The sequence below is a fragment of the Mustelus asterias genome, chromosome 18, assembly GCF_964213995.1.
Source record: "Mustelus asterias chromosome 18, sMusAst1.hap1.1, whole genome shotgun sequence".
NCBI lineage: Eukaryota > Metazoa > Chordata > Chondrichthyes > Carcharhiniformes > Triakidae > Mustelus > Mustelus asterias.
In genome coordinates, this window is record NC_135818.1 from 5,874,428 (window position 1) to 5,946,516 (window position 72,089).

The 72,089-nt window shown below is 47.0% G+C and overlaps 2 protein-coding genes across 6 annotated transcripts in view; both read right to left on the reverse strand.

The window, feature by feature from the left end:
* Nucleotides 1-10,348, reverse strand: part of emc7b (ER membrane protein complex subunit 7b) — an 18,730-nt gene extending 8,382 nt beyond the window's left edge. The window contains exons 1-3 of the mRNA XM_078233307.1: nt 9,655-10,348; nt 2,160-2,279; nt 49-187 (exon numbers count right to left, since the gene is read on the reverse strand). Of these exons, the coding sequence (XP_078089433.1) occupies nt 49-187; nt 2,160-2,279; nt 9,655-9,854 (459 nt within the window). The 5' untranslated portion in view covers nt 9,855-10,348. The remainder of the gene's footprint in view (nt 1-48; nt 188-2,159; nt 2,280-9,654) is intronic.
* A 7,825-nt stretch (nt 10,349-18,173) lies between these two features.
* On the reverse strand, nt 18,174-47,733 carry katnbl1 (katanin p80 subunit B-like 1). Of its 5 annotated transcripts, none has more exons than XM_078233310.1 (10): nt 47,436-47,733; nt 39,720-39,856; nt 33,077-33,120; nt 29,823-30,105; nt 26,741-26,856; nt 25,199-25,249; nt 25,021-25,110; nt 23,064-23,168; nt 21,858-21,951; nt 18,174-19,158 (listed from the first exon to the last, which is right to left on the reverse strand). In XM_078233310.1, exons 2-10 carry the CDS (start codon nt 39,840-39,842, stop codon nt 19,126-19,128), a joined length of 939 nt encoding a protein of 312 aa, XP_078089436.1. In that variant the 5' UTR covers nt 39,843-39,856; nt 47,436-47,733; the 3' UTR covers nt 18,174-19,125. The 5 variants fall into 5 exon arrangements, with proteins under 5 accessions (XP_078089436.1, XP_078089434.1, XP_078089438.1 ...); XM_078233311.1 differs by having other exon boundaries at nt 18,442-19,158; nt 47,562-47,733; XM_078233308.1 differs by lacking the exon at nt 21,858-21,951 and having other exon boundaries at nt 18,325-19,158.
* Between the last annotated feature and the right edge of the window lie 24,356 nt (nt 47,734-72,089).

Here is a 72,089-nt window from a genome sequence, read left to right on the forward strand (position 1 = left end):
TGTTAACCAATTCCTAACATGCTACAATCGTAGTTCATAAACACTTACCATGGGGTTCATGAGGAAGTCTGTCCAACCCCATGTTTCTCTCTTCAGGAAGTATGGAGGAGGACCAGATGATTTGATTTGTATGGGATATGGCAACCTAATCACTTCAGATGCCTTTAAGTAGTTCACGTGCCTTGCTCTTGTAAGAAAACAAATTTGAAAAATTATAAAAATGAGTAGAACAACTTGATTGCCAAAAATTACTTGCACGGCCTCCCATTTGGTACAAAATGTCCAAGTATCAAGACTTTTGAAATGTTTAATGGTTGGTTTATTCAAACAGGATGGTGGCACAGTGGTTAGCACTGCTGCCTCACAGCGCCAGGGACCCGGGTTCAATTCCGGCTTTGGGTCACTGAGTTTGAGACATTCTCCTCGTGTCTGCGTGGGTTTCCTCCGGTTTCCTCCCACAGTCCAAAGATGTGCAGGCTGGATGGGTGGCCGTGCTAAATTGACCCTTAGTGTCCAAGGATGTGTGGGATGTAGGCCTGGGTAATATACTCCGTCAGAAGCAGTGCAGACTCGATGGACCGAATGGCCTCCTTCTGCACTGATTTTATAACAGCAACAACAACTTCAATTTATATGACGCCTATAATGTAGTGAAACATCTCAAGACACTTCAAAGGAACAACACAAGACAAAATACTGATTCAACACCTCGAATCCAGCTTTCTGAAAACCAGAAGTGTCCAGAAACAGGACATTTTTTTTTAAATCAATGGGCCAGACAAGAGTTATAGATGTTATTTAATGAGTAAAAAAAACTTGCTGGTTTGTTCGGGGAGTTGTTGCATCGGTAGCACGATGGTGTGGCAAGTAGTTAACCACTTCGCCCACCCATCGTTTCCCATGCTCCAGATGGTCGGAGCAGCCCTTGACCTAGCTCGGATAAGTTTGGAAAGTTGTGCTTCTCTGCACAACTTCCATCTTGAGTCTTTCCCCAGCTGCTCCAATGTACCAAAGTGAACAGGGCTTTTTTAAGCTGTGGCCTTACTAAAGCACCATCCAGCTTCAGTGTAACTGAGCTTGGTCACTGTTGAGCTTTATGTGGTTACACAACAGCTACTGAGAAATACTTTGGGACCATTTTTTTAAAAACCTGGCAAGATCCAAAATCCGGTGCAGACTGGGTCCTGAGGTTGCCGGTTGTGAGACCAAACCACGTAAGGAGCTCGTAGGTCAAATGACTCAAAGCTTGGTCAACAAGGTTAGGTCTTATGGCAGCAGCACGGTGGTTAGCACTGCTGCCTCACAGCACCAGGGACCCGGGTTCAATTCTGGCCTTGGGTCACTGTTTGCGTGGAGTTTGCATGTTCTCCCTGTGGCTGCGTGGGTTTCCTCCGGGTACTCCAGTTTCCTTCCACAGTCCAAAGATGTGCAGGTTAGTGGATTGGCCATGCTAAATTGCCCCTTAGTGTCAGGGGGGCTAGCAAGGTAAATACATGGGGTTATGGGAATAGGACCTGGGTGGGATTCTTGTCGGTGCAAGTTTGATGGGCCGAATGGCCTCCTTCTGAACTGTAGGGATTCGATTCCATTTAAGGAACATCTTAGAGAAGGAATGTAATTTAGGGAGGCAGCGACTGCTGAACATTGAATGGAGGTACATCTGGCTTGGGGTGGGGGGAAACTGTTTAAAAGTGGCAAGACAAGGAGAATCACAGCCTTTGAGAGTCATAGAGGTTTACAGCATGGAAACAGGCCCTTCAGCCCAACTTGTCCATGCCGCCCTTTTTTTTTCAAAACCCCTAAGCTAGTCGAGCTTTGACAAAGGGTCGTCTGGACTCGAAACGTCAACTCTTTTCTCTCCTTACAGATGCTGCCAGACCTGCTGAGATTTTCCAGCGTTTTCTCTTTTGGTTTCAGATTCCAGCATCTGCAGTAATTTGCTTTTATTAAGGAGAATCACAGCCTTTATTAAAATGGCCCCAGCCTTTCCTTGGACCTTAGTGACTGACCCGCACATTTCAAAAATGTGAAACTAAATTAAGTTACTGCAACGTGACATAATACATTCGGACATCAAGAAACAGAAGCCTTGCAAGAAGAAATTTAAAATGAATTAAAAATAAAAATTGCTTCAGTGTTAATTATTTGTTCATTCTTACCTGATTTTACCCTTGGAGGTTATGTCAACTCGCACAGGTTCAAAGTGATAGGCCGCGGACACTATTTCCACCACATACGAACCAGAAGGAACATCGTTTACAGTGAAAGTTCCATCCGTCCTACAAAGTGAAAGACATCGGCTGAAACACTATAGAAACTCGGGTTTGATAAATGCCATTTTGGTGTTCGGGTAAGTAACTGCATGTCCAACCAACCACAAGATCGTGAGGGGAAGTTACAAGGTGGATGTTGAAAAGATACCAAACAGAAAATGCTGGAAAATCTCAGCAGGTCTGACAGCATCTGTAAGGAGAGAAAAGAGCTGACGTTTCGAGTCCAGATGACCCTTTGTCCTGCTGAGATTTTCCAGCATTTTCTCTTTTGGTTTCAGATTCCAGCATCCGCAGTAATTTGTTTTTATCTATTATTTTATATGGATGCTGAAAAGATGTTTCCCCTTACGGGACGGACCAGAATTGGGGGGGGGGGAGAACACAGTTTAAAAACGAAGGATCTCCCATTGAAGATGGAGAACAGAAGAAACCTTTTCTCTCAGAGGGTTGTGACTCTTTGGAATTCTCTCACCAGAAGGAGCTGGAGGGACAGTCACTAGATATGTTCTTGTTTGACAAGGGAATCCAAGGGTATAGGAGTAGCCAGAAAAGTGGAGTTAAAACCACAATCGGATCAGCCATAATCTTACTGAATGTTACAGCAGGCTCGAGGGGCCGAATGGTCTATTCCTGTTCCTAATTTGCATGTTTGCAAAGTTTGAAGAGATCATGTATATTAATTAACTTACTGCTCACCGTCCCCAAACTCTACAGAACACAAGGAAGACAATCAAGCATAATTAAGGACTCCACGCACCGCAGGCATCCTCTCTTCCACCTTCTTCCATCGGGAAAAAGATACAAAAGTCTGAGGTCACGTACCAACCAACTCAAGAACAGCTTCTTCCCTGCTGCTGTCAGACTTTTGAATGGACCTACCTTGCATAAAGTTGATCTTTCTCTACACCCGAGCTATGACCGTCACACTACATTCTGCACTCTCTCCTTTCCTTCTCTATGAACAGTATGCTCTGTATAGCGTGCAAGAAACAATACTTTTCACTGTATGTTAATACATGTGACAATAATAAATCAAATCAAAATGTTCAGAGGTGAAAGGAAGGACGAGGAGACGGATAGCAGCACTAAAAAGACTGAATTATGAGGAATTTCAGGCTTTTCAGCTTTGAACAGAGGCAACCAACACGTTAGCAACATGACAATGAATCATAGAATCCCTATAGTACAGAAGGAGGCCATTCGGCCCATCAAGGCTGCAGGCCCTTTCCCCATAACCCCACGCATTTACCCTGCTAATCCCCCTGACACGATGGGGCAATTTAGCATGGCCAATCAACCTAACCCGCACATCTTTGGACTGTGAGAGAAAACCTGAGCACCCGGAGGAAACCCATGCAGACATGGGGAGAACTTGCAGACTCCACACAGTCACTCAAGGCCAGAATTGAAACCGGGACCCTGGCGCTGTAAGGCAGCAATGCCAACCACTGCGTCACCGTGCCGCCCTGGTACATGGAAATCCAGATGATTTCTTCTAATTAAACAGTGGCAGTTGGAGGAAAAAAACCTTAGTTCAAATTGAAAGCGGCAAAATTCTTCATGCAAAGTGTGAACACATGAAATTGATCTTTGGGAAGGGTGGGGTAGGCAAAACAATCCTGGAATCAATTGAGAAACAGCTGGAACAATGATGGGGGTGTGGGGCAATAGTTGATTTTGGGTGTAATAAGAATAATCATATTCTTCCATTTCTATTCTGGAGGCTATTTGCTATTGACAACTTGGTCTTTGGAACTTCCTCAATAGTCATTTCAAGCCGCAATTTGCCAAGAATTCTTTCCGAATTAGCCCATTGCTTGTTAATACTTCAGGAATAACTCAACAGTGCAGATAAGCTTGTATATCTTCACTTTCAGATTCAACTAATCTTCCCTGCAGGTTCTCCCTGTCCAAGAATTGACCTTAAACAAAAGCCTCTCGCCACTTGAGGTAAAGTAAAAAGCTAGATCACTTAAAGAGTCACGTATGGTATTTAAAATGTGGTATAAAAGATACAACACGATTTTCAAGTTTGCTGATGACCACCGTTGTGGGTCGGATCTTAAACAATGACGAGACACAGTACAGGAAAGAGATAATGAATCTGGTGAACTGGTGCGATGACAATAATCTCTCCCTCAATGTCAACAAAACAAAGGAGATAGTCATCGACTTCAGGCAGCGTAGTGGAGGGCATGCCCCTGTCCACATCAATGGGGACGAAGTAGAAATGGTCGAGAGCTTTAGGTTTCTCGATGTCCAGATCACCAACAACCTGTCCTGGTCCCTCCATGCGGACGCTATAGTTAGGAAAGCCCACCAACGCCTCTACTTTCTCAGGAGACCAAGGAAATTTGGCATGCCCGCTACAACTCTAACCAACTTCTACAGACACACCACAGAATGCATTCTTTCTGGTTGTATCAAAGCATGGTATGGTTCCTGCTCTGTCTAAGACGGCAAGTAACTACAAAGGGTCATAAATGAAACCCAGTCCATCACTCAAACCAGCCTCCCATCCATTGACACTGTGTACACTTCCCACTGCCTCGGAAAAGCAGCCAGCATAATGAAGGATCAGGACGACATACTCTTTTCCACCTTCTTCCGTCATTAAAAAGATACAAAAGTCTGAGATCATGTACCAACCAACTCAAAAACAGCTTCTTCCCTGCTGCCATTAGATTCTTGAATGGACCTACCTTGCATTAAGCTGATCTTTCGCAACACCCTAGCTATGACTGCAACACTACATTCTGCACTCACTCCTTTCCTTCTCTATGAACGGTATGCTTTGTCTGTATAGTGCACAAGAAACAATACTTTTCACTGTATACCAACATATGTGGCAATCAATCAAATCAAACAAGAAAAGGCAAGGACAAAACATAGCTTCAGTTTAAGAGTCAACACCAACTCAAAGGGTGAAATAGCAACTTCCGTGTTACAATTCATGCATCAAAAAACACATTTGCCAATTTTAGGCTCACTGAAAATAAAACAAATCCACTGCAACCAAATTTTCAGCTCTTTCAAAATAAACTGTCCAGTTAGATGGCCCAATAAGTTCAGCAGCAGGTCTGGTGGTAAAGCGCGCAAGAGAAGAAAGGTCTCAAGTTTAATCTTTGGTCTGGGATGAGTGGTGAACTTCCAAAAGGAAGGCTATAACTGGTTTCAGTCACACAGAATTCACAGATCTCAATCCTCAGCTATCACTGCAAAGCAGATCAAGCGAGGAACAGGTACAGCTAAACACGACAAACGCACTGAACCTGCCAACGCTGGCAACCTGAGGTGGCCCCACAGCGTCAGGGGATAACATGCAGCAGGGAGGATCAACACCATCGGGAGAATAAGAGGGATTAACAGCTTCACAAGTAGCTCAACTCTATCGGATTTGAAAAGATCTGTCCTACATTCGGTGTGGTTGTCACTTGCTGCCCATTTTTTAGCAGAGAAAAAGAGGCACACATTTTGTATCGTGACCACCAGAGGTTCACAGCCAATGAAGTCGCTTTGAAATGTAGTCAACATTGGAGTGGAGGAAACAACAGCCAAGCAAGCTCCCACACACAGCATAATGGTAACAACTGGTGATATTGTGAGATAAATAATGGCCAGGACAGCAGAGGTAACTCACCCATTCTTTCCAAAGAGAACCAAAGTGGACCTCTTAAGCAAGTGTGCTACCAAGTGAACCACACATAAAAGTTCCCCTGTTGTCACAACTGGCTGTCTTAACAGCGATAGCACTTCAAAGAAAAGCATTTTAGTCAGTCAGAAGGCTGTGGGTTCACATTCCAATACAGGACCTTGAGCATGTAACCTTGGTGAACATTACAATTTAGAACGGAGGGAGGAGGTCTGTTTGAGGATGTTAAACGGAGGTCCATCTGCCCTTTCGGACGGACACACCCCACAGATCCCAGGGCCACTTTTCTAAAGTAGAATCCGTCATTGAATCCCTACAGTGCAGAAAGAGGCTATTCGGCCCGTCGAGCCAGCACTGACAACAATCCCTCCCAGGCTCCATTCCCGTAACCCCACATATTTACCCTGCTAATCCCACTGACACTAGGGTCAATTTAGCACGGCCAATCAACTGAACCTACATATCTTTGGACGGTGGGAGAAAACCAGAGCACCCGGAGGAAACCCACACAGACACAGGGAGAACATGCAGACTCCACACAGACAGTGACCCGAGGCCGGAATTGAACCCGTGTCCCTGGCGCTGTGGGCAAGCAGTGCTAACCACTGTGCTGGGTTATCCCGCGTCGCATTCTGGGACTTGAGGTGAGGATTGAGGTGGGAGAAGGGAGTGCCGCAGTGTTGGAGGTGCTGTTTTTTGCAGGAGACGCTGATTCGAGGTCCCTCTGCCTATTGGGGTGGATGTAAAAGATTCCTCGGCCGCTATCTGGGGGAGCAGGTGGGTGGGGAGGGGGGAGCGGGTGGGGGGTGAGGGGGGAGCGGGTGGGGGGTGAGGGGGGAGCGGGTGGGGGGTGAGGGGGGAGCGGGTGGGGGGTGAGGGGGGAGCGGGTGGGGGGTGAGGGGGGAGCGGGTGGGGGGTGAGGGGGGAGCGGGTGGGGGGTGAGGGGGGAGCGGGTGGGGGGTGAGGGGGGAGCGGGTGGGGGGTGAGGGGGGAGCGGGTGGGGGGTGAGGGGGGAGCGGGTGGGGGGTGAGGGGGGAGCGGGTGGGGGGTGAGGGGGGAGCGGGTGGGGGGTGAGGGGGGAGCGGGTGGGGGGTGAGGGGGGAGCGGGTGGGGGGTGAGGGGTGAGCGGGTGGGGGGTGAGGGGGGAGCGGGTGGGGGGTGAGGGGGGAGCGGGTGGGGGGTGAGGGGGGAGCGGGTGGGGGGTGAGGGGGAGCGGGTGGGGGGTGAGGGGGGAGCGGGTGGGGGGTGAGGGGGGAGCGGGTGGGGGGTGAGGGGGGAGCGGGTGGGGGGTGAGGGGGGAGCGGGTGGGGGGTGAGGGGGGAGCGGGTGGGGGGTGAGGGGGGAGCGGGTGGGGGGTGAGGGGGGAGCGGGTGGGGGGTGAGGGGGGAGCGGGTGGGGGGTGAGGGGGGAGCGGGTGGGGGGTGAGGGGGGAGCGGGTGGGGGGTGAGGGGGGAGCGGGTGGGGGGTGAGGGGGGAGCGGGTGGGGGGTGGGGGGGGAGCGGGTGGGGGGTGGGGGGGAGCGGGTGGGGGGTGGGGGGGGAGCGGGTGGGGGGTGGGGGGGGAGCGGGGTGGGGGTGGGGGGGGAGCGGGTGGGGGGTGGGGGGGGAGCGGGTGGGGGGTGGGGGGGAGCGGGTGGGGGGTGAGGGGGGACCGGGTGGGGGGTGAGGGGGGAGCGGGTGGGGGGTGAGGGGGGAGCGGGTGGGGGGTGAGGGGGGAGCGGGTGGGGGGTGAGGGGGGAGCGGGTGGGGGTGAGGGGGGAGCGGGTGGGGGGTGAGGGGGGAGCGGGTGGGGGGGTGAGGGGGGAGCGGGTGGGGGGTGAGGGGGGAGCGGGTGGGGGGTGAGGGGGGAGCGGGTGGGGGGTGAGGGGGGAGCGGGTGGGGGGTGAGGGGGGAGCGGGTGGGGGGTGAGGGGGGAGCGGGTGGGGGGTGAGGGGGGAGCGGGTGGGGGGTGAGGGGGGAGCGGGTGGGGGGTGAGGGGGGAGCGGGTGGGGGGTGAGCGGGTGGGGGGTGAGCGGGGTGGGGGTGAGGCGGGTGGGGGGTGAGGGGGGAGCGGGTGGGGGGTGAGGGGGGAGCGGGTAGGGGGTGAGGGGGGAGCGGGTGGGGGGTGAGGGGGAGCGGGTGGGGGTGTGAGGGGGGAGCGGGTGGGGGGTGAGGGGGGAGCGGGTGGGGGGTGAGGGGGGGAGCGGGTGGGGGGTGAGGGGGGAGCGGGTGGGGGGTGAGGGGGGAGCGGGTGGGGGGTGAGGGGGGAGCGGGTGGGGGGTGAGGGGGGAGCGGGTGGGGGGTGAGGGGGGAGCGGGTGGGGGGTGAGGGGGGAGCGGGTGGGGGGTGAGGGGGGAGCGGGTGGGGGGTGAGGGGGGAGCGGGGTGGGGGGTGAGGGGGGAGCGGGTGGGGGGTGAGGGGGGAGCGGGTGGGGGTGAGGGGGGAGCGGGTGCGGGGTGAGGGGGGAGCGGGTGGGGGGTGAGGGGGGAGCGGGTGGGGGTGAGGGGGGAGCGGGTGGGGGGTGAGGGGGGAGCGGGTGGGGGGTGAGGGGGGAGCGGGTGGGGGGTGAGGGGGGAGCGGGTGGGGGGTGAGGGGGGAGCGGGTGGGGGTGAGGGGGGAGCGGGTGGGGGGTGAGGGGGGAGCGGGTGGGGGTGAGGGGGGAGCGGGTGGGGGGTGAGGGGGGAGCGGGTGGGGGGTGAGGGGGGAGCGGGTGGGGGGTGAGGGGGGAGCGGGTGGGGGGTGAGGGGGGAGCGGTGGGGGGTGAGGGGGGAGCGGGTGGGGGGTGAGGGGGGAGCGGGTGGGGGGTGAGGGGGGAGCGGGTGGGGGTGAGGGGGGAGCGGGTGAGGGGGTAGCTGGGGAGCGGGTGAGGGGGGAGCCGGTGAGGGGGTGAGGGGGGAGCAGGTGGGGTGTGAGGGGGGAGCGGGTGGGGGGGGAGGGGGAGCGGGTGGGGGGGGAGGGGGGAGGGGGGAGCGGGTGGGGGGGGAGGGGGGAGCGGGTGGGGGGGGAGGGGGGAGCGGGTGGGGGGGGAGGGGGGAGCGGTGGGGGGGGAGGGGGGAGCGGGTGGGGGGGGAGGGGGGAGCGGGTGGGGGGGGAGGGGGGAGCGGGTGGGGGGGGAGGGGGGAGCGGGTGGTGAGGGGGCAGCGGGTGGTGAGGGGGGAGCGGGTGGGGGGGGAGGGGGGAGCGGGTGGGGGGGGAGGGGGGAGCGGGTGGTGAGGGGGGAGCGGGTGGTGAGGGGGGAGGGGGTGGTGAGGGGGGAGCGGGTGGGGGGTGATGGTTGGGTGGGGGTGATGGGGGGGTGAGGGTGACCGGTTATCCCCAACATCCCGGGCAATATTTATCCCTCAAATATCATCACAAAGCACGGATTAGCCGCCAGTGACCCCGTGGGGAACAGGGTCCGGCCACCGTGTCCCCCACACAGTAACAGTTACCGCACTCTCCGCCAGGGTGACCCACACTCACCCCCGGGGTGCACACTGGCTGTGAAACACTGGGGGAGGTGGTGGGCGCTACACAAATGCAGTTTCCAGTTGTTGTGCCCGATGGAGTTTCAGCAAAATCCGTCCCCGGGAGAGAGGGAGAGGCCGAGGCTGTGAGGCCCAGTCCCGGCCCGGGGCCTGAACCCAGAGTCCCGGCTCCGACAGCGGGGGCCTAGGCCCCGATCCCCGGGCTCCGACACCAGGCCTCAGTGCCGGGCCCCCCAGGCCCCGGGCTCGAGTCCCCCGCCGCCGCCGCCGCGGCCTGTCCTTACTTGAAGAAGCCGACGTGCTCCTCTCCCTCCACCAGCACCCGCGCCGTGTGGATCCAGTCCTGCGGCCGCACCCCCGGCACCACCGCCCGGCCCTCGATCCGGAACCGCTCCCCGGAGCCGCCCTCAGACTCGGAGCCGCGGGAGAGACAGAGACAGAGGGAGAGAACCGCCAACAGCAGCGGGAGCACCGCCAGCGCCATCACACTGAGGGGGAGGGAGGAGGAGATAGTGATTGAGGGAAATAGGGACGGAGGGAGAGAGATAGGGAGAGACTGAAGGGGGGAGCGAGGGAAGTGTGAGGGACACAATGAGGGGGAGATAGTGAGGAGATAGGGAGTGAGGAGAGCGGGACTGGGGCGGAAAATAGTGTGAGGGACACTGAGGGAGAGGAGATAGTGAGGGAGAGAGAGATGGGAAGGAGGGAATGAGGGACAGTGAGGGAGATAGGGAGGGACTGAGGGGGAAATGGAGTGTCAGGGACACTGAGAGAGGAGATGGTGAGGGAGGGAAGGAGATGGTGAGGGAGGGAAGGAGATGGTGAGGGAGGGAGGGAGATGGTGAGGGAGGGAGGGAGATGGTGAGGGAGGGAGGGAGATGGTGAGGGAGGGAAGGAGATGGTGAGGGAGGGAAGGAGATGGTGAGGGAGGGAGGGAGATGGTGAGGGAGGGAGATAGGGACTGAGGGAGAGAGAGGTAGGGAGTAAGGGACAGAGTGAGGGAGTTCGGGAGGGAGGGACTGAGGAAGGAGGGGGTGATAGTCAGGGAAGGAAATAGAGTGAGGGACACAGTGAGGGAGGGAAGAGTGAGTGAGGAGACGGAGTGAGGAGAGACAGAGGGAGTGAGGGATGGAGGAGATAGAGTGTGTGAGGGACACAATGAGGGAGGAGATAGTGAGGTTGAGTGTGAGGAAGGAAAGAGTGAGCGAGGAGAGAGTGAGGAGCAACAGAGAAAGTGAGGAGACAGATAGGGAGTGAGATAGGGACAGGGAATGAGGAGAGAGATAGGGAGGGAGTGAAAAAATGAGGAAGGGAAATGGGGTGTGAGGAACACAGAAGGGAGATAGTGAGTGAGAGAAATAGGGACTGAGGGAGAGAGAGATAGGGAGTGAGGAGAGAGGGAGGGAGTGAGGGGATTGGGAAAGTGAGGGAGTGAAACAGAGTGTGAGGGACACAATGAGGGAGAAGATAGTGAGGAAGGAAAGAGGGAGTGAGGAGAGACAGAGGGAGTGAGGGATGGAGGAGAGAGGGAGATAGAGAGTGAGAGAACCAGGGACAGAAATTGAGTGTGAGGGACGCAGTGAGGGAGGAGATAGTGAGGTTGAGTGTGAGAGAGAGGGTGAGGAGGGACAGAATGAGTGAAGCAGCAGAAAAAGAGATAGGGAGTGAGAGAGGAGAGTGTGAGTGAGGGAGAAAGTGTCAGGGAAATAGGGAGTATGAGGTACAGAGGGAGGAGATAGTGAGGGAGGAGGTAGTGAGTGACAGAGTGAGGAGCTCCTCTCTGTGGGTCCAGGCCCGGCCTCTCTGTGGGTCCAGGCCCGGCCTCTCTGTGGGTCCAGCAGCACCCTCTGTGACTCGGGCTAATTGCCTTCCCCAAGCTGTGCAGCCTGAGGACACACCCTCCGAGACATCCCAAATAATAAACACACCAAAACCACAGCTCCAGATACTCAAACACAAAATGCTGCAAATGCTCAGCAGCTCAGGTAGCGTCTGAGGCGAAGGGGTCGGAGCCGGAGGAGGGGGATTTTACAGTCCCACCACCGCCAGCGGGTTTGGAAGCGAGCGCTCACAGACCCACCTGCCTGCCGCCCATCTCAGATTGTATCCGGGCCCGGATGGCATGCATCCCAGGGTACTGAAAGAAATGTCAGCGGTAATAGCGGATGCGTTAGTGGTTATTTATCAAAATTCACTGGACTCTGGGGTAGTGCCGGCGGATTGGAAAATGGCTACTGTGACGCCGCTGTTTAAAAAAGGAAGTAGACAAAAGGCGGGTAACTACAGGCCGGTTAGCTTAACGTCTGTAGTTGGGAAAATGCTGGAATCCATCATTAAAGAAGAAATAACAGGACACCTGGATAAGAATGGTTCGATCAAGCAGACGCAGCATGGATTCATGAGAGGAAAGTCATGTTTGACGAACTTGCTGGATTTTTATGAAGATGTGACTAGTGCGGTTGACGGAGGGGAACCGGTAGATGTGGTGTTTTTGGATTTCCAAAAGGCATTCGATAAGGTGCCTCACAAAAGGTTGCTGAAGAAGATTGGGGCACACGGAGTTGGGGGTAGGGTGTTAGCGTGGATTGGGGATTGGCTATCCAGCAGGAAGCAGAGAGTTGGAATAAATGGGTGCTTTTCTGGTTGACGGATGGTAACTAGTGGCGTGCCGCAGGGATCGGTTCTGGGGCCTCAACTATTTACTATTTACATAGATGATCTGGAGGAGGGCACTGAGTGTAGGGTAAAAAAGTTTGCAGACGACACGAAGATAAGTGGGAAAGTGAATTGCGTGGAGGAAGCGGAAGGTCTGCAGAGAGATTTGAATAGGCTGAGTGAGTGGGCGAGGATCTGGCAGATGGAGTATAACGTTGGCAAATGCGAGGTTATTCACTTTGGAAGAAATAATATCAAATTGGATTATTATTTAAATGGAAAAAAATTACAACATGCTACTGTGCAAAGGTCCTTGTGCATGAGTCGCAAAAACTCAGTCTGCAAGTACAACAGGTGATCAAGAAGGCAAATGGGATGTTGGCATTTGTCGCGAGGGGGATAGAATATAAAAGCAGAGAAGTCTTGCTGCATCTGTACAGGGCATTGGTGAGGCCGCAGCTGGAATACTGTGTGCAGTTTTGGTCCCCTTACTTGCGAAAGGATATCTTGGCCTTGGAGGGAGTGCAGAGAAGGTTCACCAGGTTGATACCGAGATGAGGGGTGTAGATTATGAGGAGAGATTGAGCAGATTAGGTTTGTACTCGTTGGAGTTTAGAAGGCTGAGGGGTGATCTTATAGAGGCATATAAGATAATGAAGGGGCTGGATAGGGTAGAAGTGGAGAGATTCTTTCCACTTGGACTGAATGGCCTCCTTCTGCACTGTAAGGATTCTAGGATTCTATTATGAGAGGTCACACTACATCAGGTTATAGTCCAACAGGTTTATTTGAAATCACAAGCTTTTGGAGCGTGATTAGCCTGAATTACAGAGGCTGCTGCTGATCAACAGGGAGAGGTTTAACAACACCAGGTTAAAGTCCAACTTTAACTTTTGGACTTTAACCTGGTGTTGTCAAACTTCTTACTGTGTTTACCCCAGTCCAACGCCGGCATCTCCACATCACGATCAACAGGGAGGCCAGGACCGCGCCCAGAGAGACGAGCCTCCTCGCTATCTCCTCCCTCTCTGTACTTCATACTCTATTTTCCTGACACTTTCTCCCTCACTCACACTCCCCCCGTTCCCTATCTCACTCCCATCTCCTTTTCTGTTCCTTCACTCACTCTGTCCCTCCTCACCTGCACACACAACCTATCTCCTCCCTCACTCCGTTTCCCTCCCTTACTTTCTCTCTCACTCCCTATTTCCTTCTCCCCTCCCTCCCTCACTGTCTCTCCTCACTCCCTATCTCCCTTCCTCACCCTTTCCCTCACTGTCTCCTCCCTCACTCCATTTTCCTCTCTCCCTATCTCCTCCTCCACTCACTGTCCCTCCTCACCCTCCCCTCCCTCGCTATGTCCCTCCCTTACTGTCTCCCTTCTGCTCCTTCATCGACTTCACCTGACAAAGGAGCAGAACTCCGAAAGCTTGTGATTTCAAACAAACCTGTTGGACAGTAACCTGGCGCCGGGTAACCTCTCATATTGTCCACCCCAGTCCAACACCGGCATCTCCACATCATGGCCAGGATTCTACAGAACAGAGACGATTTTAACTCTATATTTGTACTTTTCAGGTGTTAGAAACACAGCATGGATTTAGGTGAGTTTAATTGTGCATTTAGGTGTAAGAAAGGGTTAAATTTTTAGTTAGATTCATGTTAAAGGGGCTTGCATGAATAGGGGGAATTGTTTTCATTTCAAACTGTGTCTTTATCATGACTAAAAGATTTACGACAGGTTTACCAGGCCATCTATTGTCAGACGAAACTTGGTGGAAAGTGAACCCTTGCTTAATTTTGATAGTTCTCTATAATTTAATTGTTGGTTGATAGCTGGTAATTACCTCCATAGATTCTTCCCTGTTGCCATCAGACTTTTGAAAGGACCTACCTTATATTAAGTTGATCTTTCTCTACACCCTAGCTATGACTGTAACACTACATTCTGCACCCTCTCCTTTTCTTCTCTGCTGCGTACTCTATGAATGGTATGCTTTGTATAGCACGTAAAAACAATACTTTTCACTATATCCCAATACGTGTGACAATAATAAATCAAAACATTTATTAAGTTGATCTTTCTCTACACCCTAGCTCTGATTAACACTGCATTCTGCACCCTCTCCTTTCCTTCCCCCATTTACTCCATGAATGGTATGCTTTGTCTTCCGAGCTCGCAAGAAACAATAACTTTTCACTGTATACCAGTAGGTGTGACAATAATAAATCAAAAAAGACTGCGTATTTTACTAATGGTGAAGACAACCAATTTATAGCCAACTTTCCTTTCAGCCTCTCACTTATGACAAACCAGGTCACAGGAAAGAGTTGAACAGAGGCACTTGCTCCACAAGCATAGAAATGTGTTTGTTACTGTTATACTTCTCTACGTTAGGGAAATGAATCATATTTCCCTCTTAAACCTAATCTCGTAGGTTGATCATTCCCCTAAAGTCATTGCTATTTTTTCTTTGGTTACCTGATCTCTTTAAAACATTATTTATTCTTAGTTGGGAACAAATCACCTCAATTCTTGCCAAAAAAGCTTGAATATTCTGCAGTTTTTGAACCTAGAAAAGTGATTTCATCGAACTGTGGAACAGAAGAATGTACAGGATTAAAGAAATGACATTCCCTCAATTCCACAGCTTGGAAAGAGAAAAGAACCCACTCCTCACATTCAAACAATTCATACTGAAAAAACTGGGCTGTGAATATAACCTGTACAATTGTGCAGGTTTTGATTTCAATCCCTCGTGAATAAGTCACAAGTGTAACCACTGACTAACAAGTTCCAGTTCTGCGCAATGTGCCTCTAGCCAAAACAAAAAGGCTTTTCAAACTGCTCAGCTACTTAATTACGCTCTGCTTTTCAGAAAAACAATAGGAGTGTGCCTGTGCCAAAATTTACCAGTCATTGTAACTTCCCTAAACTGTGCAAAAGTTTATACACCAGTAGGTACAGTCAAACCTGATGGGTGTGGTTGATTAGAAATAGTATCAAACTTGAAATGTACAGGAGAAAGTGAGAAATTAATACTACTGTTGCAGAATGTACAGCACAGAAAGACCATTTGCAGCACGGTGGCACAGTGGTTAGCATTGCTGCCTCACAGCTCCAGGGACCCGGGTTCAATTCCTGGCTTGGGTCACTGTCTGTGTGGAGTTTGCACATTCTCCCCGTGTCTGTCTGGGTTTCCTCCGGGTTCCTCCGCACAGTCCGATAGACATGCTGGTTAGGTTGATTGGACATGTTAAATTAACTCTTAGTGTCCTGTGATGTGATAGGTTAGAGGGATTAGCACGGTAACTAAGCAGGGATAGGGCCTGGGTGGGATTGTTGTCGGTGCAGACTCGATGGGGAAAATGGCCTTCTTCCACACTGTAGGGATTCTATGATTCATTTGGCTCAACTGGTCATTCTGTTTTTTAAAGTTTATTTATTAATGTGACAAGTAGGCTTATATTAATACTGCTATGAAGTTATTGTGAAAATCCCCTAGTCGCCACACTTCGGCACCTGTTCGGGTACACTGAGGGAGAATTTAGCACGGCCAATGCACCTAACCAGCACGTCTTTCAGACTGTGGGAAGAAACTGGAGCACCCGGAGGAAACTCAGGCAGACACAGGGAGAACGTGCAGACTCCGCATAGTGACCCAAGCGGGGAATTGAACCCAGGTCCTTGGTGCTGTGAGCCAAGCCTGAACCTGCACAGAAGACTCGAGCAAAAAGAGTTGAACCTCCATTCCAAAAGAAAGATTAGGATTTAATGGGAAAAAAGGAAACAAGAGGTGGAAGAGAAACAAAGGGAGTGGAGACAGAAACTGCCTGAGCAGGGAGACAGACACCTCAGGTTTCTCTCAACCAGAGGGCTTGTGAGCTACACAATCCATCCTCCAAAGACACCAATTCTCAGTTGGCAGCCAGCTACAACTTCAATGTTTAGCCAGAACTGCTTAATTTAGACAGGATGTTTAAAATGTTGCAATGCAGTTTGTCAGCCCTGAATCCAGAACTCTCTGGGGTGTGAGCAGTGGAAAAAAACAAGTAGGTGACTCCTTCACTTCATTCCAGTTGGGTAAGCATCACTTCTCAGCTTGGGCTGGGAATAGTTCTGCCTGTGTATGAAACCAGCCTTGGTAGCAGTGGGGCAGGGCAAAGGGAAAACTTAAATCACATCTTTGATTAATGTGCAAGTATTGGTGAATGAGAGAGTAGTGATATGGCCTTATTTTGGGATGAATAACATCTCTGAGTGAATTAGAGACATAATAGAGCAATTACTGATGAGTGAGAGAGTGGTGGTACGGTCTTATTCTGGAATTAATGACTAATATATCTCTGAATTAGAGGCATAATGGATGGTTGTTAAGGGCTATGAACATAGGCAGATAGAAGTGTTGCAGATTCTGGAAAGCAGGAGAACAACTTTTACTGTCCCTGGAGTTCACAGAATTATATGAACCCCTATATTACAGAAGGCAATCAGCCCATCAAGTCTGCACTGACTCTTACCCAGGCCCGATCCCCACAAACACACTTATTTTATCCCGCTAATCCCTGCAATCCATACAAATTTTGGGGCACCATGGGGCAATTTAACATGGCCAATGCACCTAATCTGCACACCTTTGGACTGTGGGAGGGATAGAATGTGCAAACTCCACACAAAACGGAAACCTAAGCCGGGGATTGAACCTGGGTCCCTGCTGCTGTGAGGCAGTAGTGCTGATCATTGTGCCGCCTGTAAATTTCCAAGGAAACTCCAGAAGTGAAACTAAAGGCGACTTTGCACTTGGGTGCGTGATATTGTCATATCTATTTGTGAGAAGATTGCAGCTGCAAAAAGTAATTCTTATGTGAATCCCATTCACATTTTCGAGTTTCAAACTAATCTAACTCAGAGCCCCGTTCTGGTGAAAGGTTATAGAACTCAATTTTTTCTCACCACAGGTGGTGCCAAACCTGCTGGGTATTTCCAGCATTTTCTGTTTTAATTTTGGATTTTCAGCATCTGCAGTATTTTGCTTTCACAACACATTGTTTGGGGAGCCAGATCAAGTTAAATTTAACATTTCATTAGTCAAACCTTATGTAAAAATGAATTCAGCTATGTTTTCCACAATAATCTGGACATGATACCTTTGCAATTTCCCAGATAGTTACCATCTTAATGCAGGTTTAACCCCAAATTTTAAATTGTTAATCCTAAACTGGGGCGGCACGGTAGCGCAGTGGTTAGCACTGCTGCTTTACAGCTCCAGGGACCTGGGTTCGATTCCCGGCTTGGGTCACTGCCTGTGTGGAGTTTGCACATTCTCCTCGTGGCTGCGTGGGTTTCCTCCGGTTTCCTCCCACAGTCCAAAGATGTGCGGGTTAGGTTGATTGGCGATGCTAAAATTGCCCTTAGTGTCCTGAGATGTGTAGGTTAGAGGGATTAGTGGGCAGATATGGGGGTAGGGCCTGGGTGGGATTGTGGTCGGTGTAGACTCGATGGGCCGAATGGCCTCTTTCTGTGCTGTAGGGTTTCTATGATTAAACTGGGTGTAGCGCCGGACAAGTGATGATAATTGGATTATTGAGTGAATCATCACCATTTCGGTTGCATGATAATCAGTGACTTGAGAAATCGGTTTTAATAAAGATTTTTCTAAAAAAAAAGGGTGGCACAGTGGCTAGCACTGCTGCCTTACAGCACCAGGGACCCGGGTTCAATTCCAGCCTCGGGTGACTGTGTGGAGTTTGCACGTTCTCCTTGTGTCTGTGTAGGTTGGGTGGATTAGCTGTGCTAAATTGCCCCATAGTGTCAGGGGGATTAATTAGCAGGGTAAATATGTGGTATTACATGTATTAGTGTACAGTGAAAAGATTTGTTTCTTGCGCGCTATACAAAGCATACCATTCATAGAAAAGGAAAAGAGTGCAGAATGTAGTGTAGAGTCATAGCTCGGGTGTAGAGAAAGATCAATGTAGTGCGAGGTAGGTCTGTTCGAAAGTCTGATGGCAGCAGGGAAGAAGTTGTTCTCGAGTCAGTTGGTACGGGACCTCAGAATTTTGTATCTTTGGGATTGTTATTGGTGCAGGCTCGATGGGCCGAATGGCCTCCTTCTGCACTGTAAGTAGTCTATGAAATCAATGTATTGACAATTCCTAAACTGGGCATCACCCCATTATCTTCAGATATGAAGATTTTTATTTATTACCTCTCCTACCATCTTTCAGGGGTTCAATCTGGACCCTGCTCGTCAGCCATCTAGCAATAAAATGCAAACATTGTGGTGCCATCACCATTCCTGTGTTCATCACTTCATAATTTATGCAACAGTACTGTATATATTCATACTTAGTCACTGCAATTTGAGGTTTTTCTTAAAGGGAAAGCAAAGGCAAAATGGAAAGTACAAAGCAGCAATTCTTAAGATTCACAGAGTAATCCCATTTAAAAGAAACTGATGCACAAGTCATCAACAAGTCCTACATAAAGACATAGCATGTTTTATTCAAGTGCAAACTCACAGGAAATGTCTACTTTAATGTTTCAATTAAAAGAATACAGTGCTATGCACATTTTGTTAAGGTCACATTACTGCTATTAGTAAACAGCTGCATGCTCTACTGTAGTGCTTTCTTTACTGAAATCATAACTTATTGTTGCACAGTCATGGGCAAATTTTACAACCTTGAATCAAATATACAGAAAATACATTCATATAGTGTCCAAATGCACTGAAGCAGCGTTTCAGTGGCAGCTGATTGGCACTAGCGAGACAATATTGAAGAACACGAAGCTTCTTCTGTCCAGGTTAGGGTACATGAATCTGGAACGCAAAACAGTGTCACATCATCAGCTCACGGAGTCGAGTATAATGCCTTTTGGCAAACAAACCACTTCAATGTGAAGTAGCTTCATTGGGTTCAATAGTGGTTTTTGAACATTCTTCGCAACCAATTTAGTGCTGAGCTTACTGTTGACCACTCTCTGCAGTGCTGGTCTCCCAAACATTTCAACAAACAAGAGGTTTTTACGGTGTCTTAAAGCAGCTGGCAACTGCTTTAGTGCGTGAAAAATTAAGTCCCCTGAAGACTGCATATACTTAGTACAGCTGCTCCAGGTAAGTCCCCACACTCTGCAGAAACAAAAATAAAGACATTTTCAATTGTTAGAACATTCCTTGTATGAACCAAGGCAAGCTACTGTTATATTTACCAAATCTGGGTGCTTGTATCCAAAATTATATCATTGGAAGACAGCTACACTTCACAGTTGAGTGCAATATTCAATCTCATCTACGATATTAGCAAGTGGCAAATGTCATTTAAAGGACAGAAATATGGCAGAATTGTGAAAATCACACCTGAATTGATATTTTATCTACTTATAATGTCTGAAAAAAGTTTTCGTTTAATTATCTGTCAAATAATGCAGCTCCCTAGTATGATAGAACTAATGTAGGATAGAGCAATTGAAAATTAAGATCTGATGGCACAGTGGTGAGCACGGCTGCCTCACAGCGCCAGGGGCCCGGGTTTAATTCTGGCCTCGGGTGACTGTCTTTGTGGAGTCTGCACATTCTCCCCATGTCTGCGTGGGTTTCCTCTGGGTGCTCCGGTTTCCTCCCATAGTCCAAAAGATATGCTGGTTAGGTGCATTGGCCGTGCTAAATTCTCCCTCAGTGTACCCGAACAGGCACCGGATTGTGGTGACCAGGGGAGTTTCACATTAACTTCATTGCAGTGTTAATGTAAGCCTCATTTGTGACACTAATAAATAAACTTTAACATAAGATCTGAAGGCTCCCAATTAAACAAACCAAACTATTTTGGTGAAAAATTGTAAAACTATTTTTGTCATGGTGGCCTTAAGAAGAAAATTGGGTTAAGAGCTTAATGATTCATTTCCGCACTCCCATCTTCACATTCAATGGCTATTAATATGTCAACCCAACTGAAATGTCAAAGGATGTGAGATAGTGAAATCAATAAAACACACTACCATTTCCGGTTCCCTGTATCGAGAAGAGGTTAAAATGTTTTTCTGCTTTCTCTGGGAAAGGAAGAAAAGACAATGAAACAGGGGGTTCTTACGTACTCTTATGCCAATTGCTCAGAGGCAACATTAATGACCAAGATGGGCAGGTTACTGGAATGGACCCAAGATGTAGCCCAGGTGCACAGTTAATGTACATGAAGTGCAAGGTAATATTTCGGAGACAAACAAAGAATGAGTGCAAAGCTCATGGAATGCTGCTGAATATGTGGAGGAAACAAAATATTCATACATAATTCCTACTGCTTCAAATTGCAAGTGCAAGTAGAATCTTAGAATCCCTACAGTGCAGAAGGTGGTCATTCAGCCCATTGAGTCTGCACCCACCACAATCACAGCCAGGCCGTATCCCCGTAACTCCACATACGTACGCTGCTAATCCCCCTGAGAATAGGGTCAATTTAGCATGGCCAATCAACCTAACCTGCACATCACTGGAAATGTGGGAGGAACCCGGAGGAAACCGACGTAGACATGGGCAGAGTGCAAACTCCACACAGACAGTGATCCGAGGCCAGAATTGAACCTGGATCCCTGGCGCTGTGAGGCAGCAGCGCTAACTTCTGTGCCACACTCCCGCCCATAGGTAAGCAGGTAAAGCACTTACAGAAAAAAAATTAAATTTTGCAGAGAAGAACATAGAAGGACATAACTTGAAGCTAATGAAAATTCACAGGAATGGGAAGGGCGAGGAAATGTGGATAGTTTTGTATTATTCTAGGAAAATTAGTAAAGATGGAGCCAAATTATTTATTTTTATTCCCTATTTCATCAGTAATGTGCCTGATATTTTGATTGGGAAAGATGGGGTCGGGGGAAGAATCTGGGCATAAAGAAGAAAAACAATTTTCTCCCTTATTACTTTATGGATTGGAAACATTAACAATTTTCAGAAAGTTAAGATATGAACACAAAATAAAACTTTTAAAAATACTAGAAATACACTACGATTGTAGTTGCTTTATATTCAGCAGTCAGATGAGTCAAAAGGAATTTAAAACACTAGCAAATGTGCCCAGCGGAACACAGCTTGTTAACCATAATAGCTATTGTTTGGTTAACCACCTTGTTAACTTTACCACAAAACTATTAGAGCAGGAGATACATTGGCCAAGATCTTGCAATAGAAATGACAGTGAAGCAATCAGCACTGCGCTATAAATCGACAGCAACCTCCGGTGTCTGCACATGTGCAGTTAAACAGAAAACCCATCGGTTCTGCTCCTCCACAGACTATGCTGCGGGTCATCAGCACATGATGCTGTGATTGCACCAACTAAACATGCCAGAAAAACTTGGGGCTGGTGCTTTCAGGTCTCAGTGAACTTTTAACAGGAGTTATCAGTTGTAATTACTAAAAACAAAACACTTCTGGGGCACTGAAAAATTTACAAGTATGGAGTCTCATTCCTGCAGAATCTTAGGGCCGGAGATTACTTTTTCCTGTGTTTCTTGTTGCCCTCTCTTTTAATTTCATTTTTCTTTTGCAATCTTTCTCTTTTTATACACAATTTAAATTTCATGGTTTAGACTCTGCATGTCTTAGAAGATTCTTCAAGGTTAAAGAGCCTGTTGTTTGTCTCCCTGCTCGACACAGATGTGTAGAAAGGGTGATGTGCAGAAAATGACCTCCAAATGCGCACGATACATGACTAACAGCGAGAGCCATTTCTTTGCAATTATTGCAAAATCTGGACCACAATCTTAGGAGTGGGCGTAGGTAGATGCTGGCGGCGGCATTGAGTATTCAAAGAGAAGAAACACTGAAATAGTTCCTACCTTTGCTACTTTTCCAGTATACCCTGGAACTGAAGATAAATGAAAGCCTTGTTCCCGTAGTTGTCGTAACTGATCTTTCAAAGCCTCAATGTTTCTAGAATAATATTTCAACAGTAATATTTCAAGCTGTCTCGAAACTCTTTTCATCAGTGTTCAAGTTTTAGAAATATCATACTTCTAAAAATACGAAATATAACCTGATCCCCTGCTCCTCAAACTCGATTGATCTTTCACTTTCATTAGCATCGTAATTTGGGGAGGGAGTTAACTACTGTACTTTTGCCACACAATATAACTAGAATGAAACTGGCTGAGTGCACATAACTTGCTTCTTTTAGTCTGTGTCGTTTGATGACTACAGCAAGGAAAAGCAACAAATTATCAGTGATTCAATACAATATTTGCGTCCTTGCTCTGTGCACCAAACTCAGTACATATAATTGCAGCCCAGATGATGACTAGTTAAAAAGGGTTCACAACCCTTACAGGATACTGCGAGGCCTGGATAGAGTGGACATGGAGAGGATGTTTCCACTAGTAGGAAAAATTAGAACCAGAGGGCACAACCTCAGGCTAAAGGGACGATCCTTTAAAACAGAGATGAGGAAGAATTTCTTCAGCCAGAGAGTGGTGAATCTGTGGAACTCTTTGCCGCAGAAGGCTGTGGAGGCCAGGTCATTGAGTGTCTTTAAGACAGAGATAGATAGGTTCCTGATTAATAAGGGGATCAGGAGTTATGGGGAAAAGGCAGGAGAATGGGGATGAGAAAAAAAATCAGCCATGATTAAATGGCGGAGCAGACTCGATGGGCCGAGGGGCCTGATTCTGCTCCCATGTCTTATGGTCTTACAACAGTATTCTACACCTCCACTGAGAAATTTGATGTGAGGCTGAACAAAATGGGAGCAGTGAAGGCTGGATCATGGAAAATATCCTGGGCTGAGTTTGAAAGATTTTTGATCTACAAAGGAGTCGAAGGTTATGGGGACAGAGTTAAGACCGCAATCTTACCGAGTGGCGGAGCAGGCTTGACGGTAATGGGGTGACGGGGTGCCCTATTCCTGCTCCTATTTATGAGCTAGCATTTGTTTTGGCTAACCCAAGGTCATAAACTATTGTGTTTTTTTATACAAGATGATCCAACGCAATCATTTTGGGGATCAAAATGTTACTATCCATATTGGTTAAGAAATATATTTCACTTACCTATCCTCTACACGAGCTTCATCATTATTTTTTGTGTCTGCAGATAGCTCTGGCCACCACTGCTTAAGCACAGCTCGGAGCCAGTTTAAACCAACGATCAAATATCTGCAATATATAGGAAAGGAAATTATTATCTGCATGTTTCACTGTGTCACATATCTCAACAGGACACAAGTAAATCTAAATCTATGAATAAAATTTGCGTTGTTGTGGCAACAAGCTGCGGTGTTGAGTTGGAGCTTTTCGATTGATGTTGTGCATCAGGCAAACTGGGTGAAATCTGTTTCACCGAGTTTACATGGGGCCGCTACGAAAAACAACTTATGTAAAGTTTTTTGGGCATTACCTTACACACTTTGCCCAACAAGATACCAGTAGCGAACAGATTTGATCCTGGCATAAACCTTTAGCGCATGTAAACTCCATGTCTTTTGAGATTTAGATATTTTTTAAAAAGACAAATGGTCAGAATACAACTGACTTTTAATCACCCACCCCCCCCTCAAATCCAATCCTACCAAGCTTGAGGCCCAACCTGAACAGAGAGGGAGGGACTTTCTGGCCACGCTCGTCCCAAGGTTGGAAATTGCTGCCTGAAGTCAACGGACCTTTGTGTGGTCTGCCGAATTTTCTGTCCCGTGGCGGGCAGGACGAGAAAATTCCACCCAGAATCACTGGTTCTGAAGTCGTCATATTGGATTCAAAACGTTAACTCTGTTTCTCTCTCCACAGATGCTGCCAGACCCGAGCTTTCCCAGCACTTTATCATTTCAGATCTCCAGCATCCGCTGCATTTTGCTTTTATTTATACGGATTCTCTACCCATCACTCCAGTCCTTCACACATCAGTCTGAACATCAGCTGAGACTATGTCCAGTAGTCTCAATCCAAATTGGTACATACCCCAGCTTAATACAGACATCATGCCACTGCTGTGAAAATCACCCCACTTCGTACCGAACACATGAATAAAACTGCAAGTGCATCAGTGTTTCTCAAAGAAAAAAAAAGCCAATTTAAGTTACTTGGTTTAAATGGGAGGTGATGGCAGAGTCAGCAAAATTAAAGGAAACAGATGCTTATATTTTCAAAAGCCATTGGTTGTGCTTTGAAATACATGACTAATTCAAATTTGAACTCAGTCTGGACTTCAGACTTTCTTTGCTGTGAATTCTGCTTCTTGTGTAAACTAGTTTTCCCATTGCCATCCGAGATGGAACACGTCATCAGGTCATACTCAGACTGTCTAGAACTACCAAACTTCTTGCCTTGTTACACAAGTGTAGAGAAGTATGATATAAATTTCTCAAATTATCGCAAAGCTATATAGTGGAAACTTTCCTCCCCCCAGAAACATACAAAGGATTACATTGAATATATTGTAGAAACAGGTCATTTGGCCCAGACTCTGTCAACACTTCCCGCTGCCTTGGAAAAGCAGCCAGCATAATTAAGGACCGCACGCACCCCAGACATTCTCTCTTCCACTTTCTTCCTTCGGGAAAAAGATGCAAAAGTCTGAGGTCACGTACCAACCGACTCGAGAACAGCTTCTTCCCTGCTGCTGCCAGACCTTTGAATGGACTACCTTGCAATAAGTTGATCTTACTCTACACCCTAGCTATGACTGTAACACTACATTCTGCACTCTCCTTTCCTTCTCTACGAACGGTATGTTTTGTCTGTATAGAGCGCAAGAAACAATACTTTTCACTGTATGTTAATACATGTGACAATAATAAATCAAATCAAATCAAATCTAGTCAAGGCCAATGTTTATGCTCCACTCAAGCCCGGTCCCATCTTTCTTCATCTAAATCAATCACCGTAATCCTGTGAACCCTTCTCTTTCATATACATGTTGAGTTTCCCCTTTACACTTGTTACTTTAATCATTCCTGCTGGTCTGGTATATTAGTTCCGAATGCAAGATTTTGTAACTTTGAGTTATACTTACTCTTCAAACCTGCTTCTCAATAACTCCTGCACTAATGGTAAGAGGTCAACACAACAGCCGATGGAGATGCTTTGTTTTTCTTCCTCCAGACTACGAGCAAAGACAAACAAAATTAAAAATTATTTTACAAACCAGCAACAACATTTATTCTGGACAGAAAAAAAGAAAAGAATATTACCTCTTTGTCAGCACTGGTAGGCAATCTGCAATAACAGCAATGTCCTGTATCCTACAGGTGACAGAAAGATTCAACATCAAATATGAAACAAGAATCAAGGCAAGTTACTGAAAAGCAGTGGTTCATGACGAGAAACAAAATAGAAGATTTCCACCTTTCCAGTACAGATGGTGCTCACTTTAATCATATCATAGAACAGAATCATAGAATCCCTATAGTACAGAAGGAGGCCATTCTGCCCAGCAAGTCTGTACTGACCACAATCCCACCCAGGCCCTATTCCCATAACCACACACATTTACCCTGCTAGGCCCCCCGACACTAGGGTCAATTTAGCACGGTTAATCAACCTAACCCGCGCATCTTTGAACTTTGGGAGGAAATTGGAGCCCCCGGAGGAAACCCACGCAGACAGAGGGAGAAAGTGCAGACTCCACTCAGACAGCGACCCGAGGCCGGAATTGAACCCGGGCCCCTGACGCTGTGAGGCAGCAGTGCTAGCCACTGTGCCACCCATTAAACTACATGGGTGGCCAATCTTTGAGCCTTAGACCTGCGTGTGATAATCTTCAGACATTTGAGATGCACAAGACATGGACAACCTTTACAGATATATTATTATTGTACGCACTTAGGTGAGGAAATATATTTAACAAAAACATAAGTGCAAATGACCTATTAGGTATATATATATATGCAATAAAGTTTACAAAAGTGCTGATCCTCCAGCCCCTGTGGCTCGTCTTCTGGCAATCCAGCATTGCAGAGAGCTCCAGAAGCATCAACCTCCAGAACACCAATTCCCTGCTTCACAAGGTACTGCTTCCAAAGGGTCGAGGAGAGATTCAGTAGCCTGCTTCTGCTGCCTGAACTGTCTGCGTGGAGTTTGCACATTCTCCCCGTGTCTGCGCGTGTTTCCTCCGGGTGCTCCGGTTTCTTCCCACAGTCCAAAGATGTGCAGGTTAAGTGGATTGGCCATGCTAAATTGTCCCCTAGTGTCAGGGGGATTTGCAGGACAAATACACAGGGTTACGGGGATATGGCCTCGACGGATTGTCTCCTTCTGCACTGTCAGGATTCTATGGTTCTATTCTATTCTAACACCGTTTTCAGCAAGAAACGCAATGTGTTATTTGCAGCCAAGGTTTTGCACACATTTGCTGAATGATGAACGAACGAATATCAAGCACAGGAAAGGGCCCCAGGTGCAGTCACTAACAGGGTGCGGGCACCAATCAACTCACTACATTCACATTAGAGTGTGAGGCCGATCCACCAACTTGTCTGTGCTCCCTTCCCGTCCTGTTGACTGAGACGCCCTCTCTGCACAATGCGAGTCTGCTCCCCCCCGCCCCCCTCCCCACTCCTGGTCACTGAGCCACACTTGTGGAAAAGAGTCGCACGAAGCTCTGAGCCCCGGTTTGGACATTCGATACATTGAAATAGCAGCAATGAAGTTTACCTTTACGATTATGTAATGCTGACTTACAGGAAACAGATTTAGTGTCAAGCTGAAGAACAAAAAAAAAGCAGAACTGTTACCTGACCAGGTAAGCTACCAGTTCGCTTGCACTTTTTTGCCAGAATGTCAAGGCTACATTGAGTCTTAGATTTCTACCAAACAGCACTTGTGTCATTGTAGCATGATCCTTGGAAATCTGTGGTATTGATAGAATCAAACAGAGAGAGAGTTAGGTAGAGAACGCAGTAACTTGTACATTGTTACAAGTGTCACAGCTCACATGATCTCTTCAATTCTTGTCGATTTTACTTTCCTTTGTGAAGATTAGAAATGCATGATAAAATTAGCAGACAAAGGCCATTTCAATGGTCACTATCTTAATGGAGACATCAAAATAAATGGGTTACTATCTCTGCTAAATTAGGTAAGGGACAAGCAAATGGTAATTTAAGCACTTGCCATTAATATTACCAGTTAAGTGTGTTTTTTTTAGTCTTTGTTGTTTTGAAACTTTACCACTTCCTCAGTGACTCATGTAAAGTGTATTAACCGGTGATTAAGAACCACTGGATACAGCTGCCTATTTATAAAGCAGGGACATTACGAGCAGCAATTCTGCAATATTACCCTTGGTGCCAGTACTATAGAATCCACCAAGGATAGGATCTACAACAGTGGAGTAGAGACAGCCATTTTTAAAATCAATTATATGACTTTTTAAGGTGCTGTCAATGGTAGCAAAGGGAAAAAAAAACAGCTCAGCCAGACATAAATGCTGGCCTCTGTCTCCAGAGGAGCCCACAAGAACCATCTCTGGCCAAGTTACCATGCTTGTGGATGAAGTATTGACTCTAAGGTGCTCCTGTCACCTTCAGGAGCAGCGCAGCTAAGTAAATGCTATTATGTTGACACTGACACACATTTAGAAAGAACCTGAAAAAAAACACTGCAAACAGAATTCACAGATCAGCAAAAGTGGGGCTATTCACCACTTTCCTTGAATCAAAATAGGGAACAGCAAATGCCACATGTACCATGTGCAGAAAAATATTTATTGAAACAAACAGAAGTCAAATTGGGGCTCTTGATGACTGTGGTGGCAAACACAGACACAATGTAGTTTCTATGAGTTTGTCCCCAAAGAAGCACATTTGAACACCAATCCATATAAAGTTAGTTGACTTCAGCAGCGGCAGTATCAGGAGTGCTTTGGTTGCCTTTCTAGGCTGGAGAAACTTTGCATTTTCGGGTGGGAAGGGTTGATCACTGCCAGAAATTCCTGTTCAGATGCACGTGTGGATCAAGACAGGTTGCAATGATACGCTAGATTGCGTTTACACTGACAGCATGGTTCTACCTCATCTACCACCTTTCACTGCCTTTGATGCCACACCAACTGCTGTCTGGAGCAGCAGAAGTTTCCAACAATTAAAATAATGAGCTTGCATTCACACGGTACCTTTCATGCTCTGCCAAAGCTCTTTGCAGACAGTGAAGCACTTTCTGAAGTGGTCACAATTGCAATGTGGAAAATGCTGCAGATAATTTGCACACAGCCAGTGCTCAGAAATAACTGAAAAATTACCAGTTCATCTGTGTTTTTTTTCTTGATCAAGAGATGAATATTACCTTCAGGATGCTGAGGCAAAGTTCCCTGCTCCTCTTTGGAGTCTGGTGTTACATCCACCTGGGAAGGCAGATCAGGGCCTCAGTTTCACGTCTCAACCAATAGACAGCGAGTCGAGTGCAATGCTCCCTCAGTACTGACACCAGGGGTGCTAAATACGGGAAAGACCAAAGCCATTGCCTTTAGTCCTCGCTGCAAACTCTGTTCCCCAGCCACTGACTGAGGTTGGTTTAGACGGATTGCAACCTCCACGTCTTATCTAATCAAGCTGATCTTCTGATCACATTTCCTATCCATCAATAAGAACATCTACTTCAAAATATATATTTCCCTTCTTTGCCACATCTCAACCCACTGGCTGCTGAAACTCTAATACATACCTACCCCTGCTACCTACAGATATCATTCCGAGTTGGGTTAATCTGGCCAGCCTCCGACGTTCTATAAACTTTAACTCACCCAAAAGTTGGCAGCCTGCATTCCAACTCGAACCCAAATTTTATTTACCCATGCTCACCAATCAACACAAGCAATGTTTCAATTTTAAACTTCTCATCGTGGTATTCAAATCACTTCAAAGGCCTCACCCCTCCATTTTGCTAACCTCCTCCAACCTTATAACTCAGATTTCTGCACTTCTCTAATTTGAGTCTTTTGCACAACGTAAATGACTAATGCCCCACCATTCTGCTGTGGGCCCAAATTCTGAAATTTCCTCTCTAAACCTTTCCCCTTGTTCCTCCTCGGAGACAGTTCTTGAAATCTACTTCTTTGGTCAAGCGAATGTGGAGAGCACTGAACCATCTCAGATCCTGAGGGGACTTCACAGTGTGGATATGGAGCTGATGTTCCCTCTTGTTGGGAGAAACTAGTGCTAGGGGCCACGGTTTAAAAGCAAGGGGTCATCTACTTAGGATAGAGATGAGGAGAATGTTTATCTCTTGAAGGGTCGTGAGACTTTGGAATTCTCTTCCTCAAAATGCAGTGGAAGCAGAGTTTTTGCATAATTTTAAGGCAAAACGAGATAGATTCTTGATAAACAAGAGGGAAATAAGCAGTAATGAGTGGTTGAGGTTGTAATCAGATAAGCCACGATCTCATTCAAAGGCGCAGCAGGCTCGAGGGGTCTATTCTTGCTCCTAGTTTATACATTTTTATGAGAAACTAGAGAACTGAGGCTCTTCTCCTTTAAGGAGAGAGAAGGTTTAATAGGGATGTTCAAAATCATGAAGGGCTTTATAGAGTAATTAAGAAACTGACTCCTCTGGCTGAAAAAAATTGTAAGCAGAAAACAGAGATTTAAAGCATTTGGCAAAATAACAAGAGTTAGATGAAGAGAACATGCGAGTTACAATGACCTGGAATGCACTGTCTGAAAGAATGGTGGAGGTCGATTCAATAATTTTCAAAAGGGAACTGGATAAAGACTTGACATCAGGGAAACAAGGGATTCCCTTGCAACCAGTTTCAATAAGCAGAATCAAAAAGCTCGGAAGTACATTGCAGCAACATCGGAAAATCTGTGACATCCTCACCTGTGCAAAATAATCTGCATATGTTACAGAAGAACCAGCCCGCGAAGCAGGAGAATCACTAGAGTTCAACAGTGAGCGCCGATTGTCATTGCTTAATTTAGGTACAGTTCCTGAACAGACTACTTCATTTTCTTTATTTGCCATGTCACAGTCCTGAAAGCTGGGATGCGGCTTTCTGTTTCCGTTGCTCACGTTGCTTTGGATTCGACGTCTAGTCTTCTTCTTACAGCCCGTCGCTTTGGATGTTCTGTGCAATGTTTTCTCCGTTTGTCCAGTAGGTGATCTGTCGAGATAAATCCAACGGTTGGACACTCACTGGCTCCCAGCAAAATCACATTATATTCACTGAACAAAAACAGATTGTACGACAGTTGTTCCCATGGTGGCCCTTTGTTATTTAGAACAAAAGTGTCCCATCTCGTGAAACTAGAGCAGAATTTGAGGATCTCATCTAGGCGAGGGGGTACTACACTGGACAGACAGGTATGTAAAAATTAATCTTTGTAATGTTTGGGAATAAGTGACAATTCAAAGCAATAAACTCCTCCATTAAATTCTAGGTATGAATTGTGATGAAATATGCAATATTAATGACTGACTTCACTCAGCCTATTTCTATTCTACAACCACCAAGACCAATTTCATCATCAACTGGTTATCCAATTGTTTAGCCGATAGCATTTGCTCCCCCCCCCCTCCAGCATTTGAATCTACTAAATAATCTCTAGACCAGAAGTTGCATGAAAGCAATTGGTGATTTTTATATTAGGGGTTAAGGGAGTGGAGGATGGCACGCTATGGCATTGGTGTGATGGGGTTTCATTTCATTTTTCGGTCTCTAAGACAACATCGGAAACTAGCGCACCGCAGCTGGGGAGAACGACTAATTACCTCACACACACTTAAGACCAATAAGAGCCGGTTTTACAGCATGGAAAGAAGCCCTTCAGCCCATCGTGTCCATTCCGGTCACAGCACCTATCTATTCTCACCCCATCTTCCAGCACTTGGCCCACATCTAGGTAAAATGTTAGGGGTCAGCTTTTACATAAGTAATGTTTTGGAAGGACTTACTTTTAACCGAAACACAACTACCCGGCACACCTAACATGGCAATCAAAAGAATACACAAGATAATGGGGGAAGATGCACCCACTCCAGCCATTTATCTGAGTGCCATGTGACACGTTGGAACATTGGGACACATACCGAAGTGATGGTTGCTCTTTTTTAAAAACTCTTTCCCTGTTTTTATTAAGGAGCCTCCCAGGAGAGAAAGCTGTTGGCTGGGTCGGTGGTTAGTGTGCTGTTTGAGGATGGGGGCAAGAGCCCCATCATTGGAAAATGTCACCCCGATGACTCCAAACCCTTGATCTCAGCCTTCGTGCAGGGGAATTGCATTGAGTCGCACTTGCAAGGACCCGGTTGGCAAGGCTTGGCCATCTCTTCCTTCCCCAAGCGGGCAGAGCGTGAGGACATGAGACCCGAGCACTCATTTATTTCAAGTTCGCTCTGGAGGTTGGTCCCTGTGGCTTGTTTTCACGGGCACAGTTGACTACTCCTCTCCCATCTATTAATTGCCCCTCCCAAAATCAAAATTGATCTCTTCCTGCCTTAATTGACCCGAGGAACTTGAGGAAATATGGCAAGTGCAACTTCATTCATGAATAATGAATTGAGGTTTAATGACGTGATTATAGAGATTGTGCTTTGGTTCTGAAAATTTTGAGCTTTGACCCTCAAAAAGCAGGATCGACTGTTACACAGATTGACCTCAACATGTGTATACATGGTATACATCATCATCTTAAAGGTAAGCCAGTAATTACTTGAGTAGACTTTTTTCCAGCGAGTTTAAAAGCATGGCCATCACTTCAGTATCCAGCCCAGCTTCTCAACATGTCACATGGGACTCAGATCTCTAAACGTGTTTTACTACCACTATCTACAGCAGAGAAAATGGTCACTGCACCAAGATAGCAGCAGATCTCAAAACTAATTTACTCTGGAGAACATAAGGGAGTCCTGCTAACCAGTATGAGCGTCTAGGGCATAACCTACAACGACTGTCCTGATGACAGGTCATTGACCCGAAATGTTTAATTCGGTTGCCCTTCATAGATCCTTCCTGATATGCTGAGTATTCAGTTTTAGGTAAACAAATTTACCCATTTGTTTTCTGGTGTGAATCGGTGGGGGGAAGCATGGAGGTAGTTAGTGGGTTGAAAATTAAAACTTTTAAACTTTGCTTTTGGGGGTGTCTCGTTGTGTTTTTCTGGCTTTTATTTAGATGGGGTGGCACAGTGGTTAGCACTGCTGCCTCACAGCGCCAGGGACCCAAGTTCAATTCCGGCCTTGGGTCATTGTGCAGAGTCTGCACATTCTCCCCGTGACTTTCCTTCAAGTGCTTTGGTTTCCTCCCACAATTCAAAGATGTGTGGGTTAGGTTGACTGGCCATGCTAAATTGACCCTCGTGTCAGGGGGATTAGCAGGACAAATATGTGGGGTTACGGGAATAGGGTCTGGGTGGGATGTGGTCGGTACAGACTCGATGGGCTGAATGACCTCCTTCTGTACTATAGGGATTCTATGATGGTCTATGACAAGTGCTTCCAAGGGAAGTGGGAACGTCAGAATTCTGACCTAAACATTTTACTAAGATCCATTTAGATCTAAGATCCAATTTTGGTTTTTCTCTTGAGCGAAACACATTTAATTTGATTCATGTAAACGAAAATGCCCTTGGGGGAATGAAGGGGGTTGAAAACAACAGCTCTGTCAATTACTTCTTGAGGTCAGGAGGGAGCATGATTTCTCCTTCCAGCCGCATAAAAAAGTCCTTGCCTGCTGTCAATTTCTCCATTGCACCTCCACGCCAGGAATGCAAGGAATGCGAGTAGGGCCCAGCCTCAAAGACAATCCCCACAACCCTCTGCGGAGGAACCAGTAGTTTTCCCACTTGCACCCCCGAATCAGCATGCTACCCGCCCACGCTTGTTCAGCTCTGGCAGTTCACTGTGCTGTTAAAGTGAGGCACAACTACAAAAACAGACCGAGCCTCGGACTACAGCGGGTGCAGGGGACTGACTCTCTTCCTACTCCAAATTACAACATACTCGAAAACCAACTCCGAGATAGCAATTTGGTAAAAAGGTTTACCCTTTAAAGTAAAATTATGGATAGTGCAGTAGGTGGCCTAACTGTCCAGACAAGTGTTATCATGCAAACCGGTTAAATCAGGGACTCATCTCACCTTTTAGTTTCAGGAATCGCCTCTTTACATTCCGAGATTCTAACCTGGTATTAAAAGCACAATCATTATAAATTTCTACATCACAGGCAACAGCTTTCTCAGATTAGTCTTTGGCTGTCATGAAAAGCTGGGTATTTTTTGCTGAGAAAAAAATAAATCGAATAATTTTGCAAACCTTTCCCTCTCTGACGAAGGGTCATCCAGACTGGAAACGTTGGCTCTATTCTCCCTCCACAGATACTGTCAGACCTGCTGAGATTCTCCAGCATTTTCTGTTTTTGTCCCTCTCTAGCCTACGTAATCAGCAAGTCTGCTGTATTTCTCTAATGTGCAGCAGCCTGGATCTGACTACTTACTATACACTTAGCCTGAAGCCTGCAGCTGTCATTATTATGGACAAACCTGACTTAGTGTGAAGAATTTAACAAAAAAAATACATTTAATGTTGTTACTTCCAGAAATCAATTTCTGACCCTGCCAGAGTGGGTATTAACGCCGACAGTAAAAGTACAGATTAAGAATGCAATCAATTCTCATTTCCATAGTTAATTCATTATTTACCACTGTATTTAAAGGAATTTTTTTTTAAATGGGGGATCATTGATTAATTGCATTACTTGGGTGTAAACATAATCACTGGAAAATAAATGCAACAGTACTTTAAACAGCATCTTCCAACAAAGTCCATCTGTCTGAAATTTTAAAAATAATTAATGTAACAATTCAGCAAACAGATTAGCATGTTTGGAATAATCATTGAAATTCTACTGCACACAATTTGGGGCGGCACGGTGGCACAGTGGTTAGAACTGCTGCATCACAGCACCAGGGACCCGGGTTCGATTCCCGGCTTGGGTCGCTGCCTGTGCGGTGTCTGCACGTTGTATCTGTGTGGGCTTCCTCCGGGTGCTCCCCCAGTCTGAAAGGAATGCTGGTTAGGTGGATTGGCCGTGCTAAATTCTCCCTCAGTGTGCCCAAACAGGCGCCGGAGTGTGGTGACGAGGGGATTTTCACAGCAACTTCATTGCAGTGTTAATGTAAGCCTACTTGTGACATCAGTAAACTTTTACTTTAGAAATTCAAAAATGGTGGCTGAGCCAAGTCAGAAACATTCGAGGTTTTTTTAAATAAACAGTTTTAAACAAGTTGTATCTTTACACTCAACTAACTACTGGATTCTACAGCTAGAAAATCCATGAAACAATGGTACAGTTGGATGCCTTTTAAGTAAGCATTTTTATGCATCAAGAATTGATCCAATAAAACTTGCAGCTGACACATTTGCAACAGTTGTATAGATTATTTAATATAGGTTTATGTGCTTCACATACATGTCAATACTTTACTTCAATATACATAAATCTTCAACCTACCCAATGCAAATATTGCTATTTAACCCCAAGATATCGATAGGAGAGATTGTCTGTATTATGTTGCCAATGTTCAGAAAATTAATTTAATTAGCTTGACCTCATACATTCAACGCATTTGTTTGACAAAAATATGCTTAAAAAATACTGCGTACAAGAATGAACCAATCTGCAATTGAGTATGGCAGAGGCAAATTCAATCCTGGTTTTCAAAAGGAACTGGGATGATGAACTGAAGAGAAATAAATTGAGAGCTCAGGGAAAAGGCAGGGAAGTTTGATTAGCTGCTGAGTTCTGCCGGACAAATGTGAGGTAATGCATTTTGGAAGGTCTAATACAGATAGGAAATATACAGTAAATGGCAGAACCCTTAAGAGTATTGATAGGCAAAGGGATCTGGGCGTACAGCTACACAGGTCACTGAAAGTGGCAATGCAGGGGGAGAAGGTAGTCAAGAAGGCATGCGGCATGCTTGCCTTCATCGGCCGGGGTATTGAGTTTAAAAATTGGCAGTTTTCTGGAACCTTAAGTTAGGCCGCACTTGGAATATAGTGTTCAATTCTGGTCGCCACACTACCAGAAGGATGTGGAGGCTTTGGAGAGGGTACAGAAAAGATTTACCAGGATGCTGCCTGGTATGGAGGGCATTAGCTATGGGGAGAGGTTGGAGAAACTTGGTTTGTTCTCACTGGCACGACGGAGGTTGAGGGGCGACCTGATAGAAGTCTACAAGATTATGAGGGGCATGGACAGAGTGGATAGTCAGAAGCTTTTTCCCAGGATGGAAGAGTCAATTACTAGGGGGCACAGGTTTAAGGTGCGAGGGACAAGGTTTAAAGGAGATGTACGAGGCAGATTTTTACAGAGTAGTGAGTGCCTGGAACTCGTTGCCAGGGGAGATAGTGGAAGCGGATATAGTAGTCACTTTTAAGGGGCGTCTTGACAAATACATGAATGGATGGGAATAGAGGGATATGGTCGCTGGAGGGGTAGGGGGTTTTAGCTCAGTCGGGCAGCATGGTAGGTGCAGGTTTGGAGGGCTGAAGGGCCTGTTCCCATGCCGTAATTTTCTTTGTTCTTACAGAGAGATTACACATTAATGATGGGCCGAGTGGCCTCTTCTGTGCTGCAACCATTCAATGATTGTTAATCAAACTAATAATCATCACTTTGGAAATACCTTGGTGATTCAGTATACAGAATTAGATCATATAAAGGATTTCACTAGATGCTAAAATGTCAATTTGAAAACAAAAGCGCTCTTCTAATAGAACCATAGAAAACTACAGCTCAGAAACAGGCCTTTTGGCCCTTCTCGTCTGTGCCGAACCATTTTTTGCCTCGTCCCACTGACCTGCACTTGGACCATATCCCTCCACACCCCTCTCATCCATGAACCCGTCCAAGTTTTTCTTAAATGTTAAAAGTGACCCCACATTTACCACTTTATCCGGCAGCTCATTCCACACTCCCGCCACTCTCTGCGTGAAGAAGCCCCCCCCTAATATTCCCTTTAAACTTTTCTCCTTTCACCCTTAACCCATGCCCTCTGGTTTTTTTCTCCCCTAGCCCCAGTGGAAAAAGCCTGCTTGCATTCACTCTATCTATACCCATCAAAATCTTATACACCTCTATCAAATCTCCCCTCATTCTTTTATGTCCCAACCTATTCAAACTCTCTCTGTAACTCAGCTTCTCAAGTCCCGGCAACATCCTTGTGAACCTTCTCTGCACTTTTTCAACTTTATTTACATCCTTCCTGTAACTAGGTGACCAAAAGTGTACACAATACTTTAAATTCAGCCTCACCAATGCCGTATATAACCTTACCATAACACTCCAACTTTTATACTCGATACTCCGATTTATAAAGGCCAATGTACCAAAGGCACTCTACGACCCTATCCACTTGTGACGTCACTTTTAGGGAATTCTGTACCTGTGTTCCCAGATCCCTCTGTTCAACTGCACTCTTCAGAGTCCTACCATTTACCCTGTACGTTCTACTTTGGTTTGTCCTTCCAAAGTGCAATATCTCACACTTGTCTGCGTTAAATTCCATTTGCCATTTTTGAGCCCATTTTTCTAGTTGGTCCGAATCTCTCTGCAAGCTTTGAAAACCTTCCTCACTGTCCACTACACCTCCAATCTTTGTATCATCAGCAAATTTGCTGATCCAATTTACCACATCATCATCCAGATCATTGATATAGATGATAAACAACAATGGACCCAACACTGATGCCTGCGGCACACCACTAGTCACAGGCCTCCACTCAGAGAAGCAATCCTCCACAACCACTCTCTGGCTTCTTCCATTGAGCCAGTGTCTTATCCAATTTACTACCTCCCCATGTATACCCAGCGACTGAACCTTCCTAACTAACTTCCCATGAGGGACCTTGTCAAAGGCCTTGCTGAAATCCAGGTAGACAACATCCACCGCCTCCCCTTCATCCACTTTCCTGGTAACCTCCTCGAAAAACTCTAATAGATTGGTCAAACATGACCTACCACGCACAAAGCCATGTTGACTCTCCCTAATAAGTCCCTGTCTATCCAAATATTTGTAGATCCTATCCCTTATCATTCCTTCCAATAACTTGCCCACCATCGACGTCAAACTTACTGGCCTATAATTTCCTGGATTTCTTTTGGAACCTTTTTTATACAACGGAACAACACGAGCCACCCTCCAATCATCCAACACCTCCCCCGTGAATACTGACATTTTAAATATGTCTGCCAAGGAACCAAGGTTCCCTCAAGGTCCGTGGGAATACCCTGTCCGGTTCTGGGGATTTATCCACTCTGATTTGCCTCAAGACAGCGAACACCTCCTCCCCTTTAATCTGTAAAGGTTCCATGACCTCCCTACCTGTTTGCCCTATTTCCGTAGACTCCATGCCCATTTCCTCAGTAAATATGGATGCAAAAAAACCATTTAGTATCTCCCCCATCCCTTTTGGTTCCATACACAGTCTACCACTCTGGTCTTCAAGAGGACCAATTTTATCCCTCACTATCCTTTTGCTCCTAACATACCTATAGAAGCTCTTTGGATTTTCCTTCACTGTCTGCTAAAGCAACCTCATGTCTTCTTTTAGCCCTCCTGATTTCCCTCTTAAGTAGCTTCTCGCACTTTTTATACTCCTCGAGCATCTGATCTGTTCCTTGCTGCCTGTACATTTCATACAACTCTCTCTTCCTCTTAATAAGTGTTACAATCTCCCTCGAGAACCAAGGTTCCTTATTCCTATTTACTTTGCCTTTAATCCTGACAGGAACATACAAACTCTGCACTCTCAAAATTTCTAATGGTTGTGATAAAAGTAAAAGTTTATTTATTAGTCACAAGTAAGGCTTACATTAACACTGCAAATAAAGTTAGTGTGAAATTCCGTCTGGTCATTGATCTGAAACATTAACTGTTTCTCTCAACACAGCATTTTGTGTTTACTTCTTTGTTTTGCATGGGAATGATAAATAGTAAAAATATGCTTTTTGTACTTACTGTGATAGACACATCAAAAAATAATCAATGTTTTGACTATGTTAATGCTTCGGGTAATCACTTCAAACCAAAAACATCAAAAACAAGTGAGTTGATCAATTAAAATAATTGCGCTTTTTTAAATTTTTGAACTTGAACTTTAAAACAGCAATTCCAGGAAGATTTGTTGGAGCCACAAGTTTTAACCATTTAGACAAAGGTGTATTTGTTATTGGGCCAGGCACTGTAGATCTCAAACCAGATTAGCCAGTTTGTGGCATGTCACAAAGCTCTCAGTCTATTTAGGAACCTTTCCTTCGAAACTGCACTCGAGGGTGTGGGGAGATGGAGAGGTAGCTGGTATTATTGATGGGAGTTATACTGGCAGATCACGGAACGGGAAAGATGTCAGAAGAGTAGCCTTCCCTGTGGCAGGGAAGAGCGCGAGAGAGACAGGAGTCACCTTAACAACTAGGGCAGGAGTGCAAGTCTGACCTTGAAATGGGAAATTCATTCATATCAGGTCCAAAGTCGACCAGAAAGAGAACACCCACCAAGAGAATTTCAACAAGGAATACTTTTAAATTCTGCTGTAGTTAAAAGTCAGGGGTGGCACAGAGGTTAGCACTGCTGCCTCATAGTGCTAGGGACCCAGGCTTGATTTTGGCATGAGTTGGGGGAGGGGAGGGGAGAGGGTGGACCATAAGCCCTGGTGACAGACTAGTGACCTGTTCCAGGTCCACTTAGCTACAGAAACAGACAAAAGTCGGATCTATGCAACATCAGGGTGCAGAATGGTTGACAGAGTGTTAAAGTCAAGGGGAGATTTGATTAAAATTATTTATTTGTACCTTTACATGCTGCCTGTAGCATTACAAAGCTGCTGAACAACTAATATCTGCCGTACGAATGTGTTTCTGGGCCACCAGCCTGTTTCCTCCAGCTGCTCCAGTTTCCTCCCACAGCCTAAAAATGTGCGGGTTAGATGGAATGGCCATGCTAAATTGCCCCTCAGTATCAAGGGGATTAGCAGGATAAATACGTGGGGTTACGGGGATAGGGCCTGGGTGGGATCGTTGTCAGTGCAGGCTCAATGGGCCGAATGGCATCTCCCTCTGCAATGTAGGGATTCTAAGGTATTGCAGAAATGCATTTAACTGATACAGCAAGGGTGGGGAGGTGGGCTACTGTTAGGCTTACAGATTATACTATTGCAATAATATATCGGCCCCGTATCTATACCGCTGATCAGAAGCTTAGGGTCACACTTTAGGCTTCCGTCAGAAATGGGGCAGTGTAAAAGATAAGGACTTCAGGAGGGACAGGCTACAACACGTTGCTAGTCTATACATTCTGTGCAATGGCAAGATGAGGTTCTCACTTGCACTTCTGAAAGACTAGGAGTCTCTGGTAGGCAGGATCAATCACCCCAGGTCACTTTTGAACAAATGCAAAGCGACTGATCCAAGGCCTGAAGCTGCAGAAACCTTGGTGCAGTTTCCCTGCCTGGAACCTATGACAAGGTCTGAAGCAAAAAAAAACTAAAAGTCTGTGGGAACATCACACTGTTGAACACAGGGGGATAACTATTGAGAAGACTGGTTTGATAGACCAAACGACATGGAGAAAGGAAATAATACAGAACATGATGCACTCTGGCATGTCTCCAGTGCAAGCTGCAGTGATTTCAGTGAATTAAAATAGTCCGTAAGACACAATAAGTACGCTGGAAATGATATACGCACTGCAGAAAGAAATGATATAAATATTTTCTGCTCACCTTTTTCATAGTCTCAATGCAATCAGGATGTATCCTTTTACCAAGTTGCCTTCTTTCAATGAGTTCATTCTCCAGAGCAAATAACAATACACCTTGCCTGACATTTTGATGTCTAGATGCCATAATCACTTGCAATCCTAGATCAGAAACAGAGGAGAATAATTACTATGCAGTCTTTTAAAAATTAATCTTCAGAAAGGATAGTTCGATAATCAGCCTGCTTGATTTTCCCAAATCAATTCTCCTCACCCCTTCTTCAGTTTGGTCCCAGTTTCCAAGACACTCTGCTCTTTTTTTAAATCATAAATCTGCTTTGAGTTGGAGCCTTCCTGGCCCCTGGATGTCAAATTGTATTATCAGTGATCTGTTAGAACCATAGAAAGATTATGGTACAGAAAGAGGCCATTCGGACCATCGTGTCTGCACCTGCCTTCACTTCTTGGCTAGTAGCTTTTATCTGAAATCTTTATTTTTCTTACAATGCATTATAAAACGTAAAAGGGTCCTTTGCTAATTTCTGAACTATAAGCAGAATTTCACTTTAGTTTCTATAACATAAGAAAGTTGCCTGAACACTGCCGAAGGTAAAACAACGCTGGGTGCCAAAAGCAGGAGAGAAGAGGCAGTCAGTCAAAATTGAGTTTCAAGGGAGATTTTTAAAGGTTCAGCAAAAGGAGCACTGGAAGCGTGACTGAGAGACAGACCACAGCTGCTGGAAGAAAAACCAACAGTGGAGAAAGTAAGTGGAAAATACAGTGGTCAGAGGCCGAAGGCACATACGTGGATGGACTGCTCAAGGAAATGACTGAAGTGTGATGGAGCAAGACAATCGAAGGATCTGAACACAAAAGTGAGGATCCGAAAAGCAATTCACTGGACCTCGTTCAGCCAGGTGAGGGGGCAAAGGTGGAGTTGTCGGACAAGAAAGTAGACAGGCCATCATTTTCCAATAAGTTCTAATTTGTGAAACCAGCCAGGGATTTGCAGCAAAGAAAAATTTGTAATTTCAGCCTCAAGGTGCTCAGGAAATGGATGCTTAAATTAGGGGTTGCTGATGCTTAACCAAGTACATTGTATAACATTTCCTTCATTACAAAACGCCCCCAGATTCAGTATCTTAAATTTCTGCTGAACTTTGTTATTTCCACACTTCACTGCTCTCAGTGTCAGCTGTGGCTCACTTGGAAGCACTCACACCCAATCACAAGGTCATGGTTTCAAGTCCCACTCCAGAACTCGAGTACAAAAATCAAAGCTGGCACTCCAGTACAAGTGCCGAAGAAGCGCTTCTTTGTCAGAGGTACCATCTTTTGGTTGAGACATTAAGCTACGAGGGGAGATTGGGTAAACTGGGGTTGTTCTCCCTGGAAAGACGGAGGATGAGGGGTGACCTAATAGAGGTGTATAAAATTATGAAGGGCATAGATAGAGTGAACAGTGGGAAGCTTTTTCCCAGGTCGGAGGTGATGAACACAAGGGGTCACGGGTTCAAGGTGAGGGGGGCAAGGTTCAACACAGATGTCAGGGGGACGTATTTTACACAGAGGGTGGTGGGGGCCTGGAATGCACTGCCAAGCAAGGTGATTGAGACGGACACGCTGGGATCGTTTAAGACTTATCTAGATAGCCACATGAACAGACTGGGAATGGAGGGATACAAAAGAATGGTCTAGTGGGCACATGAGCGGCGCAGGCTTGGAGGGCCGAAGGGCCTGTTCCTGTGCTGTATTGTTCTTTGTTCTAAGGTCCAAGCAGCTTATTGGATGGAATTGAAAGATCTCACAGCAGTATTGCAAAGAGGAGAAGGAAAGTTATCCCTGGCACCCTGGCCAATATTTATTCCTCAATCAATATCACAAAACAGCTGATTTGGTCATTATCTCATTGCTGTTTGTGGGATTTTGCTGAGTGTAAACTACACGCTGCGTTTCATACATTACAACAGTGACTACACTTCAACATGGACTTCACTGGCTATAAAGCACTTTGAGACATCCAGTGGTTGTGTAAAGTGCAACTCTTCCTTACTTTCATATTCGTACAGGCCTGTCCCTATACTTAGTACCTGTAATTACAGGTACTATGAAACCGACCCCACCCCAAACCAATCCAGCTTCCAACTTGGGCATCATATCACGTTCCCAAATTCCCATCTATTTCACTTTCCTGGGTGCTGGAATATACACCAGCAACTGCATGTAGATTTATAATATTAAAAATCAACACTGATTTTAATCAAATACAAACCTAATCTCTAGGTTTAAGAATTAATAAGCAGTTGCTCCTGTATGAAACATTGGACACAAGGCCTCATATTCAACAGCATCACTCGGTATTTCCTTTGTTAAAAAAACCACACTGCTTTTTGGAAAAATACTGGAATTGATGCTTTTCCACTTGTTTATTTGCTGGTTACATGTAACTCTTCATATAATTTCATAACTTCATATCATCTGAAAGATGTGCTGGTTAGGCCATGTTAAATTCTCCCTCAGTGTACCCGAACAGGCACCGGAGTGTGGCGACATAGGGATTTTCACAATAACTTCATTGCAGTGTTAGTGTAAGCCTGCTTGTGACACTAATAAATAAACTTTAAAGTCAAAAAACTTAAATTTGGAATCTTTTTTTCTGCTTATAATTTTGTACTTCCTTCTTGTCACTCACAGGGCAATTCCAGTTTGCCATATTCACCAATATATTGAAAAGCACCAAATTAAGAAAAGGTTAAACTTGTGTGAATAGTTCTTCTAAAAACGTGCTTAAAGCAACCAATTTTAGGCATGTTAAGCATCACTGCCTCGATGTTCTTTTGGCCCTTTAAGTTGTTTTGCACAGAAACTCAAAGGAGTCTACCTTCCACATGGGGATGTTTAAGTTGCTGTGCAGCCTAGCGGGACCACTGATACCAATACCTGGTACTCCATTTGGAAAGGAAGAATTAATACAATACGACATATTCTTCCCACTAATTTAACGTGAACCATTGTATACAGGGCAGCATGGCAGCACGGTGGTTAGCACTGCTGCCTCACAGCGCCAGGGACCCGGGTTCGATTCCCGGCTTGGGTCACTGTCTGTGTGGAGTTTGCATGTTCTCCCCGTGTCTGCGTGGGTTTCCTCCGGGTGCTCCGGTTTCCTCCCACATTCTGAAAGACGTGCTGTTCAGGTGCATTGACCCGAACAGGTGCCGGACTGTGGCGACTAGGGGAATTTCACAGTAACTTCATTGCAGTGTGAATGCAAGCCTTACTTGTGACTAATAAATAAACTTTAATGTTTCCCCGTGCAAGTGACACCCCAGCCACTTCAAACTGGTATTTCAATGATTGTAAAATCATTGAAATGATTGAAACAACATGCTTCATAGCGACAGAGAATTAGTTAAACCACTTCTTTGCAATTTCTGTGGTGGGGACTGTAGTAAATGCCCAGAACTGGGAACAAAAAACTCTTTCAAAAAATGTGAAATATTCTGTCATTGCGAGGTGGTGGATGCAGACATAAGGAAATATTTCTAAATAGTTTTTTTGAGGCAAGTTTATCTTATGCATTCACACGATATAGAAGTTGATGGGAATACAAAGATTTATTGTCCTTATCCTTGAAAAGCTGCTGGTGAGTTGTATTCATTAACTGCAGCAGTGCAAAGGAACAGGAGGTGGCCATTCAGCCCATTGAGCCTGCTCCACTATTCAATATCTGATTATAGCTGATCAGACACTTCAATGCCTTTTACCCACACTATCCCCGCACCCATTTACATTATTGTTCATCAGAAATCTCTACCTTCAACATACTCGATGACTGAGCTTCCAGTCCTCCGAGGTAGAAAATTCCAAAAATCCACAACTCTTTGTCCTAACAGCATTGAGATTCTTGTCCTTATTGGACCTACACTCACCCAAACAAAGTGGACAGAATTCCATCACAATTCCTACTACTGCCTCATAGGTGGTGGGAGATGGCATGAATCATTTGCCACAGAACATCCAGGTTCTGAGCTGCTCTAGCAGTCAGAGTGTGTGTGCGGCTGGTTCACTTTGATGATGGCAATGCCAATTGAATGTCAAGGGACAGTGGTCAGATTCTCTCTTCTCACAGCTGATCACTGCCTGGAACTTGTGTGTGCAGATGTTACCAGACAAAGCCTGGATGTTGTTCAGGTCTTGCTGCATGAGAATGGACTGCTTTATTTTGAGGAATTGCAAATGACACTGAACAAGGTGATCAATCCCACTTCTGATTTTATATGAAGGGAAAGGTCATTGAAGAAGATCCAACTGTCTACCAGCTGCAAAGCAAAAGGGAATGCTTCAACATTGCATAAGAGATACATACAGTACGAACACAATTCCCCATCAATTTGGGAACTGTGAATTCTTCTAATAGCCTCCTCGCCCCTGAATATGGGACAAGATAATGGAGATTAAATAAATACTTTCAGAAGGAAGAAAATAGCTGAGAAATAAGCCATGGAGAAATCCGAGGCTGCTGTATCCATCTGAAACATTGCGGTTCATCAATTCTAATTATAAAGCTATGCTCTCACCCACAAAGAGCAGCTGCTGTGTAGAAAAAGGGAAAAAAATAACTGTCTGCTAGCCCTAGACCAACTGCGGGGTATCACTGAAATCCCTGCGGTCACATATGCTGGAGTTCAGCCACATGTATGCTACGCAGACCCGGATGAGCAGAAAGGGAATGAAAGGGAAAAGAATGGGATAATGACCCAGATTTCAAAATAACAATGTGGATACGCTTACTCCTAGGGGATTTTCACTAACTTCATTGCAGTGTTAATGTAAGCCTACTTGCGAAAGTAATACACTATCCTACCAAAAATACCGAGCAAAAATCAAGCACTTCACCAAAATTGAGGGGACAAAAAACAAAAGCAACAAACCGGAAAGATTTTCCATGGATCTCTGAACCCTACTTCCTACCCCAACAGACAAGGTTACTGCGATCTCATGCAGTCAAAATAACAGACTTCCTCAATGATTAATTACAGTTCTGTGATGATTACACATAAAACAGCATTGTGTTTTAATGATCATTCTGTCACTAGTCAGATCCAGACATGGCAGAGTTTAAGAAAGGATCCTAAAAACAATACAGGAAAAAGTAACAACGCAACATTAAGACACCAACTTTAGTCTGTCTTCAATCAGTTGTTCTTTAGCCATCAAATATACCGAGCAGTCTGTAACTAGTTAGGAGTACGTTACAGGAATACAGTATTCAGTGGATTCCGACCACATTTTAAAACAGAATTAAAGCTTTGATTTACATACCATTTTCACATTATGAATTACTTTGGTGTAACTCAAGCCAAATCCTCAACTGACTCAAACACATCAGAATCAGGTGTTAAGGGACAAACTCTACCAGTGATACACTCACTGCTTCAAGCTGACAGCCAGGGCATAGTCGCCATGTTCATTTTATTAGGTGCACATAATTGTCAAATTCCATCCACATGTCAAAATTGGAGTATGTGAGTTCATTAATAGCCTAGTTGCATCACTGGAGTTTGGAAATGATGCCTTCCCGGAGTAAGAAATGCCCCAGTTATAGGGAGAATTGAAAACCTTATTAATGCAGCACATTAGTCATTATTAGCTCAAACGATGAGACTTAAGCAAAGAAATACACAGTTGTTCTAGAGGAATATTCCACAAACATCAATGAGAAAGTGGGGTGGTTAGCATTGCTGTCTCAGCACCAGGGACCCAGGTTCGATTCCCGGCTTGGGTTACTGTGTGTGGAGTTTGCACATTCTCCCCATGTCTGTGTGGGTTTCCTCCAGGTGCTCCAGTTTCCTCCCATAGTCCAAAGATGTGCGGGTTAGGTGGATTGGCCATGCTAAATTGGCCCTAGCGTCAAGGGGACTAGCTAGGGTAAATGCATGTGGTTATGGGAATAGGGCCTGGGTGGGATTGAGGTCAGCACAGACTCGAAGGACGAATGGCCTCTTTCTACCATGTGGGGATTCTATGATTAATAGCCAATTAATCTTTTTGGTGGTTTCAGCTCGTTTAGTGGGAGATTTCCTGCCCTAATTCCAATGGTACAATCGGCTGAGTAGTTGCAGTTTTTGCTGTTCCGATTTCAGATATCCATGAGCTACAATGCACTACTTTTGTATTAGCAACTATCACATCTTGCAAAAGTACTAAACAAAAGCTAAGCACTTCACCAATATCTGAAGCATGCTAAATTACACACACAAACCTCCCCACTAAACAAGGAAATGCATTTAGAAATCCCATTCAACCTCACTTTCCTCCATTGTATCTAAAAACTGGTGAACAGTGAAACTGCTTCAGAAACCTAAAGGATTGAGAAGACTTTACCTACACAGCCACTACCATTGTCTTGAGCTTTTGCTACTTGCACTGTTCATGTGCTTTATTCATAATGAATGAAAGGCAAAACTCAGGTTCTGTAAAGAAAAGTCAGGGTTCCAGGGCAAAACAGTAAATTCAACACAACTCAATACCAGTTTCAAACAAACTGTGAATAGGTTTGTTTTATACTTTGTTCAGTACTTTTGCAAGATGATAGTTTTATAAACAGGGTTTAGAACCTTCAAGTGGACACTCCAAGCTGATTTTGATTTTCATATGTAATAGTATACAGTGAAAAGTATTGTTTCTTGCATGTTATACAGACAAAGCATACTGTTCATAGAGAAGGAAAGGAGAGAATGCAGAATGTAGTGTTACAGTCATAGCTAGGGTATAGAGAAAGATCAACTTAATATATGATATGTTCATTCAAAAGTCTGATGGCAGCAGGGAAGCAGTTTTCTTCAGCTGGTTGGTAAGTGATCTCAGACTTTTGTATCTTTCCCCCCCCGAATATGTCCAGGGTGCATGGGGTCCTTGATTATGCTGGCTGCTTTTCCGAGGTAGCGGAAAGCGTAGACAGAGTCAATGGATGTCAAATAACCACAGTAAAAACAGGCAAAAGAGAAAATGCTGGAAAATCTTAACAGGTCTGGCAACATCTGTAAGGAGAGAAAAGAGCTGACGTTGAGTCCAGGTGACCCTTTGTCAAAGCTCCTAAAAGCTTTAAAAACATTAAAAGCAGCTATGACTGTAACACTACATTCTGCATTCTCTCCTTTCCTTCTCTATGAACAGTATGCTTTGTCTGTATAGCATGCAAGAAACAATACTTTTCACTGTATGTTAATACATGTGACAATAAATCAAATCCTGTATTCCCAGCAGCTACAGAGAAAACCACAGCTGCCTAAAATCACAGGAGCTGCCAACCACCAATCCCACAAAATGGGCTTTGACAACTTTGCCCTGTTTTGAACAGACTTCTCCCTTCGTGCCACTCCCAGACAGATAAACAAAATGGACCCAAACAGATGTCCCACTGAGATCTGGCAGCTCTTCAGGGAGAACTGAGAGTGATGGTTGAGTTGCCAAATTTTAAAATGGGCCATCTTCAGGTTTTATTATAACATTAACCAGATTAAAAATACATAACAATGGTTATACTTGGCTTGTTAATAAGATCCCAAGAATGTAGGGCAGTGCAGGGAGAAGGTTTATAAACCCTGGGTAATTATATTTGGATTAAAAGGTAAGAAGCTGCCCTTCCCCTCCTGCTAATCCCAATCCTTCACCTGTCAGAAACTAGCCCAGTGTGAGGCCTCGGCCCGGGCCTCTGGCCACCAGGAGGGCAGTCACTCACCTGAACATTTTACAGCATTCAGTGGGATTGCGAGCGGGTAGAATCAGTCCTGGCTCCCTCCCCCTGCTCTGCTCTGCTCGGCTCTCCCCGCCACTAAAAGGCCGCACCTGCCGCCGCTCCCCTCACCTGAAGGTGCGCCATGCAAAGCATAGGCCGCGCGGCACGCCGGGATGGCTCAGGTCCTCCCTGCCGGCGGACCTCCTCAGTTCTCAGGGGGTGCGCAGCACGCCGGGATAGCGCAGGTCCTCCCAGCCGGCGGACCACCTCAGTTCTCAGGGGGCGCGCGGCACGCCGGGATAGCGCAGGTCCTCCCAAACCTCCTCAGCCCACAAGGGCGCACGGTATGCCGGGATGGCTTGGTCCTTCCAGCTGGAGGACTGAGGCCGACGCAGGCGCAGCTGCTGGGAGTACCTGTACTGTTAACATTCACCGAAACAATAAGCCTGAGAGCAGGTGTTTACAGTCAGAGGCCTCATTCTCATTCCACCCCCTGCAACAACACCTCATATACATGTTGCTTTATTTTTAATTATTGATGCGATGATGTAATTAAAAACCCAAATGGCACAGGGTGATCTTATTAAATGGGGGGAGGGGGGGGGAGAGGGGAGGGGGGGGGGGAGAGGGGAGGGGGGGGGGAGAGGGGAGAAGGGAGGGGGGGGAGAGGGGAGGGGGGGGGGGGGAGAGGGGGGGGGGAGGGGGGAGAGGGGAGGGGGGGGGAGGGGGGAGAGGGGAGGGGGGGGGAGGGGGGAGAGGGGAGGGGGGGGGGAGGGGAGGGGGGGGAGGGGGGAGAGGGGAGGGGGGGGGGAGGGGGGAGAGGGGAGGGGGGGGGGAGGGGGGGGGAGGGGAGGGGGGGGAGGGGGGAGAGGGGAGGGGGGGGAGGGGGGAGGGGGGAGGGAGGGGGAGAGGGGAGGGAGGGGGAGAGGGGAGGGGAGGGGAGGGAGGGGGAGAGGGGAGGGGGGGAGGGGGGAGAGGGGAGGGGGGGGGAGAGGGGAGGGGGGGGAGAGGGGAGGGAGGGGAGGGGGGAGGGGGGGGGAGAGGGGAGGGGGGAGGGGGGGGGAGAGGGGAGGGGGGAGGGGGGGGGGAGAGGGGAGGGGGGAGGGGGGGGGAGAGGGGAGGGGGGAGGGGGGGGAGAGGGGAGGGGGGGGGAGAGGGGAGGGGGGGGGGGAGGGGGGGGAGGGGGGGGAGAGGGGAGGGGGGGGGGAGGGGGGGGAGGGGGGGGAGAGGGGAGGGGGGAGGGGGGGGGAGAGGGGAGGGGGGAGGGGAGGGGAGGGGAGGGAGGGGAGGGGAGGGGGGAGGGAGGGGAGGGGGGGAGGGAGAGGGGGGGAGGGAGGGGGGGAGGGAGGGGGGGGGGGAGGGGAGGGAGGGGGGGGGGAGGGGAGGGAGGGGGGGAGAGGGGGAGGGGGGGAGGGGGGAGGGGGGGAGGGGGAGGGGGGAGGGGGAGGGGGAGGGGGGGGAGGGGGAGAGGGGGAGGGGGGAGGGGGGGGGGGGGGGGGGGGGGAGGGGGGGGGGGGAGGGGGGGGGGAGGGGGGAGGGGAGGGGGGGGAGGGGGAGGGGGAGGGGGAGGGGGGGAGGGGGGAGGGGGGAGGGGGAGGGGGGGAGGGAGGGGGGGGTTAAGGAACGAGGAGGGGAGGGAGAAGTGGGGAGAGGATGGGGTGCAGAGTGATCTGATGCGGTGTCAACATGATCTGAGGGACACCGATCCTGGAAACATAAAGGGCTAAAATTAAAAAAAACAATTAATTAAAAACTCACAACTTATCTTACTGTTGAGTCATAATCTCTCCTGGCCAACTCACGCACTCGCACTCCCACTTGTGCGTGTAAACTCTGTCCACATCAATGGGAACGAAGTAGAAGTGGTCGAGAGCTTCAGGTTTTTAGGTGTCCAGATCACCAACAAGCTGTCCTGGTCCCTCCATGCTGATGCTATAGTTAAGAAAGCCCACCAACGCCTCTACTTTCTCAGGAGGCTAAGGAAATTTGGCATGTCCACTATGACTCTCACCAACTTTTACAGATGCATTCTTTCTGGTTGTATCACAGCTTGGTATGGCTCCAGCTCTGCCCAAGACTGCAAGAAGCTACAAGCAGTCGTGAACAAAGCCATCACTCAAACCAGCCTCCCATCCATTGACTCCGTCTACACTTCCCGCTGCCTCGGCAAAGCAGCCAGAATAATTAAGGACCTCCCACTCCCCGTACATTCTCTCTTCCACCTTCTTTCAGTGGGAAAAAGATACAAAAGTCTGAGGACACACACCGACCGACTCAAGAACAGCTTTTTCCCTGCTGCCATCAGACTTTTGAATGGACTTACCTCGCATTAAGTTGATCTTTATACACTAGCTATGACTGTAACACTACATTCTGTACTCTCTCTTTTCCTTCTCTATGAACGGTATGCTTTGTCTGTATGGTGTGCAAGAAACAATACTTTTCACTGTATTCCAATACATATGACAATAAATCAAATCAAATCAATAACCATAAGCAATAGGAGTAGGCCACTTGGCCCCTCCAGCCTGCTCCAACATTTGATGTGTTCACGGCCGTTGTGCGTGTTTCGAGTTTCACATTTGCATCTAATCCCAAAAGCCTTTGATCTTCTTGTCTAACACGAATCTATCTGCCCCTGCCTTAAAATCACTGTCTTTTGAGGCGGAGAGGTCCAAAGTCCTATGATCCTCTTGTCACCCAGACTCACCCTGGAGACCTCCCTCCCTTCCGTCCCTCAGGAGACAGGATGAAGAGAAAGAAATGGATGATGTTTGACCAGGTGTACAGAGTTCTGCAGTGTTGCAATCCTGCACCTAGAGAATCGTGTTCAATACTCGACACAACACCTCAGGTAAACTCATATTGGCTTTGGAGACAGTGCAGCCCAAATTCATCAGATTACACCAGGGTTAAAAGGGTTAAATTATGAAGATGAGTTTCATAAGTGCCTAAAATTGCAAAACCCACTTTTTTGATCATAGAAACCCTACAGTGCAGAAGGAGGCCATTCAGCCCATCGAGTCTGCACCGACCACAATCTCACCCAGGCCCTACCCCCACATATTTACCCGCTAATCCCTCTAACCTACGCATCTCAGGATTCTAAGGGGCAATTTTTAACCTGGGCAATCAACCTAACCTGCACATCTTTGGACTGTGGGAGGAAACCGGAGCACCCGGAGGAAACCCACGCAGACACGAGGAGAATGTGCAAACTCCACACAGAGAGTGTCCCGAGCCGGGAATCAAACCCGGGACCCTGGAGCTGTGAAGCAGCAGTGCTAACCACTGTGCTACCGTGCTGCTACCTAACCTAGAAATTCACTACATTAATGGAGAAAAACTGTAGAAACACAAAGGGACTTGGGAGAACTTGTGCACAAAGCACAGAAAGCTAGCACACAGGTGCAGCAGGTGATCAGGAAGGCTAATGGAATGTTGGTCCTTATTTCAATGGGGTTGGAGTATAAGAGTAGGGAAGTCTTGCTGCACCTGTACAAGGTACTGGTGAGACCACATCTGGAATACTGAGAGCAGTTTTGTTCCCCTTATTTAAGGAAATAAATTATTTAATTGGAGGCAGTTCAGAGAAGATTCACTAGGATGATCCCCGGTATCGTGAGATTGTCAAAGCAGTCAGTAATAGCAATGTTTCTGATTAAGATTGAAAGAGCTCTGCAGCCACATGGGGTGGAAAGAAACTTAGAAACTAGAAGCAGGTTCAAGCCATTCGGCCCTTCGAGCCTGCTCCGTCATTCATCTTAATTATGGCTGATCATCGAATTCAATATCCTGATCCCCCTCTTCCTCCCATATCCCTTGATCTGTTAGAGCTATATCTAATTTCTTCCTGAAATCAGACAATGTTTTGGCCTCAACTACTTTCTGTGATAATGAATTCCACACATTCACCACCCTCTGGATGAAGAGATTTCTCTTCACCTCGGTCATAGAATCATAGAATCCCTACAGTGCAGAAGGAGGCCATTTGGCCCATCGAGGCTGCACCAACCACAATCCCACCCAGGCCCTATCCCCATAACCCCATGTATTTACTCTGCTAGTCCCCTTGACACTAAGGGCCAATTTAGCATGGCCAATCTACCTAACCCGCACATCTTTGGACAATGGGAGGAAACTGGAGCACCCGGAGGAAATCCACGCAGACACGGGGAGAACATGCAAACTCCACACAGATAGTGACCCAAGCTGGGAATCGAACCCGGGTCCCTGGTGCTGTGAGGCAGCAGTGCTAACCACTGTGCCACCGTGCTGCCCCATAGGTCCTAAAAGGTTTACCCCTTATCTTCAAACTCTGACCCCTAGTTCTGGACTCCCCCACCATCGGGAACATTCTTTTAGAATCTACCCTGTCTAACCCTGTTAGAATTTTATAAGTTTCTATGAGATCCTCTTTCACTCTTCTAAACTCCAGTGAATATAATCCTAACCAATTTAGTCTCTCCTCATTTAACAGACCTGCCATCGCAGGAATCAGCCTGGTAAACCGTTGCTGCACTCCCTCTATAGCAAGGACAAAAAGAAAGGTGAATGAATGGAGGTAAATATGGATAGGAGAGTTTCAATAAGAAGCAAGTTGTGGGCAGGTTTCCCATCATTGTGAAGAAGTTAATGCAATGTTCTACACTAAGGTCTTGGTGCAAGGACAATAATCTCTCCCTCAATGTCAACAAAACGAAAGGGATAGTCATCGACTTCAGGAAGCGTAAAGGAGAACATGTCCCTGTCTACATCAATGGAGATGAAGTAAAAAGGGTCGAGAGCTTCAGGTTTTTAGGTTCCAGATCACCAACAACCTGTCCTGGTCCCTCCATGCTGACGCTTTAGATAGGAAAGCCCATCAACACCACTACTTTCTCAGAAGACTCAGGAAATTTGGCATGTCCGCTATGACTCTCGCCAACTTCTACAGATGCATCATAGAAAGCATTCTTTTCGGTTGTATCACAGCTTGGTATGGCTCTTGCTCTGCACAAGACCGCAAGGAACTACAAAAGGTCGTGAATGAAGCCCAGTCCATCACTCAAACCAGCCTCCCATCCATTGACTCTGTCTACAGTGTGGAATCCTGTTGTCATATTGCAGAGGATGGATGTGAAGTCTGAGCTCTGAGTCCAATAGAAAATAAGCAGCAGATAGCAGTAATTAAATAAGCTTATCAATAAATTGAAGCTGATCTGTGGAAATTAAGAGAAAAGAAATATGGCTTGAACACCTATTTGGATTATTAACCCGGTCACTATTCCTCTAAGCAGCCGTGGTTGGATCAAAACTGTGTCCTGAGTCATTGAATCTGTTAGGAGGCGTGACAATGAACTGAATGTATCTGGTTGACACGCGCATTCACTTTAATCTCTGCAGGAGACTTACATCAATTACCTTTTAGGAACCTGGTTTAAATCCTCAGTTTTGTTGCATTCACACAACACAGGCATCACGTACGCCATTCCCCATCGTCCTGAAGTCCAAGGTTAACATTATGGTTAATTTCAGAAACTGAGCGATTTAGCTGAAACCTCTGAATGCTGCTGATCAGAGGGTAGAAGCTTTGCCCTCAGACGGGGTCGGGAACAAGGCAGGCAGGTAGAACCTGGCACCCAATTCAGGGCAATGGCCAATTCAACTTATTAATGAGCCTGTTGTCATCTTGTGAAGAGCCAGTTTATAGCATTTATGGGAAGACACGGGTTACACGATGGATCTGGAGCAGCCCAGCTAGAAAAGGGTGTCAGGAAGCAGTCATGGTCACACTATTCTATTGGGTAGGCCCATAAAAGGAGGCACGGCTGAGATGAACACTCATCCATTGGTACACAGAGTCTATGCTTGAGTAGCGCAGTGGGCCAGGAAGTGTAATGGGGGAGGGTTGCAGCAGGATTCATGACTGGTGCCTCCGTAATGCCAACTATATCATATCCCTTTACATCTATCTGCGCAACTACTTCATCCATTTTGTTTTGAATCTTCCGAGCATTCAGGTACAAAACCTTAAGATGGTTCCTTTGACAGATGCATCATAGAAAGCATTCTTTATGGTTGTATCACAGCTTGGTGCATTTTGGTAGAAATAATGTAGGGAGGAGCTATACGATAAATGGCAGAACCATAAAGGGTGTAGATACGCAGAGGAACCTGGGTGTGCAAGTCCACAGATCCTTGAAGGTGACGTCACAGGTGGAGAAGGTGGTGAAGAAGGCATATGGCATGCTTGCCTTTATAGGACGGGGCATAGAGTATAAAAGTTGGGGTCTGATGTTGCAGATGTATAGAACGTTGGTTCGGCCACATTTGGAATACTGCATCCAGTTCTGGTCGCCACACTACCAGAAGGACGTGGAGGCTTTGGAGAGAGTACAGAGGAGGTTTACCAGGATGTTGCCTGGTATGGAGGGGCTTAATTATGAGGAGAGATTGGGTAAACTGGGGTTGTTCTCCCTGGAAAGACGGAGAATGAGGGGAGACTTAATAGAGGTGTATAAAATTATGAAAGGCATAGATAGGGTGAACAGTGGGAAGCTTTTCCCCAGGTCGGTGGTGACGTTCACGAAGGGTCATAGGTTCAAGGTGAAGTGGGGGAGGTTTAACGCAAATATCAGAAGGACATATTTTACACAGAGGGTGGTGGGGGCCTGGAATGCGCTGCCAGGCAAGGTGGTGGAGGCGGACACACTGGGAATGTTTAAGACTTATCTAGACAGCCATATGAACAGAGTGGGAATGGAGGGATACAAAACAATGGTCTAGTTTGGACCAGGGAGCGGCACCGGCTTGGAGGGCCGAAGGGCCTGTTCCTGTGCTGTATTGTTCTTTGTTCTTTGTTCTTTGGTATGGCTCCTGCTCTGCCCAAAACCGCAAGGAACTATAAAAGGTCGTAAATGTAGCCCAATCCATCACGCAAACCAGCCTCCCATCCATTGACTCTGTCTACACTTCCCGCTGCCTCGGCAAAGCAGCCAGCATAATTAAGGGCCCCACGCACTCTGGACACTCTCTCTTCCACCTTCTTCCTTCGGGAAAAAGATACAAAAGTCTGAGGTCACGTACCAACCGATTCAAGAACAGCTTCTTCCCTGCTGCTATCAGACTTTTGAATGGACCTACCTCACATAAAATTGATCTTCCTCTACACCCTAGCTATGACTGTAAAACAACATTCTGCACTCTCTCCTTTCCTTCTCTATGAACGGTATGCTTTTTATGTATAGCGCGCAAGAAACAATACTTTTCACTGTATGTCTTGACAAAGCAGCTGGCATAGTTAAGCGCTCCACACACCCCGGACATTCTCTCTTCCACCTTCTTCTGTCGGGAAAAAGATACAAAAGTCTGAGGTCACGTACCAACCGACTCAAGGATTGCTTCTTCCCTGCCGGCATTAAGACTTTTGAACGGACCTACTTTGCATTAAGTTGATCTTTCTCTACACCCTAGCTATATGTAACACTACATTCTGCACCCTCTCATTTCCTTCTCTATGAACGGCATGCTTTGTCTGTATAGCATGCAAGAAACAATGCTTTTTACCATATACTAATACATGTGACAATAATAAATCAAATCAAATCAAATCAAATTTTAACATTCCTCGTCCTGTTCCTATAATTGTTGCTCTGTCCTTATCTGATTCTGGCCCTGGATTTCTCTGTCTAACATTTTTCTTATTCTCCTTTCTGTCTTTTTCTCTTGTTCTTGATTCCCCCTGCTTTGAATCCTTACATTGGTTCCCATCCTCTGCCATATTAGTTTAAACCCTCCTCAAGCACTCTAGCAAGTACATCCCCACAAAAGGACATCAGTCCCGGTCCTGCCCAGGTGTAACCCGTCCAGTATGTATAGGACCCACCTCCCCCAGAACCAGTCCCAATGCCCCAGGAATCTGAAACACTCTCCCTCTCACCATCCTTTCAGCCACGTATTCATCCAATATATCCTGCTGTTTCTACTCTGACTGGCATGTCACACTGGTAGTAATCTTCAGATGACTACCTTTGAGGTCCTACTTCTCAGCTTGCTTCCTAGCTCCCTATATTCTACTTTTAGGACCTCATCCCTTTTTTTAACCTATGTCGTTAGTATCAATGTGTACCACCATCACTGGCTATTCACCCTCCCCCATAAGAATGTCCTGCATCTTCTCTGAGATGTCCTTCATCCTAGCACCAGGGAGGCAACTTACAATCCTGGAGTCTCTTTTATGGCCACAGAAACACCTGTCTATTCCCCTTACATTTGAATCCCCTATGACTAATGGGGGAGGCAATGGCCTAGTGGTATTATTGCTAGACTATTAATCCAGAAACTTAGCTAGTGTTCTGGGGAGCTGGGTTCGAATCCTGCCACGGCTGATAGTGGAACTTGAATTCAATAAAAAAAATCTGGAATTAAGAATCTATTGATGACCATGAAATAATTGTCAGAAAAACCCATCTGGTTCACTAACGTCCTTTAGGGAAGGAAATCTGCTGTCCTTACCTGGTCTGGCCTACATGTGACTCCAGAGCCACAGCAATGTGGTTGACTTTCAACTGCCCTCCAAGGGCAATTAGGGATGGGCAATAAATGCTGGCCATTCAGCGATGCCCGTGTCCCACGAATGAATATTAAAAACAAGACTAATGCATTTCTACGGCTTCTGCTCATCCCTTGTGTAGCAGAGCCAACCATGGTGCTATGGATTTGATTGCTGCTGTTATCCCCTGAGAGTAAGAAGTTTAACAACACCAGGTTAAAGTCCAACAGGTTTATTTGGTAGCAAAAGCCACACAAGCTTTCGGAGCTCCAAGCCCCTTCTTCAGGTGAGTGGGAATTCTGTTCACAAACAGGGCATATAAAGACACAGACTTAATTTACATGAATAATGGTTGGAATGCGAATACTTACAGCTAATCAAGTCTTTAAGAAACAAAACAACGTGAGTGGAGAGAGCATCAAGGCAGACTAAAAAGATGTGTATTGTCCCCTGAGAGGCCATTCCTCTCAACAGTATCCAAAACAGTATATCTGTTTTGTGCTTTGCTACTTAAACTATGGCGACTGGATGTTCATGTTCAGAATCTGGGGCTAATTTTCTCTCTCCCTTCACCCCAGTACAGAGCATTTCAGAAATGCACCCTAATTACCTAGGTTGCTGCCTGAGGAGCGGTTGAATAGCTTGGGCTTGTACTTGCTGGAGTACAGAAGAATGAGGGGGGATTTGATTGAGATATGTAAAATACTCAACGGGATTGATAAAGTAAATGTTAACCAAATGTTCCCCTGTCTAGAACAGTCTCGGACAAGAGGTCAGAGTTGTAGAGTAAGAGGGGGGAGGTGCAAGAGAGAGATAAGGAGAAGCTACTCCTCACAGAGGGTTGTGAATCTATGGAACTCACTGCCCCAGGGTGCAGTGGATGCAGAATCAATTAATGGATTCAAGAAAGAGATAGATAAATATTTGATCGAAAGTGGGATAGAGGGCTAGGGAAATGGAGTTAGAATGAGATAGCAATCAGCCATGATCATATTGAATGGCAGAGCGGGCTTGAAGGGTTGAATTGCCAACTTTCGCTCCTAATTCCTATGTTCTGATGTTCCTAGGAGCTGCCTGTATTTTTGGGTTCAGGCAGTTCTGTAGAAGGGTCATTTCAACTCGAAACATTAACTCTGTTTTTCTCCAGAGATGCTACCAGATCTTCTGCATGTATGTTTAGTAATTACTCCCTGGATCTAATGCCTGCAATTATCCACACGCCCAATACAGGGAAGAAGTTTGAATATCCCTCCAAGCCTGAAATATTAGCAGCAGCTTAAAAGCAATTTGGGGGCGATCTTACCAAAGAAACTTTTTAGTCCAGAACGGGTGAGTAAATGGGAGAGTTTCAGATCCGTTTTTTCAGCGAAACTGCCAATCGGATCTTATGCACTTGGTGCAAAAAAACTCCCTAGAATGTAGAGGGAGAGGATGGGGCCTAAGTTGCCCAAAAGCTGCCTGCCAGTAGCAGAGGGTGCCATTGCGCATGTGCAGGTCTCTGTGTCTCTGAGATCAGCAGAGACCTGGCACTGCCTCTGCATCTTTCAGCCAGGCGTCCGTGGCCCAAACCCAGCAGCCCCCTCACCCCACCCCCCCAACTACCATGGGTCCCGCGTCTGATCATGAGCCTGAAGCCTCTGGGCCTGCTAACGTCTCCCCACCGTCTGCCAGGAGTGCTTCACTCCAGAAGCCATGGAGGCCCCCCACCAGGAGGTCGGGGGTAGGGGGTTGCCCCTGGGCAGTGTCACTCTGGCACTTCCTTAGGGGCACCTTGGCACTGCCCACTGGGCATCGGGCTGTGCCAAGGGGGTGGGATCAGAGGGGGAAGGGTCAATTGGGGGCATGGCCTATTGGGGGGGTGATCGGTGGGGGTGGGGGGGACCTGCTGCCACTCTGCAATCGGGATCACTGGCAGAGGGAGGGATGATGGTGATTGGGGCTGGCCGTCAGAGTTGGGGGGGAGGCGGGGGGGGGTGTCGGGGCTGCAGGTGGGGATCGGGAGATTGGGGTTGTTCTGGAGAGGTCTGGGAGGCCAGTGATTGGGGGGTGGGGTGTCAGGAGGCAGTGATTGGGGGGAGTCAGGATGCCCAGTGATGGGGGGGGCGGCGGGTTCACGGGGCTGGCCAGCAATTGGGTTGGCCAGCAGTATGGGACCACTGCGCATGTGGCGATCTCCGTTCTGACAGATTGGCGCATGCACAATGGCCCGCTCAGCGCTATGCTGCCGGCCTCTCCCGCAGGAATAGGGCCCCGTCCACAGGTTTCCAGAGCGAATCACGCTGGGGCACTCTGCAGTGCACAGAGTGTGGGGAATTCATTCTGAAAACCAAGCTAAAAGAAACAGAAGGAGTTACTCCCATTTTCACCCAGATTGGGGATTTAGAATGTTTTTTGGGAGAATCCGAGCCATAGTGTTACAGTCATAGCTAGGGTGTAGAGAAAGATCAAGTTAATATAAGGTGGGTCCATTCAAAAGTCTGACAGCAGCAGGGAAGAAACTGTTCTTGAGTCGATTGGTACATGACCTCAGACTTTTGTATCTTTTTCCCCGATGGAAGAAGAGAGAATGTCCGGGGTGCGTGGGGTCCTTCATTATCCTGGCTGCTTTTCCGAGATAGTGGGAAGTGCAGACAGAGTCAATGGATGGGAGGCTGGTTTGCGTGATGGATTGGGCTACATTCACGTCCCTTTGTAGTTTCTTGCGGTCTTGGACAGAGCAGGAGCCATACCAAGCTGTGATACAACCAGAAAGAATGCTTTCTATGGTGCATCTGTAAAAGTTGGTGAGAGTTACGGTGATGCCCAATTCCCTTAGCTTTCTGAGGAAGTAGAGCCATTGGTGGGCAAAGTTTCTGCTTGCCTAAAGCAGGCAACACCTTTGAAGCAAAGAAATGCAGTGGAGTTCCACAAGGTGGCTGTAAGTGACCATGGAAAAGTTGCGGATTGAAATACTACAGCGTCAGTCAACCGTACACTCTGAGCAACCACATCGCTGCTTTCATCCCAGCGGGGCAAGCCAGGAAACATTCCCAACGGGTGGAACTTCCTGCCCCAAAATCCTTGGCTTTGGGGTGGCAGGGAATTACACATAATAAATCAATGCATTGGAAAAATAACCTGCTGCTACACAGCATTTAATTCACTGTTGGAATGAGAGTAAAACGTTGCTGTGTGGTTCCAGAGGGCTGACAGGACAATCAATGCACTTGTGTCTAATGCAATCCACTCTGAAATGATCAAATATATGTTATGATTGCGGTTCCCTGGACAGTGCCGTTATGGTGAAGCGTTTAGCAGACCTCAGGTCATTTCTCATGGTCTTGCTGCCGAAATGCTTACCATGACAAGCCAGACCACTTTTATTTTCCTGTCCTGATGCCACCAGTAACCTGAACGGAGTCATAAACAGCGAGACTGGGACGAGCTGCTACATCCTGCCTGATTTCCCTTTCTATATGCCTGGTTTTAACATTATTCGCTTGGAACAGAGCTGCCTTTTGAAGAAAGGAAGACGGTGATACTCCCTCCTAGGGGAGGCGATGGCCTCGTGCGATTAAGGCTGGACTATTAATCCAGAAACTCAGCTAATGTTCTGGGGACCCGGGTTCGAATCCCGCCACGGCTGATGGTGGAATTTGAATTCAATAAAAAATATCTGAAATTAAGAATCTACTGATGACCATTGTCGATTTGTTGTAAAAACCCATCTGGTTCACTGATGTCCTTCAGCGAAGGAAATCTGCTGTCCTTACCCGGTCTGGTCTACATGTGACTCCAGAGCCACAGAAATGTGGTTGACTCTCAACTGCCCTCAGGCAACTAGGGATGGGCAATAAATGCTGGCCAGCCAGTGACACCCGTGTCCCACGAATGAATAAAAAAGAAATGAAATTATGGTTAAACACATCGGGCAGAATTTTCCGCCCGCGTTTGCCCACTCTGATTCCCGTGGTGGGTGGGGCGGGAAAAGTGCCCCTCATCCAGTTTCTTCAAGAGAGTTCTTTAAAAATGAGAAATTGCCATCTTTCCCTTTGTACTTTTTCTTATATATAACATTCACACAGACACATACACAGACACACACATACAGACACACACACAGACACACACACAGACACATACATACACACACACAGATACATACACACACACACACACAGACACACACACAGACACATACATACACACAGACAGACACACACACAGACACACACATACACACACACAGACACACACACAGACACACACACGGACACACAGACGCATGCACAGACACACACACACATACACAGACAGACACACATACATACACACACACAGACACACGTGCATACACAGGCACACATATATAAATACATACACACACACACACATATATATACACACATACATACACAGACACACATACATATACACACACAACACAGACACATACACAGCCACACAGACGCACACACACGTACATACATAGACACACAGACACACATGCACAGACACACACACATACATACACACGGCGGCACAGTGGTTAGCACTGTTGCCTCACAGCGCCAGGGACCCGGGTTCAATTCCAGCCTCAGGTGACTGTGTGGTGTTTGTGTCACAAATCTCGCTGCAGTAACGGCCGCACAGCGAGAGATGTTAGCACATCTACACACACCTGTGAAAGGCATCGAGTGAAGGTTGCTGAGCAACCTTGGTGAAAATAAAGCTCCTCTTGGATGCCGGTTTGTTTTTTTCCTCTTCACATGCAATTACTCCAAAGCCAGAAAACATTCACATCGCCACTTTTGTGTGCAGCAAGGTTGGGCCACAAATCAGCTTCTGGAATGAACTGATTGGAATTCTGTTTGTTCCAAACACACAGGTTGTGACCCACCAGCCAGAACATTCCTTACTCCAGCTGGTGTGGGTGAGTCGCTTTGAAGGTCACATGCAAATAGCACAGACCCAGAAGCAAAATAAGTGAGACACAGGGGTGTGCAAATACAGAAACAACTGATACAGCAATGATCTATCCATTTAAAAACAATACTACATTTTACCACACAGACTGCAGCGGTTCAATAAGGCAACTCATCACCACCTTCATAGAATCACAGAATCCTACAATACAGAAGAAGGCCATTTGGCCCATCGAGTCTGCACTGACCACTATTCCACCCAGGCCCTATCCCCATACATTCACCCCAGCTACTCCCTCTGACACTAAGGGGCAATTTAGCATGACCAATCCACCTAACGTGCATATCATACCCGTATGGGCAGCACGGTGGCACAGTGGTTAGCACTGTTGCCTCACAGCTCCAGGGACAGTGTTTGATTACCAGCTTGGGTCACTGTCTGAGTGGCTTTAGTACGTTCTCCCCATGTCTGTGTGGGTTTCCACTGGGTGCTCCGGTTTCCTCTCACAGTCCAAAGATGTGTGTGAGTGAGGTTGATTGGCCGTGCTAAATTGCCCCTCAGTGTTCCGGGATGCGTAGGTTAGAGGGATTAACGGGGTAAATGTGTGGAGTAACGGGGATAGGGCCTGGGTGGGATTGTAGTCGGTGCAGACTCGATGGGCTGAATGGCCTCCTTCTGCACTGTAGGGTTTCTATGGTTTCTTCTATCTTTGGAGTGTAGAAGGAAACTGGAGCACCCGGAGGAAACCCGCGCAGACACAGGGAGAATGTGCAAACTCTGCACAGACAGTGACCCAGGCCGGGAGTCGAACGCGGGTTCGTGCTGCCCCGTCAGTTAGTTGAGGATAAATAGTGGACAGTACCCGAGATCTCTTGGTCTTCTTTGAGGGTCTTTATGTCTGCCTGAGTGGGCAGATGTGTGCCTAGCCAGCAATGCACACATCCCGTGAAAGGATAGAAAAAAGCATCTGACCCTCAGTGATCTTTGACATAATGGCAGATCCAATGACAACAAAGAAGCTTGCAATCTCTAATTTACTCAAGTTTGCAGAATATAAAAAGCGGGCAATTAATAATGGTGCATAAATATCAGAGCAGCAACTTCACTGAGTCATTTCGATAAAGTGATAAATACAATGGCCGCAATTAACCGCTGGCAACAACAGCAAACTCCTCAGACTGAATCGTTGCCTATCGCTAACTCGTTACTTTCACAATATATTGTGAAAACTTTATTATTAAACTTAAGTGACAGGCTGGTTTAAGTAAGAATATTTGTACTTCCTCTTATGTATAACACTCACCATAGACACAAACACACACACACACAGGTTGGGCGGCACGGTAGCACAGTAGTTAGCACTGCTGCTTCACAGCTCCAGGGACCTGGGTTCAATTCCCAGCTTGGGTCACTGTCTGTGTGGAGTTTGCACATTCTCCTCGTGTCTGCGTGGGTTTCCTCCGGGTGCTCCGGTTTCCTCCCACAGTCCAAAGATGTGCGGGTTAGGTTGATTGGCCATGCTAAAAATTGCCCTTAGTGTCCTGGGATGCGTAGGTTAGAGGGATTAATGGGTAAAATATGTAGGTATATGGGGGTAGGGCCTGGGTGGGATTATGGTCGGCGCAGACTCGATGGGCCGAATGGCCTCTTCCTGTGCTGAAGGGTTTCTAAGATTTCTAAGAACATACACACACACACATACACACACACTCACACTCACATACACACACACACACATACACACACACATACACACAAACAGATACATACACAGGCACACACATATATATACACACATACATGCATATATGCACACATACATACACACACACACAAACGGTGGCATGATAGCACAGTGGTTAGAACTGCTGCCTCACAGCTCCAGGGACCCGGGTTCAATTCCTGGCTAGGGTCACAGTCTGTGTGGAGTTTGCGCGTTCTCCCCGCGTCTGCGTGGGTTTCCTTCAGGTGCTCCGGTTTCCTCCCACAGTCCGAAGATGTGCAGGTTAGGTGGATTAACTCTGTTAAATGCGTTATGGGGATAGGACAGGGGAATGGGGAATGCAGAGTCAGTGTAGACTCGATGGGTTGAATGGCCTATTTCTACACTGTAGGGATTCTATGGACGCACCAAACACAGATACATGCTTAGACACACATGCACGCACATATGTACACAGACACACACATGTACTCACACACATGAGCACCAGGTACACATGTACACATGTACTCACACTCACTCACAGCGCCAGGGACCCGGGTTCGATTCCCGGTTTGGATCACTGTCTGTGTGGAGTCTGCACGTTCTCCCCGTGTCTGCGTGGGTTTCCTCCGGGTGCTCCAGTTTTCTCCCACATTTCAAAGATGTGCGGGTTAGGTGCATTGGCCAGGCTAAGTTTCCCTCAGTGAACCCGAACAGGCGCCCGAGTGTGGCGGCTAGAGGATTTTCACAGTAATTTCATTGCAGTGTTAATGTAAGCCTATTTATGACACTAATGAATAAACTTTAAAATTATAAACTTTGAAACACATATATATACACACACTCTCTCTCACACACATACATACCAACATGCACACACATGCACGCACATGCACACACATACACACACACACATGCACACACACACATGCACACACATACACACACACACATGCACACATGCACACACACACATGCACACACACACACGCACAGACCCATTCAGAGGACCTATAACATTAAATGGACGGTAGCTCTGCTGCTAGAGATGGGCACTGCCAGTGTTGGAGGGGGAAATCTAAGGGCACTTCCATCCTGAGGCCTATGAACGGATTTGAATCTGTTTGAACCAACAGCTGTGATGTCCCCTCCTCCCTGCCCCCACCGCCCCCCACCCCCCCTTGGGGGCCTCTCCTGTGCCTTTCTGCTCAGCTGTGACTTGCTGATGTCCTCAGCCCCGGTGAGATGGTGGGGGAATGGGGGGGAGGGGGGCTGGGGGTGGGGAGGTGCGACGGGAGTTGGGGGTGGGGAGGTGCGACGGGAGTTGGGGGTGGGGTGGGAGTAAGGGGGCCTCTCAGGAATCCCAGCCAATGGCTGGCATGTTCTGTGTGGCTTGGCCCTCAGTGAGGAGGTGGGTAGTGAAGATCCCTGACAGTGTGTGCACGCAGTCAGCCAACAAGTGGGCCTTTAATGATGCAGATTGCCAATGATAACTCCCCCACTGCTGGGAGGATTGCAGGAAGGAGGGGAAACATGTTATCCCAACTTCTTTGTCAAGGGCAGGTCGTGCCTTACGAGCCTGGTGGAGTTCTTCGAAAATGTGACTAAACACATTAACGAAGGGAAAGCGGTAGATGTGGTTTATATGGATTTTAGCAAGGCTTTCGATAAGGTCCCCCATGCAAGGCTTCTAGAAAAAGTGAGAGGACATGGGATCCAAGGGGCTGCTGCCCAGTGGATCCAGAACTGGCTTGCCCAAAGGAGGCAGAGAGTGTGTAGAGATGGGTCTTTTTCTAATTGGAGGTCGGTCACCAGTGGTGTGCCCCAGGGATCTGTTCTGGGACCCTTGCTGTTTGTCACTTTCATAAATGACCTGGATGAGGAAGTGGAGGGATGGGTTCGTAAGTTTGCCAACGACACGAAGGTTGGTGGGGTTGTGGATAGTCTGGAGGGATGTTAGAAGTTACAGAGGGACATAGATAGGATGCAAGACTGGGCGGAGAAGTGGCAGATGGACTTCAACCCAGATAAATGCGTAGTGGTCCATTTTGGCAAGTCGAATGGGATGAAGGAGTACAATATAAAGGGAAAGACTCTTAGTACGGTAGAGGATCAGAAGGACCTTGGGGTCCGGGTCCATAGGAATTGAGTTTAGGAGTCCGGGGATAATGATGCAGCTATATAAGACCCTCGTCAGACCCCACTTGGAGTACTGTGCTCAGTTCTGGTCATTACAGGAAGGATGTGGAAAAGATTGAAAGGGTGCAGAGGAGATTTACAAGGATGTTGCCTGGATTGAGTGGCATGCCTTATGAGGATAGGCTGAGGGAGCTCGGTCTTTTCTCCTTGGAGGACGTAGGATGAAAGGACACCTAATAGAGGTATATAAGATGTTGAGAGGCATAGATCGGGTGGACTCTCAGAGGCTTTTTCTCAGGGTGGAAATGGCTGCTATGAGAGGACACAGGTTTAAGGTGCTGGGGGGTAGGTACAGGGGAAATATTAGGGGGAAGTTTTTCACCCAGAGGGTGGTGGGCGAGTGGAATCGGCTGCCGTCAGTGGTGGTGGAGGCGAACTCGATAGGGTCTTTTAAGAGACTCCTGGATGAGTACATGGGACTTAATAGGATGGAGGGTTATAGGTAGGCCTAAAAGATAGGGATATGTTTGGCACAACTTGTGGGGCCGAAAGGCCTGTTTTGTGCTGTAGTTTTCTATGTTTCTATGAGATTTCTCCCGGTCCCACCTTCAATCCCATGGGAATGGGAAGATTCCACCCCTTCTGAGCAACAATATCAGTTTCACATTCTATCTCCATCACCAACCTTACCAACTAATGTATTCTATTATCTTACCTCAAAAATCCCTTCCTGTTCAGCTTTCCCAATCCATTAGATCAAGAGCAACATCTCTTCTCTCTCCATTTCCATCCATACTTTCATCCATTCACAATCCAGGGCATTAGTCTAGAACATTGCTTAACTTCTTGACAAGGACGGAAAACCCACAACTTGCTCCTTATTGAAACTCTCCTGTTTATATTTGTGGCCATTCCCTCAACATTTCCATCTCACAGCTCTCTTGATCTTAATCAAAGACTGACTGCTTTGTTATATCCCTCACCATGCACTTCTCCCTATCCAGTCGCAACTCCACCCCCTACAGCCCCTGCCCATGGAAAACTCTCTCAACTAAGTCTCTTGACTGTCCAGTCTTTCCCTCTTCACTGACTCCTCCTGTCACTAACCTGCTGAATCATTTGTCATTCTCTCTCCGCAGACGCTGTCAGATCTGCTGAGTTTCTCCAGCATTTTCTGTTTCAGATTCCAGCATCCGCAGTATTTTGCCTTTAACATATTGGAGTCATATATCGACCAGACCGGGTAAGGAAGGCAGATTTCTTGCCTGAAGGGATATTAGTGAACCAGACTGGTCTTTATGACAATCAATGATAGTTTCATAATCACCAATTATTGAATTTAAATCACACCAAATGCCAAAGGAGGGATTTGAACAAATGGTATCAGAGTTGAAGCATGGCTCCTGGATTACAGGCCACCATTACCGCCATCCCCCCTCACTCACTTATAAATGGTTTGCAGCAAGTTGGAAAGTCAGACTTTTATGCTGTAGACGTCTGGGATAAAACCATCGACTTTGAGGCTGTTTGCTTGACAGTGTCTGTGCCCTGTCATCCTAAAGGATAGGAGATTGTGATATGCTCAGGATTACACTTAGAACAAAGAGAACAAAGAACAAAGAAAATTACAGCACAGGAACAGGCCCTTCGGCCTTCCAAGCCTGCACCAACCATGCTGCCCGTCTAAACTAAAACAGCCTACTCTTCTACAGACCCTCTATTCCCATACTATTCATGTATTTGTCAAGACACCCCTTAAAAGTCACTATCGTATCTGCTTCCACTACCTTCCCCGGCAGCGAGTTCCAGGCACCCACCATCCTCTGTGTAAAAAATTTGCCTCATACCTCTCCTTTAAACCTTGCCCCTCGCACCTTAAACCTGTGCCCCCTAGTAAGTGACTTCCTACAATCGTAGAATCCTATAGTGCAGAAGGAGGCCATTCGGCCCATCGAGTCTGCACCGCCCACAATCCCATCACCCTATCCCCGTCACCCCATGCATTTACCCTAGCTAGTCCCCTGACACTAAGGGACAATTTAGCATGGTCAATCCATCTAACCTGCACATCTTTGGAGTGTGGGAGGAATCTTGAGCACCCGGAGGAAACCCACGCAGACACGGGGAGAATGTGCAAACTCCACACAGGCCTCAGCTGGGACTTGTCCTGTTTGTGCTTAGTAAGGGTTAAAACGTTACAAATGAATTCGTGGAAAGTAGGTGTTGAGTCTCAGATGATGGGAAATATTCTTCTCATCATCATTCCCACTAAGAACAAAAGCACAGGCGTGTGGGGTGGAATAATCTGTAGTTAGTGTGACCCTCACGTCTGTTCAGTAAGATGGCAACATCTGTCCAATTATCATCTCCCTGCAGCCTGTGATCTCAGCGCTGATTACATTAATTAATAAAAACAACTGCAGGAAGAAATTCGAGATGAATTAAAAAGATGTCTCAGTGCTGATTTCCCCACCTGACACAGAATATATGACACACAAACAGGCCATTCTGCCCATCCAGCTCATGCTGGTGTTTATGCTCCACTTGAGCCTCCTCCCATCCTGCTTCATGTGGGTGGCACAGTGGCACAGTGGTTAGCAGTGCTGTCTCACAGTGCCAGGGACCTTGGTTCGATTCCCAGCTTGGGTCACTGTGGGCGTGGGTTTCTTCCGGGTGCTCCGGTTTCCTCCCACAGTCCAAAAATGTGCGGTTTAGGTGGATTAGCCATGCTAAATTGCCCCTTAGTGTCGGGGGGAACTAGCTAGGGTAAATGCATGGGGTTATGGGGATAGGGCCGGGGTGGGATTGTGGTCGGTGCAGACTCGATGGGCCGAATGGCCTCCTTCTGCACTGTAGGGATTCTATGATTCATCCAAATCTATCATGGTTACCACAAGATGGAACTTGTGTTCAGACTTTCATTTTGATGCTTGGGCTAAGAGGGTCTGCTCACTCATTGCGCTCTCCACTGCCAACCTGCTGAGTTTAAGAACCCACACAAGTAGGAACTTGTGCCTCAGGTTACGGTCTATTTATGCACCAAGACACCACATTCGGGTACATGCTGCCCCAACGGCATGCTGGGAATAGGACAATGTTCACTGAGCAACAACATGTAAACAGGCTTTGTCGTATCCTAAACATCTTTCACGCAAAGTTGAAAGAATGCTGATTAAGATTATTGAGCAATCAGCAGAAAGAAATGCCTTGTAGCTTCATCGTTTTGCTATTTGAGCGATCTAAGATCTATCAGAGCGGCAACCTCGGCAGCGCTCTGACCTCTGACCTCTGAAGGTGAAAGGATCGACTTCCCCTCAAGAGGCTGACACTCCAATGCAGAGCCGGGAGAGTGCTGCACTGTCTGTGACGCTGTCTTTCAGATAATAAAATAAAGCCCCACTCAGGTGGGTATAAAGACCCTCAAAGAAGGGCAGGGGATCCCGGGCACTGTCCACTATTTATCCTCAACTAACTAACTAACAGGGCGGCACGCTGGCTCAGTGGTTAGCGCTGCCGCCTCACAGCGCCAGGGACCCGGGTTCAATTCCAGCCTCGGGTCACTGTCCGTGTGGAGTTTGCACATTCTCCCCGTGTCTGCGTGGGTTTCCCCTGGGTGCTCCGCTTTCCTCCCACAGTCTAAAGATGTTAGATGGATTGGCCATGCTAAATTGACCCTTAGTGTCCCAAGACGTGTAGGTTAGGAATATTGGCAGGGTGTATACATAGGGTTACATGGAATGGGGCCTGGGTAAGATGCTCTGTCAGAGAGTTGGTGCACACTCGATGGACCAAATGGCCTCCTTCTGCACTGTAGTGATTCTATGATTTCATGAATAGTTATCCGGTCATTATCACATTCCTGTTTGTGTGACAATACTCTGTATAAATTGGTTAGCGCCCTTCCTATATACACATTTGGCATAGGCATGATGGGCCGTGTAGCCTCCTTCTGTATTTTTTTCATTCTATGTATCGTTCTAGTACATTTCGAAAGTACTTATTCAGCTGTAAAACATTTTGACAGCTCCTGAGCGTGTGAAAAACAATCTATAAAACAAAGTCTCACTTCCTTTCCATTTGATCAAATAAAACAAAGAATGGCACAATGGGGACCAGCTATGGTGAAAGAAAAACTGACAGAGAACTTTACAAAGGAAAGGTTTGTGAGTGAAGAAGTAATGTCTATATCTGATGTTAGACCACCAGCCATTCAACTAGGCAAATCACCCAAACACAATGCAGCACACTCGCTGATACAATTCCCTCTCTCCTGCAGTGCAAGATGGTGCACGGGTGGAGGTTTTAAAGTTTATTTATTAGTGTCACAAGTAGGCTTACATTAACACTGCAATGAAGTTACTATGAAATCCCCCAGTTACCACACTGATTTGATTTGATTTATTATTATCACATGTATTGGGATACAGTATTGTTTCTTGCGCGCAAGACAGACTAAGCATACTGTACTTCGAGAAGGAAAGGAGAGAGTGCAGAATGTAATAGACTCATAGAATCCTCCAGTGTAGAAGGAGGCCATTCGGCCCATCAAGTCTGCACCGACCACAATCCCACCCAGGCCCTATCACCATAACCTCCTGCTTTTACCCTAGACAGTCCCCCTGACACTAAGGGGCAATTTAGCATGGACAATCCAACTAACCCGCACATCTTTGGACTGTGGGAGGAAACCGGAGCACCCAGAGGAAACCGGAGGGAGAATGGGCAGACTCCACACAGACAGTGACCGAAGCCGGGATTCGAACCTGGGTCCCTGGTGCCGTGAGGCAGCAGTGCTAACCACTGTGCCACTGTGCCATCCATAATGTTACAGTCATAGTGTAGAGAAAGATCAATTTGATATGAGGTAGGTCCATTCAAACGTCTGATGGCAGAAGGGAAAAAGCTGTTTGGGTACACCGAGGGAGAGTTTAGCATGGTCAATGCATCTAACCAGCATGTTTTTCGGACTGTGGGAGGAAACCGGAGGAAACCCATGCAGACACGGGCAGAACGTGCAGACTCCTGTGGCCAAATTGGCCACCTAAAATGGCGATTTGCAAAGCACTCTGGGACAATTGGGCAAGAACTAAAACTGCAGGCTGCAGCCTAAAGGACAGAGATAAACAGGCTGCAACCCAGACGGGTGAATACACAGGATATGGGTCATCTCCTGGACAAAAGGGACTTACTGATCGAATTGGGTTGTTTACCAGACATAGAGGCACCGTAACCCCTTATTTGGGAGGGAGGTGTGTGTCCTACGTGCCCCCAGCACCTGCAGACATGGTCGTTGGGGACACACCCAGAGATTGGTGTGACAGCACCCGTTGGACTTTATCGACCAGGATGATCAAGTTCTGATCGATTGATTGGCAATGGCCAAAAGGGGCGGGAAACCCAACGGGGTATAAAGGGTGCTGCGCAACCAAGTATATCTCTCTCGCTCTCTCTCTCTCTCACCCCACGAACGAGCTACAACAACGGTGACCGTCGCCAGCAGCGACCAGCACGAGGAGAGCCACCACACCCGAGAAGGAAGGAAGACCAGAGCCAGAGTGCCAGACCAGAACAAAGGACCAGACTACGCAGAGAACAACCGAGACCAGCGCACAGATAAAGGCCAATATCTGCTTGGGTACTTGCCAGTCACGCAAAGTTAAGTCAAGGTCTAGTATTGGACTTGAACTCTAGTATTTTCTGTAAGATAACTTATTGTTGGTTGGGTGGGTGATTATTGATTGTGTGTTTTAAATAAATATTGGTTGAACTAACAAGAAGGCTACTCACAATTCTTTGTCCATCGTATAAGGGTTAAAACAGACTATGCGGCAGACACAACACTCCGCATAGACAGTGACCCGAGCCGGGAACCCGGGGCCCTGGCCCTGTGAGGCAGCAGTTCTAACCACTGTGCCACCGTGCCATGGTGGTAGGAGGTAGCCAGCTAGAGACAGGTGTGGCTGCATTCCATAATCCCACTGGAGGAGCCAGGCTGGTCACCATCATGGGAGTAGCCATGACTGTAGCCAGGGGTGGTGCTTAAAGGATTGAAGGGGACAGTACCCCATGCTTAACCCTCCATCTCAAAAACAACAGCAGAAACAGGACCCAGACTTCACCATTTGGCCATCAAGTCTGTTCCTCCATTCAATACAATCATGGCTGACCTTCTACCTCAACACTTTCCTGCCCATTTGCCACATCTCTTGATTCTCTGAGAGATCGAGAATCTATCGATGTCAGCCTTAAATATGTTGAAAGACGGGGCATCCCGTAGCCCTCTAGAATAGCCCATTCCAAAAATTCCAAATGTGAAGGGATCTCTCCTCATCTCGGTCCTAAAGGATCAGCTCCTTATTTAACTGTGCCCTCATGTTCTAACTTCCATTGCCAGCAGAAACAGCCTGTTCATCTCAATCCTGTAAAGACATTAAACAGTCTCTGATTTCAACAGCTCACTCCTATCCTGATAAGGATTAGAGATGGAGGCACTTATTTTGTCACAATGAGAGCAGCTTGCAAAGGATTTCATAGCAAACTTACATTTTAAATAAATTAGTTGGCCATAAAGGAAACCTTATCCAGCATTTTGTTTCACAAAATCAGGGCCCCTTTGGCAAGCACCTCTGAACTCTCGTATACTACTTGCCAGCTTAAAAGTTTCTTAAGAACTTTTAGAAATATAGAAACATAGAAAGTTGGAGCAGGAGTAGGCCATTTGGCCCTTCAAGCCTGCTCCATCCACCATTCAATATGATCATGGCTGATCCTCCAACCCAATAGCCTGATCCCGCCTTCCTCATTTCCTTTGATCCCCTTGTGTCTGCCACACAGTCTGTTTTAACCCTTATACGATGGACAAAGAATTGTGAGTAGTTTTCTTGTTAGTTCAACAATCTTTATTTAAACACACAATCAATAATTACTCACCCAACCAACAATAAGTTATCTTACAGAAATACTAAGTTCAAGTCCAATACGAGACCTTGACTTAACTTTGTGTGACTGGCGCGTACCCAGGCAGATATTGGCCTTTATCTGTGCGCTGGTCTCGGTTGTCCTCTGCGTAGTCTGGTCCTTTGGTCTGGTCTGGCACTCTGGCTCTGGTCTTCCTTCCTCCTCGGGCGCAGTGGCTCTCCTCGTGCTGGTCATTGCTGGCGATGGTCACCGTTGTTGTAGTTCGTTCGTGGGGTCAGAGACAGAGAGAGAGAGAGCGAGAGAGAGAGCGAGAGAGAGACAGAGAGAGAGAGAGAGAGCTAGAGAGAGAGAGAGCTTCTTCTGTTGTGCAGCAGCTTTTATCCCTCCTTGGTTTTGTGTCCTTTTTGGGCAGCCTCCTGATTCCTGCCAATCAATCGATCGGGCTTGATCACCCTGA

What these genes read in the sequence shown, in the direction of transcription:
- katnbl1 (XM_078233308.1), bottom strand. Translation starts at nt 39,842, where the DNA reads ATGGCATCTAGACATCAAAATGTCAGGCAAGGTGTATTGTTATTTGCT. An exon ending in GCATTGAGACTATGAAAAAG is followed by an intron (nt 33,121 to 39,719) that starts GTGAGCAGAAAA and finishes TTTTAATACCAG; the next exon opens with GTTAGAATCTCGGAATGTAA. An exon ending in GAAGCTCGTGTAGAGGATAG is followed by an intron (nt 19,159 to 23,063) that starts GTAAGTGAAATA and finishes TTGTTTCTGCAG; the next exon opens with AGTGTGGGGACTTACCTGGA.